At 34.4% G+C, this 72,089-nt stretch overlaps 2 protein-coding genes across 4 annotated transcripts; both read right to left on the bottom strand.

The window, feature by feature from the left end:
• Window positions 1-4,007: 4,007 nt before the first annotated feature.
• On the bottom strand, window positions 4,008-28,273 carry LOC111049430 (general odorant-binding protein 19d). Its single transcript, XM_039437598.1, has 7 exons — window positions 27,924-28,273; window positions 25,573-25,642; window positions 24,064-24,119; window positions 22,720-22,755; window positions 20,259-20,376; window positions 14,779-14,849; window positions 4,008-4,199 (listed from the first exon to the last, which is right to left on the bottom strand). Exons 1-7 carry the CDS (start codon window positions 27,984-27,986, stop codon window positions 4,170-4,172), a joined length of 444 nt encoding a protein of 147 aa, XP_039293532.1. The 5' UTR covers window positions 27,987-28,273; the 3' UTR covers window positions 4,008-4,169.
• Window positions 28,274-40,761: 12,488 nt separating this feature from the next.
• Window positions 40,762-56,863, bottom strand: LOC111057016 (general odorant-binding protein 56d). 3 transcript variants are annotated; one of them, XM_039437601.1, is made up of 7 exons: window positions 56,658-56,811; window positions 54,120-54,198; window positions 50,582-50,634; window positions 50,077-50,112; window positions 49,443-49,554; window positions 42,237-42,304; window positions 40,762-41,121 (listed from the first exon to the last, which is right to left on the bottom strand). In XM_039437601.1, exons 1-7 carry the CDS (start codon window positions 56,736-56,738, stop codon window positions 41,101-41,103), a joined length of 450 nt encoding a protein of 149 aa, XP_039293535.1. In that variant the 5' UTR covers window positions 56,739-56,811; the 3' UTR covers window positions 40,762-41,100. The 3 variants fall into 3 exon arrangements, with proteins under 3 accessions (XP_039293535.1, XP_039293534.1, XP_039293533.1); XM_039437600.1 differs by lacking the exons at window positions 49,443-49,554; window positions 50,077-50,112 and adding exons at window positions 45,756-45,867; window positions 46,391-46,426 and having other exon boundaries at window positions 41,011-41,121; window positions 56,658-56,863; XM_039437599.1 differs by lacking the exons at window positions 49,443-49,554; window positions 50,077-50,112; window positions 50,582-50,634 and adding exons at window positions 45,756-45,867; window positions 46,391-46,426; window positions 47,182-47,234 and having other exon boundaries at window positions 41,011-41,121.
• Window positions 56,864-72,089: the final 15,226 nt, after the last annotated feature.

Here is a 72,089-nt window from a genome sequence, read left to right on the forward strand (position 1 = left end):
GAGAACATGGGACAAAATTGCTCTGAAAAACCTAATTACCTAATATGATACCTAAAAAAAAAATAGACATGATTAAAATATGTAATACATGATGAAAAAATATACCGCAAGCAAACAATTATTTACACAACAATGGATAGATTTTGGAAAAGTTAAGTTTTATCAACAATTTAAAGATTAGGAAAATAAGCTACTATTTCAACTTCTAATATTATTTCAGAAAAAATACAAATTTAAATGACTATGGACAAGATTGTTAAGATATGTATCATAGAAGAAATTTACTGAATATTACACAAAGACAGGAAAGAATTGAAATTTGAAAAGATCAAGGGCCAAGAAAAATAGGCTATAGGAAAGAAAAAAGATACAATTATGGACTCTTACCATACGTAGTATTTACGGTCATTGCTATTCTGAATCCCGGCATGACACAGGATTCCTAATCATTGTGTGTTGGGGAATACCCTTTCATCATGTGATTCATTGTCATCATCTTGTAAGTAAGCAACTTGAAACAACCTTTGAACACTAACACATCAATGGAGACTTTGCGTTTTGTTTTCTTCAATAGCATGATTTTCTTCATGGGTTCATTTGTTTTAACAAAGCAATTTTGCTCACAAAAGTCAATCATGCTCACTTGAGAATGCATTGCATACACCTTTTCAATTCTCAGTTGAAAGTTGAACTCATCAACTTGACTCAAAGCAACATTCATTTTGTTCACATTGTTCCTAACCTCCACAGAAACCTGTCTCATGTAATCATTCATTTTATTTACTGTTTTCCTAACTTTCGATGTAGTAATCTGATCCATAGAAACATTCGATTTGTTTACTGTTTTCCTAACCTTCAATGTAGCAATAGTACTTTCTTGATAGTTGACTTTCAGTGAAGACAACTCCCTACCTACTTCTTTACTCAATTCTACTGTCTCACTATGGTTGACTTTTCCAACAACAGTAACTAGGCCTACATTTTCAGAAACTTGAATGAGTTGATCTTGTAACTTAACACTACTATCATCCTGCTTCAATTTGTTTTCATCTTTCAATGTTTCATGTGCATTTTTCAATAGAAGGTTTATACTAACCTGCTCTAGTCTAATGCTAGTACATTCTTGCTTCATATCATCAAACCTAGCATTTTGATTTTCAAACATTTGATCTAACTTAGCATTTTGCTTATCAAATTTAGCATTTTGCTCATCAAACTTTTGTGTTAAGAATGCTATAAGATTCAGATCATTTTTAATGTTTGCCATTTTGTAATATGCACTGATTCATTAAAACTTGATCTCTCTTGAACCGACCTCCCACTCAGCAACAAACCATTCATAACCTATCAAGATATCTATCCACTAATAATTTCTATAACCAGGGATTTCATGGTGTACCATTTGGGACATATTTATTTTGTAATTCGGTCCCACCACAGGGGTAACATTTGCCGTGCTACCAATTTTTCCTTAAACGGTTGGAATAGCATTTAACACCTATCAAACCAAGGACAGTTGTCGGCTCCAATAAAATAGATTCTTGATAAACTGTGAATGGATCTATTGCCTATGAATGAGAAATCCAGTTTTCAGAGCAAATTAACTTATAATCTTCAGATGAAAATACACAAAATACAGAAAGAGAAAATATCTTAAGGCTAATTATTTCAAGTAACTACGAACTAAAATACTTATCTAGTTTACAGTTGAAACATAGTGGCTATTGGCTTGACTATACAAACAGCAAATTATGCACAAAAATTTATATAAAACTTAATTTAAAACATTAATAAACGAAAATGATTTAGAGCAACACTCCACGACAACATTTGTAGCCAGCCATTTTTCAGAAGAGAAGCAAGGGCTGAACAGGAAAAGCAAAGTTGAAAGTCACCAAACCAATGCCCTGTTCAATATTGATCTCCACAGACACGTCATCAAAAAATTATAACTTATAAGTTTATAATTCACATTCTACATCTGTTCTCAATAAAACTTTATTTTAAAATGTTATTTTAAATTTTTATATATATCTCGATTTAAATAAACCATTTAACTAGTAATATGTTAACCCTGCCTCGGTGACACCATGGAACAATGCAACAAACATTTACGATAATAAATTCTCCGTTAAAAAGTTTATCCGTCTATTGATAACTCTGACATTTACTATAAAGTTCCATAGATCTCGAATTGAAGATTCGATTCAAATGTGAGAAGAAAAATGTAATATTACAAACTAACAATTCAAAAATGAAACTTGATAAATTCTCTACACTTTTTGATCATTGGAATTTTGTGATATTCCCAACAGTTCCCAAGATATTCGCTCTTGAAGGTGCGTAATTATTGAAATAGCTATAACTCTCCAACAATGCATCATAAAAACTTTTGCTTATCGTAGGCTTGTAGAGCATTGAATTCTCTTTGAAATTCAAAAGATTAATATTATTTTACTATTCAAAGTTTTCCTTTCATTTTTATACCTCTACAACCTTTCCTTGACTGGACTATTCATATAACTTCTTCTATCTATTATTGACATAGTGAAATTGATAAGTGTTCGTGTGCTGTTCCTCAAAATTCGTTCCTGTTAATTCTACTTTTGTAATTTGAAAATTCCAGAATATCCATTTATTCGTTCAATCTATTCACTCCGTTGAAGAGTATGTATCAATTCTCGAGTATGACTAAAATATTTATTTATTAGCTCACCTACAAAACGCAAGACAAAATTATTTGCAATCAGAACTTCTCATTCAAAATTCTAAAACCAATTCCAATTCTATCAATTTGTTCTTTTCAAATTATCGTTCTTCAACTGAATTGTATAATATTTGAACCACATTCATAATAGAGGGTACCATATCGTATAGGAACAATAACGTTTATTTATTTATGTCTTTGCTTATAAATCGTGGGTGCAATCTTTGCATAATAATCGTGAAAGAGGGGGCCTTATTGCCTCAACTTTGCCCACATCACTTTTGAAATTGTAAAATGTAAATAAGAGGCATTCTTCTATCTATCTTTGTGTCTAATGACATATTTTATGTCTATGACTTCCAGAATTTGGACTTGAATTTAAGATTCATGTAATAAGTACCCCATCAATCATATTTTAATGTAATTTGTAATTTCATTTAATCTAATATAATAATAATTCAATAAGTAGAAGACCTATATCAGGCAGATATTACAATAATAGCTGCTTGCTGCTTTATCAAGTGAGAGTCACAAGTGTGTAGCTTAAATTTCAGAATGTATTAATGTACCGTATATCCTACAAATATATTAGGCCCACTATAACTAGTAGTTCTGTGAACAGTAGACCTCGCGCTCAGTAAGTTACATTGACCTGATGTTATGTTTTCTCAAAAAATAATAAATAATTTATCAATAATTGAAAATGTCTAGAAAAAATCCTAAATTAACATAGAGCAGCTTTCTGTCCTATCGTACTGTGACGTGTCGTCCCGGAATGTGAGTGAGAGCGATGTTATCAGGTCTGGCTGCAACTGCCTACAACGTTGATGGAAAGATACATTATTTCAAGACGTTCGATGTTTTTGAACGGGTAGTATTATAGTCAACTTTCTACTAAAGTTGATGGAAAGATACATTTTCAAGATGTTCGATGTTTTTGAACGGGTAGTATTATAGTCCACTAGACAGCTGATTTATGATGAATAATTCTATAGTTTGATTTTTACTCTCATATTGGCGTATGAAGGAGACTCCTTTCTCCTTTTATATTATCCTTGAAATGCAATATTTCCAAAAACTTTGTATATACGTCGACGCGCAATTTAAAAAGGAACATACCTGTCAAATTTCATGAAAATCTATTACCGCGTTTCGCCGTAAATGCGCAACATATAAACATTAAGAGAAATGCCAAATCGTCGACTTGAATCTTAGACCTCACTTCGCTCGGTCGAAAATAGATATAGTCTATACTTATAAGAATAGGAAGTAACCAGGAAAGAAATAACAGTCCGAAATAATAAAAACAGAAAAAATGTATATTTTTCATCACAGCGGTTTTCATTAGAATATTTTGAAAGAACTGGAATTTTATTATTGTGATATTTGAAAGATTACAATTTTTGTGGCTGAAGATGGTTTTCTCAACATCCGAAAAAAATTCTCTTGAAATCTCTTTAATCTAGATATCGAAGTCGTCCTTCATCTTGGCCTGTAAAACAGATAAATTTGAGTTTGAATAAAATTTTATAATATGAAAAATGTTTTTTAAAATGTATGAATTCAGGGCTACTTTGTTGTATTCATGAAATATAGTTATATTTTATGTGATCATAAATTGAATCTTCATTTTAAAACTATTGTTTGTAATGTAAAGGATATCATTTCGTTATTATATCTAATTAAATAAATGTATGTATCTTGGTTTAAGTGCAGTAGCATATACTTATATTTATTTTTTGTAGAGCTTTTTTGTACCTATTTTGTTTTTGGCAAATGAAATTCATTCTTTCATTCATAGTACCCTTTAAAATTGATAAAATATTAAAAAAAAAGAATACAAATTGTAACTACTAGTTTCGGTGATCACACCATCGTCATGGAAATTTATTTTTATAACCTGACGATGGTGTGATCTCCGAAACTAGTAGTTACATTACAATTTGTATTCTTGTTTTTTTAATATTTTATTAATTTCAAAGGGTATTATAATTCTATTTTATAAAATGAAAAATGTTATATATGAAACGCATGCCAAATTCTTCAAATTCAATTCTCACTTCTAGTTATTAATTTTGTTTGAATTATTGTTTTCCTAGGTAATAATAACAATGATAGGCTGACAGTTCTAAAAATATGATAACATAATTTACTCAATATATAGCCTAGATCTCATCTATACTTGCACCATAGAGAAACAGTAGCATTAGTAGATATCCCATGGTATAGGGCGTTTATGTTGCAACTTTTACTGTTATCTCAAGCCGCTAGTTCATGTAATTCTTTCCCGTGAAGCTGTGTGACACTGGTAGTCTCTCATATTGTGCCGTTCATACACTCTCACCCCAACAAAACAGTAAAATTCGACAATAATCAACAGTAATCGGCTTGAGATAACAGTAAAAGTTGCGACATAAACGCCCCATTCCATGGGATATCTACTCACGCTATTGTTTCTCTATGCTTGTACCCATATATTCAATATTGATTTATTATTACTTATAATGAACATGTTGAGAATGGTCTCTTTTCAATTATGTTAGTTATATCTGATGGGATGATTTGTTGTTGATGTGGTGTATTCTGTCCCAAACTGGTGTAAACAATGAAACTTTTTGATGCTTGATTGATGATTGATATAGTAATTGCCGGAAACCAGTAAGAAAATCAACAATAGAAACATATTTCTGAAACAACCTGAAAGAATACTTTATTCAACTAGATGACACAAGCAGCTTTTCCATTTCTATAATATAATTGTCATACAGGAAAACATTCTATCATTTACAATCAAATTTTATATACCATATATTGTTTTTTACATACAGTCAGCAAAAATGAATTTAGTAGGTATTTATTGAATTTAAAATAACTGATCAAAAATTGTTCAAAAATGGAAGACGCATGCAATTACCTTCTTTTTTTATATTATCATTATTTAGTTATTTTTCCCACCTGAGCAACAAGTTGGCTAAATCTGATTATAAGTGCTGTATAAATTGAAGCCAGTTAACAGGTCTTGTCCCGGATACTGTTATATTTAATTAGAAGTAACTAAATGAATCAATAAAAAAGCAAATATACTAAACTGATACCCCATCTCCCACAGGCTTAACCTCGGGATGTTTTTCTTTTTTTCCCCTATTTCCTTACTATTGATCATTGTGTCAGTGACTATTAATTATTGATTACTTATTAAGCTTCATATTTCGTTAGTTTCTTTCCATTTATTTGTTTTTGTCACACATATTTATGTAAGTGTTTTTCTGTAAGTATTGGAAATAGTCAATTGATTTGATAATATATATAAATCAAATCGCATTACTTCTATTTTCAATAATATATATGTTTCATTACTATCACTTGAAATACACAATATCAAATAATAATTGCTATGTAAATCTTAAGGAATGAATTCACAAGAAGCAGGAAGCTCAAGAATACATACTCAGTATTCCTTATTAGGAATATTATTTATTTATTCCTGGACTGAAAAGTGGACTCAAATCAATTCAAGTGGATAGCATAACCTATCATTTTTATTCATTCATAACTCTACCTTCATTGTATTATCATCCATCCAATCATCATCACCTAGGTTTAACATATTTCTAAAAAGTCGCCTTTGTAGAATAATAAAAATAGGGATAGTTGTTTTTCTCAATATGATACGCTCTTAAAGGAAGAGATCCAACAAATAGAGATGAGAGGAAATATTTGTGAAACATTATAGTATTCTATCCACTGTTTATATTTTACTGACCCTGCTGTTTTCTCGATCAAGGTGTCACAAAGTGAATTTTTGTGACGGATAGAGAGCCGTCGTCCAGCGTAATTTAGCGAATTTATTTTATTTTAGAATAGGAATAGGATCGACTTCCAGATATATTTTGTTAGATTTGCAGTTGTGTACATGCACATTATCACCATCGCCGTCAACCCCTTTAAATCATCAGCAGCGGATTCATCTAACCAGATATTTCCAGATCTTGTTTACCACTCGGCTACCGAGTTGAGTCGGTATCGCTCTTCATGAAATTTCTGGAATAGAAATATTGTTCACCGGCCTAATCTACTATATGAATCAGCAGTATTGTCATCATTTGCTGCACCCTTAGCATCAGGAGCAGCTGAGTCAAAACCCCGTCACATGACCAGTGGCGTGATCGTCTTTTCAGACTCTCATTGGTCAGGAAGCTCTTTTCCCCCGGCCTCCTAATTTTCAGCGACCCGGTGCAGCTTCAAGAAGAACTGGGAGAGAGCAGTTGTTCGGTGAACGGGTTCGTGTACGGCTGCGTTCCGAGCGGCCCTTCTAATAGTGGTGTAATAGAGGGTTAATATTCTATTCCGTATTTTTGTGAATGGAATATTGTATGTCGAATTGCCGACTGTATTTGAAGATAGAGCTTCCTGGGGGATTTTCTTTCTTGTGGGTTATTTTTCCTAAATTCGTATCACTGGGGGTGAACGAATTATCCTTGGTTTTGAAGCCTGTAAGGGATCTCAAGTTTGTGTTACAAATAGTTGAGTGGAGAATTTAGCTAGGCTCTTATAGCAGATTATTTTTGAGTACTTAATTTATAAGTCTCGACTCTGTCGCTTCACGACGTTTTTAATTATAATACGGGAAGTGGGAAACGGTTCGCTATTCTCCGTATCAGTATCTACGTCATTTCAGGTAATTGTATGTCAGGACTGGTAGTCCGTATATTTTTCCTTCTTTGTAGTAAGGTGGCCTTTAGTTTAAAGAGTAACTTTCCTCAATTAATTTTTATTCTTGTGGGAAAATCCCTGTTCCTTTTGAGAAAAGTTTTCTCGATTAATTTTTATCCTTGTAGAGAGATTATTATCATTTATGGTAGATTTTCCTTGCTTAGTTTTCATACTATAGAGTGGCCCTGTATTTTAAATTCGCTTAGCAGTTTCTGACTTGCTGTAATTCCAAGTAGGAAAAGCCCCAATCCTTTTCCTAGAGAACTCAGGTGCAGCTTGAGTTCGTCCTTGTCGAAGTTTCTAGACTGCGACGTCCATTCTCTTTCTTTCTCTTCACTTTCCCTATTCTAAAATCCTTCTAGCTCTCAGGTACAGCTTGAGGACTTCCTCGCCGAAGTTTCTAGACTGCGGCATCCTTTATCTTTCTTTCTCTTAATTCATCCTGTGTTAAAATCCTTCCTGATCTCAGTTCCAGATTCGAGATCGTCCTAGTCGCGGGTTTTCAGACCCGCGAATCCCTTCTAAAATTCTGAGAAACCTGTCTTCTTTAATAGCAAATATTATTTGCTGGTTTTCCCTGTGGAAAATTCACGAATTTTCCCGTGATCTCAGTTGCAAATTAGAGATCGATCTTGGGTAGTCCTTAGACTGGCAATTACTTGGAAAAGTCTGTTGAAATCTTTTCCTGAATTAGGAGTCTCTGACTCGATATTTTCCTTGTGGAAAATCCTGGAAAAATCCTTTCCTACCCTGACAACGACAGACTGTTGTCTTCCCGATATTATTCTACAGACTGTGTCTGTGAAAAATCTTTTCTATCCTCTCATAATAGTCGACATACTGACTATTAATTTAAAAGCGTTTCGGACGATTGAGAGTGATTCCCATACCCTTAAGGGCAGTTACAGACTGGCCCTTAATAACCGGCGCGCAGTCATCAGACTAGTGCGGAAATCCTGTTTAGCAGTTCCAGAATTGCTGAAAATCCTTTCGCAGCTGCAGGCTCGCGATTCAGAAATCCTACACCTGAAACCTTATCCTCTAAATTTTAATTACCACTTAATTGAAATTGATATACTGTATTTAGCTAGCAGGTCCAGCTTGCTGAGAGCTAGAGCGCAATTCTCAGATTGCGGATTATTGAGCAGGTATTTATTTGCTGTAGAGAATAATAATCTTATTATTGATTCTCTGTTCCCTATACCCTATACCGTATACCTCATACCCTGTACCCTATTCTCTAAACCACATTCCGGGCTTGCAGGTACAGCTTGCTCGCCGTCAATTCGCAGTTGGTTCAGATTGCGTACTACCTTTATAAATAGAATTATTGCTAGGGATCTGATAGTCAGATCCGTCTCCTTGTATAGGGTTATCTTAATCTCCCTTAACACCCACCCTGTATTCCAAGGGCCGAGGGCCGAATCGGCCAGCAACGGCACGGGCAAACACTCTTCCCCTGAAAGTAAAAATCTCGCGAAAGAAGCAGAGGGTAAAGAATCAGGATAGAGGGAGAAGTGTAGGTCCGGTATCTCCACCTGTCAGTACGGCTACTGACCCCGACCCATATCCGACTGTAGCTAGTCCGCGTCGTAGCAATACTTCGCAATTATTAGGATACCTAGAGGGTGGAATAGGTCATGCTAATAAAACTGGCGCCCAACGTGGGGCTAAGACGTCTGGCGCCCAAGAAAATCGCGAAGAGGGTTTAGGTGAATCCCAATCCGCGATGAGTGTACACGGAGAAGAGACTACTCATCAGGATGATGAAGTCGTACAGGCGGCCCGCCGGGAGGACCTCGCGGAACGCGAAGCCGACCCCAGAGTGTCGTGGGTGTATCGGCTGAACAAGGAGGAAGCGGTCGGCTACCTAGAGAGTCTCGGCCTGTCGGCAGCGGGGACTATGAAGGAGCTGAGGAGGCGGATGGTCGAGCACCTTCGATCCCGGACCGCTGCTGCCTCTCAACCAGGTACAGAGCCGGCACTGTCCCGCTCTTCAGGCACGTATAGTCAGGGAGAAGTCTGCGACAAGGTAAGAAGTTGGAATTTACATTTTGATGGTGTATCGGATGCTCCCAATTTCATCGAGAGGCTCGCGGAACTCCAGGGCGCATATGGGATCTCTGGGGAGCAATCTCTTATAGCCCTGCCGGAGCTGATGGAGGGAGGGGCCCTACTTTGGATGCGGAATCGTCGCTCCCAGTGGAGGACGTGGGCTGATTTTGTAGAGGCATTCAAACTCCGTTATTATCCTCATTCTTATAGTAACGACCTTGAGAGTCAGATCATTGCAAGGAAGCAGAGGGAGGGCGAACCGGCAGATGAGTATGCCGAAGCCTTGCTTACCTTAATGAGACGGTTAGGTAGTTATGAGGGGGATAGGATGCTTCAAAGATTATATTTGAATTTATTACCGAGGTATAAATTATATGTTCGTAGTGTAGGGGTTAAAAATGTAGATGAGTTGTTAGATGTAACCAGAGAGTATGAGGCGATTCGTGCTGAAGAGAAAAACGGGAGGTTATCTCTGAAAAACACGAAAAATGATGGAGAAAAACGGAGTGATTTTCAACCTAAGGCTACGTCAAAAACGCGAGAAAATAGGGTAGGAGAAATACAAGAGCCTAAGTGTTGGAATTGTAATGAGATAGGGCATTGGAAGTCGAATTGTCCCGAAATTTCTAGTTGTCAAAAGTGTAAAGAAATTTTTGATTATTGCAAATGTGTCTCACAAACCAATAAGATATCAGGTATCGCTGTAGTGAGATCATCACGTGTTTTAAGTACGAGGTCAAAGTTGGGGGATGAGCGCATTTTTATTGATGTAGAAATTGCAGGGCAAAAATTTATTGCACTATTAGATATGGGAGTAGCGGTATCCTGTATTAGTGGAAAAGCTCTTAAAGTGTTAGAGCAAGTAGGGTGTGTTAGAAAAGAAAATTGTAGTCATCATGAAATATTAACTAATGGGAAGTATAATAATTTTTCCACAAAAATTATAACTAATATAAAAGTAGAAAATATTTTAGTTTCATTTCAACCGGTAGTTGTAGAGGGGCTTTCCCACGATGTGTCATTGGGTATGTCGTTTATGAAACAGCATAATATGAGTATTCAAATGCGTGATAGAATTGTAGAGTGGGAGCCTAGTATAGTTGATAGCGGAGTAACAGGTAGCTCAAAAGGTGAAGAGATGTCTAAGTCTTGTATCTCAAAAGTTGCTACAGTAGCTAGCAAGAGACGGGAGAGTGAGAGTGATGGAGATGGGATTTATGTCCACGTAGGAGTAGGTGGAATGGATCTCAATGCTTTAATTGATACGACAACAGATAAAACATTTATCTCTTCTGAAGTAGCTAACCGTCTTGGAGTAGAGGGGGAGCCCATATTACCGGTTATCGTTTGTGGGAAAAATTATAATTGGAAGGTATCTATCACATCTAATATAAACTCGCGAATGGTTTTAGGGTTGAAAAATCTCCGTGATATGAGAGCTGTAATAGAGTTACAGCCTCATGGTATTCGCTTAAGGAGTAGGGATGATGAGGGAAAATTATCAGTTGTCTCCGGGATGGAGAAGGTAGATAAATCCCCTGTAAGAAAACTTGAAAAGTTTTCACCTACCTCTGAACAAGCTCCTGTAAGCGGGAAAAGAGTAAAGCTCCATAAGAGGGTTGAATCTATTAAACTTTATACCTGTCCTAAAAATATAGAGAAGCAGGGGAATGCTTTAAATATTGAGAATAGGCAGGGTAAGGTTGTGGTACGGGATGTACTGTCACGTTTTCCTCATAGAGAGGGGGGCGAGTCGAATAGAGCTAACTCAGGTTGTAGTGTAACTCATTCAATTGAAAATCGCCGTAGCGGTAGCGAATTTAGTGGGAAAGGAGAATTGAAAACCCGATCCGAGATAAGGAGATCAGGGGTGAATGATTTTGGAAACAATTCATTGTATTCCAGCTGTCAACAGTATAGGAGCCGATGGAGAAGAGCTAAAGAAATAGGTAGATTTCTAATGTGTCACGTATGAGGGGTGAATGGTTCTCTTTTCTTCTTTTATCTTCTTCTCCTTTTTCTTTTCATTCTTCACAGGTGCTGCGCCGTTTTACTTTTCCTTTCCTTTCAGATTATTATACAGCTGCTTTCAGCCAGGGGCTGTCGTTATCGGTGTTATCGGGAGATAACAAGCGATGAGGTCTATTGCTAATTGCTGTTATAATAGTCGGAGCAACAGGTTATTTCTTTTTCAGCGCTGGGTCATGCTTATCGTGTGGCTTGAGAAGCCTGACCTACTGCACTAATTATTCTTCTTTTCAGCTTCGAGGAGTCAACCGGTACCTCGGATGCTGTATTTTCTTCTCATCGCCAACCCCCCCCCCTCCTTAGTAGGAGTGGGGTGTCACAAAGTGAATTTTTGTGACGGATAGAGAGCCGTCGTCCAGCGTAATTTAGCGAATTTATTTTATTTTAGAATAGGAATAGGATCGACTTCCAGATATATTTTGTTAGATTTGCAGTTGTGTACATGCACATTATCACCATCGCCGTCAACCCCTTTAAATCATCAGCAGCGGATTCATCTAACCAGATATTTCCAGATCTTGTTTACCACTCGGCTACCGAGTTGAGTCGGTATCGCTCTTCATGAAATTTCTGGAATAGAAATATTGTTCACCGGCCTAATCTACTATATGAATCAGCAGTATTGTCATCATTTGCTGCACCCTTAGCATCAGGAGCAGCTGAGTCAAAACCCCGTCACATGACCAGTGGCGTGATCGTCTTTTCAGACTCTCATTGGTCAGGAAGCTCTTTTCCCCCGGCCTCCTAATTTTCAGCGACCCGGTGCAGCTTCAAGAAGAACTGGGAGAGAGCAGTTGTTCGGTGAACGGGTTCGTGTACGGCTGCGTTCCGAGCGGCCCTTCTAATAGTGGTGTAATAGAGGGTTAATATTCTATTCCGTATTTTTGTGAATGGAATATTGTATGTCGAATTGCCGACTGTATTTGAAGATAGAGCTTCCTGGGGGATTTTCTTTCTTGTGGTTATTTTTCCTAAATTCGTATCACTGGGGGTGAACGAATTATCCTTGGTTTTGAAGCCTGTAAGGGATCTCAAGTTTGTGTTACAAATAGTTGAGTGGAGAATTTAGCTAGGCTCTTATAGCAGATTATTTTTGAGTACTTAATTTATAAGTCTCGACTCTGTCGCTTCACGACGTTTTTAATTATAATACGGGAAGTGGGAAACGGTTCGCTATTCTCCGTATCAGTATCTACGTCATTTCAGGTAATTGTATGTCAGGACTGGTAGTCCGTATATTTTTCCTTCTTTGTAGTAAGGTGGCCTTTAGTTTAAAGAGTAACTTTCCTCAATTAATTTTTATTCTTGTGGAAAATCCCTGTTCCTTTTGAGAAAAGTTTTCTCGATTAATTTTTATCCTTGTAGAGAGATTATTATCATTTATGGTAGATTTTCCTTGCTTAGTTTTCATACTATAGAGTGGCCCTGTATTTTAAATTCGCTTAGCAGTTTCTGACTTGCTGTAATTCCAAGTAGGAAAAGCCCCAATCCTTTTCCTAGAGAACTCAGGTGCAGCTTGAGTTCGTCCTTGTCGAAGTTTCTAGACTGCGACGTCCATTCTCTTTCTTTCTCTTCACTTTCCCTATTCTAAAATCCTTCTAGCTCTCAGGTACAGCTTGAGGACTTCCTCGCCGAAGTTTCTAGACTGCGGCATCCTTTATCTTTCTTTCTCTTAATTCATCCTGTGTTAAAATCCTTCCTGATCTCAGTTCCAGATTCGAGATCGTCCTAGTCGCGGGTTTTCAGACCCGCGAATCCCTTCTAAAATTCTGAGAAACCTGTCTTCTTTAATAGCAAATATTATTTGCTGGTTTTCCCTGTGGAAAATTCACGAATTTTCCCGTGATCTCAGTTGCAAATTAGAGATCGATCTTGGGTAGTCCTTAGACTGGCAATTACTTGGAAAAGTCTGTTGAAATCTTTTCCTGAATTAGGAGTCTCTGACTCGATATTTTCCTTGTGGAAAATCCTGGAAAAATCCTTTCCTACCCTGACAACGACAGACTGTTGTCTTCCCGATATTATTCTACAGACTGTGTCTGTGAAAAATCTTTTCTATCCTCTCATAATAGTCGACATACTGACTATTAATTTAAAAGCGTTTCGGACGATTGAGAGTGATTCCCATACCCTTAAGGGCAGTTACAGACTGGCCCTTAATAACCGGCGCGCAGTCATCAGACTAGTGCGGAAATCCTGTTTAGCAGTTCCAGAATTGCTGAAAATCCTTTCGCAGCTGCAGGCTCGCGATTCAGAAATCCTACACCTGAAACCTTATCCTCTAAATTTTAATTACCACTTAATTGAAATTGATATACTGTATTTAGCTAGCAGGTCCAGCTTGCTGAGAGCTAGAGCGCAATTCTCAGATTGCGGATTATTGAGCAGGTATTTATTTGCTGTAGAGAATAATAATCTTATTATTGATTCTCTGTTCCCTATACCCTATACCGTATACCTCATACCCTGTACCCTATCCTCTAAACCACATTCCGGGCTTGCAGGTACAGCTTGCTCGCCGTCAATTCGCAGTTGGTTCAGATTGCGTACTACCTTTATAAATAGAATTATTGCTAGGGATCTGATAGTCAGATCCGTCTCCTTGTATAGGGTTATCTTAATCTCCCTTAACACCCACCCTGTATTCCAAGGGCCGAGGGCCGAATCGGCCAGCAACGGCACGGGCAAACACTCTTCCCCTGAAAGTAAAAATCTCGCGAAAGAAGCAGAGGGTAAAGAATCAGGATAGAGGGAGAAGTGTAGGTCCGGTATCTCCACCTGTCAGTACGGCTACTGACCCCGACCCATATCCGACTGTAGCTAGTCCGCGTCGTAGCAATACTTCGCAATTATTAGGATACCTAGAGGGTGGAATAGGTCATGCTAATAAAGTTAACTGGTGGATAATATCCAAAAAGTTGGAAACTCACCAACATTTGGCTTCTAAAAAGATTAGATTTCTTACGAGCATTTAAAGATTTTTATTTTCAATTAAATTAATTCATTCATGATCTTTCATTCATTTATTATTCAGGTTAAGTGTAAGACAAGACTTGTCCCAACTTGGCCATTCCATTCAAATTATCACTATTATTTTTCTAGTTCTATTTTCCATATTCTCTTGTTACAGTGATATTCTTGTTTTATAATTATCATAGTGATGCCAATACTATATACATAATAGGCATCATTTGAAATTAAGTGTTCATTTTGTAATTTTTACATGAATAAAGTTATTCTATTATTTTTTTAAATATTATTCATAATTTACTTACAAAGTCAGGATGCCTCTGCATACAGGCGAAGTATTTAGCAGCATAATGACATTCATTCAATCCAGATACAGCTGAAAAATTAACGAAACATGCATTTAGTACATTCAAAAACATGAATTGATGCTACATATCATCAATATAATATTGTGGAATAATTTAAAAACTCATAATTCACTATGTTAATAATCAATCACGTTTTTGATATGCCGAAAGATCTCGATGTCACATTTTAAATTTCTCGTTGTCACAGTCAAATTACTTCAATAAATGACGAATTTATTCACTTACTGTGACAATTATAATATTTGATTTTTTAACACGCGTTAAGGCTCTTACAGGTGAAAAGTTTAGAATTAAGGCGAGGGAGGAGTTGTTGCAGGTTTGTCCTTATTCCAGTGAGGAATTCTTTTTGCATTATGGAATGTAAAGATTGACGACTTAGATTATAATTGACAAATCCGTAAACCCTTTTCCCTTTCATAGGTGGTCAGTGGGATGAAAAATGAAAATGAAAAAAAAATAAATTTCTGGCAGGTCCACCATCTTCCTGCCGATAGATCCCGATGTCAAAGTAAGTGAATAAATAATTCATTTATTGAAGAAATTTGACTGTGACAACGAGAAATTTAAAATGTGACAACGAGATCTTTCGGCAGGAAGATGGCGGACCTGCCGAAAGATCTTGTTGTCACAGTATGTGAATAAATTTATCTATTAAAGAAATTCGACTGCTAGTGGTTTTTTTCTAATAACAAAAAGTGATTTGATAGAATGTAATAGAAAACAATATTGAAGAATAATAATCAACTTTAGGGTATAAGGAAGCCCCTAACACGAGGCTCCTACAGTGAGATTTATTCTGTCAGAATCCCTTATAAATCACATCAATGCTTTCCATTTAACTAATGCTGGCAGTTTGAAGTGAATTTTACCATAGCAAGTAGTTAGGTTCGCAAATTCCTATACCAACAATGTTAAAATTTCCAATATTCAGGTACATTTTTCTCAACAACCAGTAGAGATATAGCTATGCACTTTTTGGTTTTATTCCCCTTTTATTTTTCTATTCTAAGATACAGGCATTTTCCAGTATTACATAAAATAATTTTTTAGATATTTTTTTCAATACTTTGAATAATATTTTTGATCGAAATAATTTTCCAGTGCGGAGGTCTTAAAATTAATTTTTATACGTCAAAACAAAGCTCAAACAGCTGCATATTATATATCATTGTCATCAGAAAGACCGGGAGAATTCCAAAATGTAAAAAACAGGAATCCAATTTTTTACTAAAAATCAATTTGGCGAACCCCTTAAGTTCAAAACTATAATTATGAAGCCCTCACTCGATGAAAAACATAAATTCAGTGAATCTTAATCATATTTTGTAGTTGAGAGTCGAGAATCTTAGCAAGTCGTTGAAAGTACTCCAATATCCCTGAAGGCTATTCAATGGATAAATTCAATTTTTATGGCATATTATAGTATTTACAAAAATCCAATTTATTCAATAAAAAGTGTTGAACAGCCAATACAACCTGCATAAATAAACAATTTATTATGACGAATGATATTGGAAAAAATCTTTCCAGATTTGAATAGTGGTCTAGAAAATTCCAAGAAAGTTCATAATTCCCCACTCGATAGCTAATTCTATAAGATATATTATTATAAAATAATATTTCCATGTTATTCTATGAAATATAATATGAAAATCATCATTAACTTTTATTAGTTTTGCATTTACACTCTTTACCTATATTTATATTTATTTACATAGAGTGCAATAGCTCAGGCATTCGAAAATCAACATCTAGTATGACTTAATCCAGCTCAAATATCTCTCATCACTTCGACTAAGTTATAGAACAATATTGATTAAATTAGTAAATAAATTGACAGACAACAGAGAATCAATAAATAGATTATACAATGAATGTTAAGGATAAACATTAATAATTAATGTATGGCTTAACAATTATTATGAAGTGTGTGGAAAAAGTTTGAATTCATTAAGTGTAGTTTATATAATGTTATATATTTTGGTATGAATTCATGAATGGGATATGCTTGTGTTTGTATTTTTATTTCTTTGAATGTGAATACTTTTTATTTATCATGCTTAATCTATGACGATGCTCTACATTTGTATAAATGTTTTCTGCAATAAAGAAATCTTGATAAACTAGATCATGAATATGTCAATTCTACTTTACGATATAATGAATTTTCAACTTGATGAAATGATAATTAGTGAATCAGTTGAAGGATTGATAAATGTATAGGTTGATCAACTGTTGAATGAATTATCTAATGAATCGATTGACTTATTGATGAATGAATGGATGAATTAATGAATGAATACTGACTTTCCGTAGCAGCACAGCTAGCAGCGGCCTTGATGGCAATATCACGCTTGTCCTGTTCATCATAGAGCTTCTCAAAGAATGCATTCACACCTTCCAAGTTGATTCTGTTATCCTTCAGCTAAATTGAAACAAATATAATATAAATAAACAAATAATGACATTTTTATAAGTAAATTTTTCACAAAATTTGAAAATGAATAATGCGTGTGCATTAACAGCTAAACTTATTTATTGATTTTGATGGAAATGGTGAAAATGATTCATTTTCTCAAAGGTACATTTTTGAGGAAAATTTGGAAATTGATAATGACGTGTAGTCGAAACTTTACTTACTGTATCTATCAATTTTATGGGAAAAGTAAAAATAATTCATTTCCCTCACAGGTAAATTTTGACACAAATTTGGAAATGGATAATGTGTGTAGTGGATACTTTACTTACTGTATCTATCGATTTTATGGCAAAGGTAAAAATAATTAATTTTCCTCGCAGGTAAATTTTTGACACAAATTTGGAAATGGATAATGTGTGCAGTGGATACTTTACTTACTGTATCTATCAATTCTATGGGAAAAGTAAAAATAATTCATTTCCCTCACAGGTAAATTTTGACACAAATTTGGAAATGGATAATGTGTGCAGTGGAAACTTTACTTACTGTATCTATCGATTTTATTGCAAAGGTAAAAATAATTAATTTTCCTCACAGGTAAATTTTTGACTCAGATTTGGTAATGGATAATGTACGTATTAAGAATTTGACTAATTTTTCGATGTTTATGCAAATGGTAAAAATTATAAATTTTTTCTCTTTTTTGACAGGCAAAATAATATGAAGCTGAGAAGGAGGCTGCAGTTAAGAAGTGCCAGGCTGAGACTCAAGCCACTGAAGGTAAGAAACATAATCACTTTAATCTTACTATTTTGAAATTCAATGAATAACTTTTAATTTTCCACGAACAATAGTTTTCTCGATAATAGATTCCCTTGTGAATTAAGTTTATTTGAATAGTTCTAGTGTATTCTTGATAGCAATAACTGTGAAATATGATAATAATATATCATGAAAGGCATAAAATAACAGATAATGTCTGATTAATGAGTACTTGTAGTAGAATACAGTTATCGTCAGAGTATTCACAGTGAACATTTAGCCTCATGAAATTTATACCAAGTACAGCAAGCAAAAAAATCTGGTATCAAATCAATTTTTCAAGTTCGTGAATAAAATAACAGATAATGTCTGAATTATGAGTAGGTTACTTGTGATAGAATACAGTTATCGTCAGAGTTTTCTTCATGAAAAATATATACCAACTATACCGAGCAGAAGAAAATTTAGTATCAAATCAATTTTTCATGTTCGTGGATGTTATTCCACTGCAGAAACAATAATTGATTATATATTAACAGTTCCTCACTAATTTGAGAAATAGGATTGGAATTTTTCGCTAGAGAAATTAAGTTATGGTGTCACAAAGTGAATTTTTGTGACGGATAGAGAGCCGTCGTCCAGCGTAATTTAGCGAATTTATTTTATTTTAGAATAGGAATAGGATCGACTTCCAGATATATTTTGTTAGATTTGCAGTTGTGTACATGCACATTATCACCATCGCCGTCAACCCCTTTAAATCATCAGCAGCGGATTCATCTAACCAGATATTTCCAGATCTTGTTTACCACTCGGCTACCGAGTTGAGTCGGTATCGCTCTTCATGAAATTTCTGGAATAGAAATATTGTTCACCGGCCTAATCTACTATATGAATCAGCAGTATTGTCATCATTTGCTGCACCCTTAGCATCAGGAGCAGCTGAGTCAAAACCCCGTCACATGACCAGTGGCGTGATCGTCTTTTCAGACTCTCATTGGTCAGGAAGCTCTTTTCCCCCGGCCTCCTAATTTTCAGCGACCCGGTGCAGCTTCAAGAAGAACTGGGAGAGAGCAGTTGTTCGGTGAACGGTTCGTGTACGGCTGCGTTCCGAGCGCCCTTCTAATAGTGGTGTAATAGAGGGTTAATATTCTATTCCGTATTTTTGTGAATGAATATTGTATGTCGAATTGCCGACTGTATTTGAAGATAGAGCTTCCTGGGGGATTTTCTTTCTTGTGGGTTATTTTTCCTAAATTCGTATCACTGGGGGTGAACGAATTATCCTTGGTTTTGAAGCCTGTAAGGGATCTCAAGTTTGTGTTACAAATAGTTGAGTGGAGAATTTAGCTAGGCTCTTATAGCAGATTATTTTTGAGTACTTAATTTATAAGTCTCGACTCTGTCGCTTCACGACGTTTTTAATTATAATACGGGAAGTGGGAAACGGTTCGCTATTCTCCGTATCAGTATCTACGTCATTTCAGGTAATTGTATGTCAGGACTGGTAGTCCGTATATTTTTCCTTCTTTGTAGTAAGGTGGCCTTTAGTTTAAAGAGTAACTTTCCTCAATTAATTTTTATTCTTGTGGGAAAATCCCTGTTCCTTTTGAGAAAAGTTTTCTCGATTAATTTTTATCCTTGTAGAGAGATTATTATCATTTATGGTAGATTTTCCTTGCTTAGTTTTCATACTATAGAGTGGCCCTGTATTTTAAATTCGCTTAGCAGTTTCTGACTTGCTGTAATTCCAAGTAGGAAAAGCCCCAATCCTTTCCTAGAGAACTCAGGTGCAGCTTGAGTTCGTCCTTGTCGAAGTTTCTAGACTGCGACGTCCATTCTCTTTCTTTCTCTTCACTTTCCCTATTCTAAAATCCTTCTAGCTCTCAGGTACAGCTTGAGGACTTCCTCGCCGAAGTTTCTAGACTGCGGCATCCTTTATCTTTCTTTCTCTTAATTCATCCTGTGTTAAAATCCTTCCTGATCTCAGTTCCAGATTCGAGATCGTCCTAGTCGCGGGTTTTCAGACCCGCGAATCCCTTCTAAAATTCTGAGAAACCTGTCTTCTTTAATAGCATAATAATATTAATGAATTTCCAGAAGATGAACTAAATTAGAGAATCAGTTGAAGAATTGTTAAATGTATAGGTTGATCAACTGTTGAATGAATTATCTATCTAATGAATCGATTGACTCATTGATGAATGAATGGATGAATTAATGAATGAATACTGACTTTCAGTAGCAGCACAGCTAGCAGCGGCCTTGATGGCAATATCACGCTTGTCCTGTTCATCATAGAGCTTCTCAAAGAATGCATTCACACCTTCCAAGTTGATTCTGTTATCCTTCAGCTAAATTGAAACAAATATATAAATAAACAAATAATTACATTTTTATAAGTAATTTTTTCACAAATTTTGAAAATGAATAATGCGTGTGCATTAACAGCTAAACTTATTTATTGATTTTGATGGAAATGGTAAGAATAATGCATTTTCTCAAAGGTACATTTTTGAGGAAAATTTGGAATTTGATAATGACGTGTAGTCGAAACTTTACTTACTGTATCTATCGATTTTATGGCAAAGGTAAAAATAATTCATTTTTCTCACAGGTAAATTTTTGACACAAATTTGGAAATTGATAATGGGTGTAGTGGAAACTTTTCTTATAGCATCTATTGATTTCATGGGAAAGGTAAAAATAATTCATTTTCCTCACCGGTAAATTTTTGACACAAATTTGGAAATGGATAATGTGTGTAGTGGATACTTTACTTACTGTATCTATCGATTTTATGGCAAAGGTAAAAATAATTCATTTTCCTCGCAGGTAAATTTTTGACACAAATTTGGAAATGGATAATGTGTGTATTAAAAATTTGACTCATTTTTCGATTTTTATGTGAATTGTGAAAATAATATAAATTTCTCTCTTTTTTGACAGGCAAAATAATATAAAGCTGAGAAGGAGGCTGCAGTTAAGATGTGCCAGGCTGAGACTGGAGCCACTCACGGTAAGAAACATGAATAAATATTTTATCATTATTTCCCTCCTACTTTGTATAAAAACCCATTAACCCTTCCACTACCAAGCGGGGTAATTGGACTACCCCAACCCATATTTTCCCCATTTTTTTGTAGATAATGTTGTTGTATTTCATTGAAACCTTGAGTACTTGTTAGAAACATATCACTTTAGTTGTTTTTTCTTATAAAATCATTTAATTCCTCTTATTTTTTCAATTATTAGCAGATTTATCCTGGGGTAACTCTATCACCCGCTTGGTATTCCATGTCATGCAATTTTTGGTATATTCCATCCATTATCGGATGATAAGATATAAATTTAATGTTCAATTATCATTTTTTCGCAAACCTGATTCATAATGATCACTTGAAATCTAAATTTGAAAAAATTGCTTCTCTATAGCCATAATTTAATTATTTGACAACATTTCCCCTACATCTATTTGATAGAAAGCTCAATTTTTTGTCCTGTCAGTTTTTAATTGAAAACAATTTTTCAACAAAATAAATTCATTTCTAATTATATTAAAAGCTTTTGTAATGCATTTCATAGATGAATTAATGGAAAAAATATAGAATAAAGATATAAAACAGAAATCTTGTTGGGGTGACCCAGTTACCCCAGTTGGTATTCCGTGTATGTGAAGAAGGTTGGTAGTCCCAAGGGATAAATAAGTTTTAATTTTTCATGAAAAATAGTTTTCTCGATAATAGATTCCCTTGTGAATTGAGTTTATTTGAATAGTTCTAGTGTATTCTTGATAGCAAGAACTGTGAAATATGATAATAATATATCATGAAAGGCATAAAATAACAGATAATGTCTGATTAATGAGTACTTGTAGTAGAATACAGTTACCGTCAGAGTATTCACAGTGAACATTTAGCCTCCTGTAATATATTAAGTATACCAAGCAGAAAAAAATCCAGTATCAAATCAATTTTTCATGTTCGTGGATGTTATTCTACTGCAGAAACAATAATTGATTATATATTAACAGTTCCTCACTAATTTGGAAAATAGGATTGGAATTTTTGCTAGAGAAATTAAGTTATGAAATGAATAGTATTGCCAAATATTGATGTTTATGATGAACACACAGACAGTGTTTAATTGATTATTCAAGAAATTGAACAAAGTTACTAGATCAAACCAAATTTATTGACTCTTGGTAATGTTAAGAGAAGGAAATCCTCTTCAATGTTTGATTCCATTACGAACTTCTTGTTAAATAATCACTTTTGAACAATAAATTACGACATAGCAGTCAGGTTTGGCCTTCAGGATTTCAGAAGGAAATCCTATGTGTTGGCAAAAAGCTTCTGGAATGGGAAAAATAAGAAATTGAAAATATGGTATTCAAGAAATAGTGTGATTTTTTAGAACGTAACATTGATGAAGGAAGAAGGGTCATGGGGAAACTTGGAGTTTCCTACCGATATTCAACTCAATTTTCAAGAAGATGTTTAAATAGCGTAAAATATTGAATTTAGGATAAAAAATAAGGTTTGGTCACATTTTATGAATAATCTGGACGTCTTTTTCCACTTCCCTGAGCAGAGTAAGAAAATATATGTACTTCATAAAAGTGATATTTTCAATACTTCTAAAATGCATAAAGTATCAAACTAATTTAATAGAAATAATTCATGTTTTTGACTTACCATGTCGTAGGAGTTGAATCCACAGGCGATGAAACACTGAAATAAAAAACATAGTTTTTATTCTATTGAATACTAAAATAAATATCAGTATATTGATATTCAATTTTCACTAGAAGGTGGGAAAGAACAATATTATAAAAATAATGTAAATCAAAGCAAATCAAGTAGTGAAATTAAAAGACATCAATAAAAACATTTTTATAATGTTTCATCTCTCTAGGAAGTGCATGACATCCAATGAAATGAAAATTAAATCGAATATGGATATAACCTATTACATTCCTCTATTTTGGTCATAATAGCAGCCTGAAAGTTGATATAGGTTATTAGTTTCACAACTAAAATTGATATTTCAATAATGTTTTTCAAGTATTATTTATACGATTGGTGTGACAGACACGATACAATCATCATGGAGCAACTCATGTTTTTTTTTCTTACTGAGGAAAACAGTTATTAACTGTAAGTCAAGAGAATATAGAATTCTACACAATTACAGAATTGAAAAGGAATGTGTGCTCGGTGGACATTTATGTAAATCAAATAAGAATTAGATGAATATAAATTTTAAGAGGTCAATCATCTTGCTTTTCTCTTAACTGGTAGTCTCTAGGGTCCAGGCTTATCAACTAGCTGATGGTGGTGACAGAAATAACACAATTCACATTAGTCCCTGATAAAATGTAAAGGTGCGTACACCTACAGATATACGCGCCGCGAACATGAGCAATTCACTTTTAATCAGCTGACTATATCTGTATTTTTACAGAAACTGTAAGATACAGATATAAAAAGCTTGGCATCAGCTGATTAAAAGTGAATCGCTCATGTTTGCGGCGCGTATATCTGTACGCACCTTTAAAGTTTTTAATAAAAACTTCACTAAAAATTTTTATATTGTTTTTATTATTTTTTCTAATAATCTATAGGCTACATAGGAGTTTAAATAACTCTTTTCTGTATAGGGCTACTTGTAATATAAATATAAAGAAAAATAAAAATCTTAGTACCCTTTTTGAATTATTTTATCACAACATGTTTCAACATTGATGTCATTTTCAAGTCACATGAATACACTGCTAACATAATTATGATCAAAAAAGATTCTTCCAGCAGTATTCATTTATTTTACTTCATATCACTTGGAAATGGCATCAATGTTGAAACATGCTGTGATTAAATAATTCAAAAGGGTACTGAGATTTTTATTATAATATTCTTATATTCTTTATATTTAAGTTTCAATAAGTATTAATTAATTACTAAAAGTTTTTATATTGATTTTATTTGAATCAAGTGGCCCATATAATCGAAGTGATTTAAAAAAATATATACGGTACTTGCCTTTCCTTCTTCGGAATCAGGTACAATGTGCTCCTTCCTCACTTTCATTACATCCTCTGCAAAGAAGAATAAATGTAGATTTGAAATAAAATAAAGTCATAAATGCCCTTTCTTAAATGAACTCAAGTAATGCATCCATGGAATTGTGATATTTTGAGTGGAGCTTATGGCTTTTCCTGTGAAATATTTAATTGGAGAATTCAGAAATCTAAGTAGAAACAGTCATGTTGGCTGGTGGGTTGAAATTAATTAAAAGCTTTCAAAATAGTGTTGCATTATATTTCAATCCGAAGATACAATGTTCTAATTCAGTATGCATGAAATATGGTCTGATTATGAATTTTATGAAATCAAAGTAGAAACAGTCATGGTTGCTGGTGGGTTGAAATGAATTAAAAGCTTTCAAAAAATGTTGCATTAAATTTTAATCCGTAGATACATTTTTTAAATCTGTATGCATGAAATATGGTCTGATTATGAATTTTATAAAGCTAGTCATTATGAGCAAGAAGCTAAGTTCTTAACCAAGTTAGATGGAATTATTCATTCTATTCAGAAACAGAAGAAGTTTTGGTCTAGCGCCTGTTTTTTCATTGCGATATTGTAATTTTTATCCAATGAATCAATAAATAAATGCATAAATATCTACCTTGATTCTCAACAAATAATGAAAATGGGATAAGAAAATGTCTTCTCTAATCCTATCTTATTAAGCGAGCATTAAATTTACGAAATTTGGAACATATAGTAGGTTCATGATATAAAGATTCGATTGCACTAGGTCTCATTCTTTGGAAAACTCGCTGAACGACATTAAAAGGATAACTCATCCTTGGAAAACAGATGATAATTTCGTCGTCATTCGATAACAGAAATAAGTGTGCCTGTGTGGGAGAGAAACAGAATAATTTCCAGCTGTGTAATCATAATCAATCAGCGAGAAATTTTATCTAGCTAGACAATTCAATAGATTTGATTAACATAATCTGATTTGTTGACATTACATGATACGGTAATCCTCCTATACTAGAGTATATCATAATTTTCAAATTTGATCATTATTTGACAATTTCAGTGATTAGTGAGTGTTATTTTGTTATCCAATTTGGTTTGTATATAATCTAAATTTTAATTTTTTTTGTTTTCAAATGTTTGAACAGAAAATTGAGCCTGAATTCAAGTGTATGGAACATAACCTACTTTCTATCAAAATTCGGGAAAGAAACAGTTTTGGGCTGTGCCTGTTAGTACTTCCCCTATCATTCTAAAGTTCGGTTTATCATGAGTCAATAAATAAATAACGAGCGAAGCTCGGTGCCCCGATATTTGAAATAAATTGGTGTGGTTATGATTATAAATCACAATAGTGTCTGATTATAATAGTCATGTGAATAATTAATTTCAATAACTGATTATCATTTAAAAAATATAACGTATTTTTCACTTTGAATTGAGAAATTGTCAACATATTACACATGCATTTTAAAAAATAATATTAAAAGAACTCACCGTCAGTGGCTTGGGTCTCTGCCTGGCACTTCTTGATCGCAGCCTCCTTCTTGGCTTTGTCAAGTTTTGCCTGTCAAAAAAGAAAAACGCATTTATTCAACAAATTGAATAATTCTCCATCGTCAATTATTTTATAATTCTCAATTGAATGATTTAGAGTTGATTTTCCAGTAAAACCTCAATTGGCCTACTGTATAATTTCATAGAGCAGGTTCTATTGAAACCGTAAGAAACTTTATTCATAAAAGCTTTTTATAAATTTTATTGATTATTTTTCAAATAAGTTAGTAGGCAATTTATACGACTTATATCGGTGGCGGTAGTACTTTTTTCATTGCAGTTGTCGATTCCTCTTGATCTAAAAGGAGAACGTATACATATATAGCAATAGACACACGTATACAGACAGAGAAAAAAATCAAACGTTGAGATATGAGCAGACGTATGCAGACGTCTGTGTCCGTTACAACATTCAACACCTGGAGAGAGAATTTTCCTCCGTCTGTCTGCATAGACCTGTCTACTACAACTGCAGTGTGAGTTTGCCTTGAAAAACGTTGTTTGAAACAAAAAGTTCCAATAGATGTTTTCTACTTGAGGTTTCCAAGTTCATCCACAATTATATTTCATCTATGACAGGGTCCTTCACGAATTTATATTGAGACTTCAAATCCTGACCTATCTCATACTTCTATCATTGAGGGCCGGTTTCCAAGCTCGGGATTTAGTTAAGTCCTTGACTTTGAACAGCTGGAGTCAGAAAATTGGTTTTCCAAAACGGGGCGTAGTCGCAGTCATTGTCATAGTCACGTTTGAATTAAATTTCGAAAAAACTAGAAAATTGAACTCAAAATAAAATAAAGAGAAAATAGTGTAAAGTTTCAGCTATTTTGAATTATTTAGGAATGTCTAATTTCGTCAAGGAAAAACGTTTCCAATTATAGAAATGAGAAAATAAAAACTACAACTACTGTTATAAAAGCTGCGACTACGCCCCGTTTTGGAAAGCCAATTTTGTTACTCCAGCTGTTTGAAGTCTAGGACTTAGCTAAATCCCGAGCTCGGAAACCGGCCCTTAGAGTATTTCAGAAGATATATTGAAATATTTATGCTCAGTTTCAACAAGCTCGGTCAAGACATTTGATCAAGATAAAATCGCCTACGCTTTACAACGAGTCCTCTGAACATCTATTATTTCTATGGCGATAGTTAATATCAGTAATTAATTTATTATTAATTTATTTATTCCAATGCAAACTTGTGAAGCGTACCAGGTTTGACCGTGTTCAAATGTCTTGGCCGAGCTTGGTGAAACCGGGTTACCTTTACCTACAAGTTGAAACATAAATTTGTAATGTCTGTAAAATTTGTAACAGAGACAGTCTGATGATGACCAACAACAGGTCGAAACGATCGTCACTATACAAAAAGTAAGTGCATTTTCACTTAAAATTCAAGTATAAATTTGTAGCCTAATTCAAATATTAACTGCAAGTTAATGAAGGAAACAGTAAAATTGTTGTAGTTGCCAGCCTGATTAGGCCTACTGTTTTACTATAGTGAGGTCCACGTTATAATGGCAGTTAAGAAAGATAGGAGAACAGCGTTGCCACTGGTGCCTTCTATGGAGGATAGCTGATACCGGTACATCTGTTTATCAACTGTTCATTCTTGTTGAAAATAATAAATTAGATTTCATTCGTCAAGAAAAAATATTTTTTAATTATCAATAATACATTTTGATGCTTTAGATGAAATATTTTGTTAATTAGTTATATTTCTACATCGTTGAAAAAAGATCTGGCAATGTTGCGGAGCTGGAAAAGGATAACGCTACCTGCTTTGTCGAATAATAGACAAGGATAGCATCACCAATGTTAATCAAATATTGCCATTATGTCCTGAACCTCACTGTAGATGATATTATTAAAAAATCTGCCAAAAAGCCAAAATGCAAAATCACTGGAATATTTCCAATTAATAATATAATAATAATTGAATATACAGTACATACATAATCATAGAAATGAATAATACATTTTGAATGAATAAATAGAATTGGTAGCAAAGCGAACTTGTGCGCTAGCTGTAATAATTATTCTCACTTTTCTGAATGGAGTCATTAGAAATGTTGACCGTCTCTCAGGGATGTGAAGTAAGGAATTTAAATCGATCAAATCTCAATTGTGCGCTAGCTGTAATAATTATTCTTACTTTTCTGAATGGAGTCATTAGGAATGTTGACCGTCTCTCAGAGATGTGAAGTAAGGAATTTAAATCGATCAAATCTCAATTTTTGAGTTATTTTTCAAAAAATTTAAAAATCAAATAAATAAAAATGTCAATCTTACCTCTGAGCAGTGGAAAACAGCCAACGATAGGAAAACCAGGGTAATAGCAGCTGAAGCCTTCATGTTGGAGAAGTTTTTAGAGATTCTAACGGGACCAAAGAGACTCTAGAAAGGTCCGTTGGACACTGAATCCATCGGGGACTCGAACCCGCTATAAAAGCTTTTGCAACGGTCTTCGTCCACTCTGTTAATCTCGAAACGGGTCGTGAATACGCGTGCGGGTGTGATGCTGCTCTCCTATCGAAGGTGCAAACTCAGATTAAAAAAGAGACGACACAAATTAAAAAACTAAAGTTCGATGACCATGTTTAAACTCGCCGAGGAGCTTGAGAAGAAGATCGAGTTTTGGATTTTTTGTTGGTTTGGATGAGTTGACCAGTCAGTGATGGAGAAGGAGCAGCTGCTGGGTCTTGTGCCAACCTAGGTCAACCGAATTTGTATGCTCTGCTTCGTCTGAAGAGAAGATCAGGAAGAGAAAGAAATACATTGACATTTATTTATTTATTTAATCATTCAGAATTACACAACTTACAGAAAAGTACCACAGGCTTATAAGCCCAAAACGGTACCAATTCTAATATACAACAGTCCAAATGTAGCTAGGTTATGTGTCACTCAACATTCATCAATTCATATTCACACTCAATTTACAATTCAAAACACAAAAAAATCATTTTCAAATTGAAAAAAATTTTTCCAAACTAAATTACAAATCTTTATTTTCTAATCTTCTTGACATGAGGAAGATGAAGAAGAAGAAGAAGCAAGGAGAAGTAATGAGAGTAAAAGAGAAAAAAGAAGAGGAAGAGAACAACCAAAGAGGAGAGGAAGGACATAAAGGACAAGACGATGAAGTACATGAAGAAGATGAAGACGAAGAAGAAGTAGAAGAAGAAGAAGGAGGAGGAGGAGACTATGATGATGATAGATTAATTTGAAAAATGTTCCCTATAATTTACTGCAACTGGTCTGAGGGTTTTCAAATAACGTATAGGATGCTTGCTATTGCATTCAATTATATTATTCTTCTCATTTTTTATTTTGGCATGTAGATGATGCACCTGGAAACTCGTTTTCTAAACGATGATTGCCAAAATGATATTGCAAATTATCTTGTTTCTGTTGTTGCGACTCATTCTCCAGTGATTAGATAAGGTTTTTCTACTTCTTACTGTTTCCTACTTATTTTTTTTAACTCCCTCATTATTATCCTATTATATTAAGCGAGCAATTTCTGTATATAGTCTATTTTTATATCTGGATATTCATATGTTCAACGGATCTCTAAAACGGCTCTAACGATTCTCACGAAATTTGAAACACAGTAGGTTTATGATATAAAAATTAAAAATTCGATTGCACTAGGTCTCATCTCTGAGAAAACTCGCTGAATGACATGGAAAGGATAATTCATCCTTGGAAAAACAGATGATAATTCCGTCGTTTGTCGATAACAGAAGATGCGTGTGCCTGTGTGGGAGATCAGCTGTGTAATGAATTAGCGTACCGTATCTCGCGAGAAATCTAGAAATTTTAATTGACTCGATCAAAATAATCTGAATTGTTGGAATAAGATGGTATTACTTATAATACCAAAGTTAATCATTAACTTTTTACCATAATATTCAAAGTTAATCATTATTACTTTACGGTTCTAAGTGATTAGAGAGTGTTATTTTGTTATTCAATTTGGTTTATAAACAATCTAAATTAGAACTTTTATGTTTTCAAATATTTGGAATAAAAATTCGACTTGAATTCAAGTGTATGGAACATAACCTACTTTTTGGAATATTAATAGTATAGATCAAAATTCGAGGAAGTAACAGTTTTGGGCTGTGCCTGTTAGTGCTTTCCCAATTATTTTAAAGAATTGAGTTCTGTTTATCAATAAATAACTAGCGAAGCTCGGTGCCCCGGTATTTTGTTATAATAATCGCAGAAAAAAATTGCTTAGCAAATGCCAGAAAAGCTATGGAATTCCTGAGGCAAGTGGCTATTGATGAAACTACTATTCAATACACAGCGCACATGCGCTAACGAGGGTGTTTCTCCAGTTTCAAGTGCCACCAAATTAGTCTGACAAAATTTTTCCATTGTGGATGACCTGCTTTACCTTTTACAGGTCAAACGATGTTTATCATTAAAATTAATAGAAAGAAATGACCAAGCATCCTCGGCATAAGTAATAAGTAGAATTCATAAGTATTTTATCTTTCTCTACATCTCTAATTGCCTATATTATTGTAATAGCTGATCAGGAGATGTGGATGCAAAATTAGACAACACCCTACTCCTGATCTTCCAAAAAAATGAAACACTCCTGTTCATAAGATAGAATACTGTTAGCTAGGCAGACCACCACACTTGACATTCCTACAAAACTCTGGCGAGAGTTGGAACGAATGCAGCCAGGTGCCTACCTACTCTATACATTAATTTTATAGTGATCTAGTACATTTCTCGTGGAATAGGTTCAATTCAATTCAATTCAATTCAATTCGTTCATTTCCACTTGGCATACAATACATGTACATATACATAAATTCAACAAAATAAGAATCACATTTTTTACAAAAACAGTAGAAAGAACATATTGGTTGAGTGGAATTCCCCCAGTAAGACTATGCGTCTGAGATTGGGGGACAGTTCCTGCAAGCAGTATTATTCAATACGTAGTTATAATTATGGTATTATATCTAATATAAATTACAATATGTGTAATTAAAATTACACAACTAAGATTCAGATAACAGTAGGTGAATTATAAGTGATAACATAGTATAGTGTTAGGTGTAGCTTGATATCTAGAGTGGGAGAGCAAGAGGACCCAAAAACCGGAGGTAATTTATTGTTTTATAAGCCTCTATTATGTTTTGGAACTCTAAATACTTGAACGTAAGGTATGAGTGTATAAATGAACTTAGCATTTCGAAATATTAATGTATAAAGTTATTCCCCAATGCATTTACTCTTGCTATGTGTAAGGTGAGTGAATTAGCCTCTCAGCTCCAATCCAGCCTATGCTGAAGAGCAATTTCATCAACGAGCTTTTAAAAATCACATTGCTGCTGCTCTCGGCCTCCCTCACATTATCTGGAAGATTCCTGTATAAAATCTGAGCTAAATAGTATGGTGATTTGAGTTCAGTTCCGTGTATCAATCTAGGTATATAATATCCATGGTTTTTCCTATGTCGTGTTCGATAATTATGTTCGATATTGATGAATAGATCTGCTTTATGTTTCCTAATATAACTGAGTAATGTTTTGATGTATAGTTGTCTGATGTTGAGCACAGGGAAGTCCGAGAACAGCAGCGCTGTGGGGTACCTTGATTCCTTTTTCAAAATTGTTTTTAAAATTGTTCTCTGGGTGACAGCAAGAGGTTCAAGACCTGCAGATGACACTCCCCCCCCAAACAATAATGCCATACTCCAATACTGACTGTGCATAGGCATGATAGATCCTCCTGCACAGTCTGATATTCAGCACATGGCTCAATTGGGAAAACTCATACAACAATCTTCTCAGTCTCTGTTTTAAACACTGAATATGAGGAACCCAACTCGGACGATAATCAAACATGACCCCAAGATACTTATACTGGTCCACTCTATCAATAGATCCACAAGAGCAGGTTGATGATCCTATATTTCTACAGGAGTGCATCTTGATTTGCCTTGAGCCTGGGTCTGGTTGATTCCTGGTCACAATGGGCATATATTTGGTTTTGCTCAAGTTACTGATAGACTATTGTGGTCGAACCAATTTTTAATTTTGATAGGTCAGAACAGGCATTCTCATAGGCTTCTTCCCACTCTCTACCTGCTGAAATAACAATTGTATCATCAGCAAATAGGAGTACTTGGCTTCTTGTGTTCAGTTGGGAAATGTTGTTAATGTAAATCAGGAACAATATTGGGCCCAGGGTGCTGCCCTGAATGACTCCGTATTCAACACTATCCCTCTCACTAAATTCCCCTTCAATCTGCACAAATTGTAAACGCTTGTCAAAGTAACTAATGAACCAATGGAGTGCAGAGTTTTTAATTCCCACAGCTTCAAGTTTTTTCAATAGCTTTCCCCTATCGACCGAATCAAATGCTTTAGCCAAGTCAAGGAAAGAAATAATTACTTTATTTTTCGATTTTATTGATTCTATTACGTATCTAGTTACCTCGAAAAGGGCATCATTAGTATTTTTGGATTTTTGAAAGCCATATTGGTTCTTTGCTAGAATATCATTACTTGTCAAGTATTCCATCAATTGTACTTTGACACACTTCTCAATAATTTTTGAAATAGGAGCTAAAAGGGAAATCGGTCTGTAATTTGTGAGTTCGTTTTTGGGGCCGGATTTGTGAATTGGTATAATTTTTGCAATTTTCAGGTTCTCTGGAAACTGCCCCAAATGAAGGCTCAAATTACAATGTGATGGATGGGATATATTAATGAATGTATGTTATCTTTAATGATTTTAGTTGGGATAAGGTCGTACCCAGGTGCACTCCTGCCTTTAAGACTATTTATTACATTTGCAACTTCTTCAAGTGTTACAATCTTAAACTCAAATACTGAATCAACTCCACAATCATTATCATTAATTTCCGGTTCTCCAATTGGGTTCAATGATGTGGCTAGTGAGGTTCCAACTGAGGTAAAATATTTATTGAAATTTTTACAAATAACATTGATATTTTGTTGTAGGGTCGTTTCACTATCTCTAGGAAATGCATTGATTGGAAATGATTTCGCGCCTTTGGCTTTCCCAGCAATTTCCTTAACTACAGCTCAGAACTTTTGGGGGTTATTAGATACTTCATCAACCTTACTCCTATAATAATTATATTTGGCTTGTTTAATAGCGGAATGTAATATATTTCTGAAACGGATAAATTCTTTTTTCAGTGCGATATTGTAAGGTTGTCTGATAAGTCTCCTTTTAATTTTGTCGCGATGTCTGATAGAGTTAATGAGGGCGCTAGTGATCCATGGTTTTATTTTTGTGTTTTTCACACCTTCCCAATCAGTTTTCACGTAATATTTAGCTTCTTTATGAGATGGGATAGGTTCCGGTATAGAAAATTTCATGCAAACAGTATAGTGATCGGTGATTGAGGTTTGAACTACTACAGATGTCACCTCAAATAAGGGAGGCAGCTTGATAGAATAGTGATCAATGCAGGTGTTGCTAGCTGACCTGGTTACTTTGTCAACACAGCAAACGAGACCTGCATCGTTCAGCACATCTACAAACCTTCTATTGATTGGGAATTAACATTTAAAACATTACAATTCATATCACCAGCAAGAATTTTTATACACTTGTCATTATTCGTATTCCTCTGATTGTAATAATACGAATCAATTGAGTCAATGAAAATGCCAAGACTAGAATTGGGACTTCGATAGCAGGCTAATAGTTCACATGGCACTCCGGCCCAGTCGAAGGTAAGGGAGAGACAAGTTGCAATACCGCCTAATTGGAGCTCGCGACAAGCAGCAGATATTTCACTATCTATATATACTACTACTCCATCGCTTTGATTGATATTATTGAATGATCTGAACAAACTATAACCTGGGATTTCCATCAAATCACTCTCATCACCTAACCAAGCTTCAGTTAGAATTATACATGTAAAACGATAATTGAGGCTTTGTAATAATATGCTAAATTCATCAATATTTTTCTTATAACTCCCAATATTTTGTTGGATAACTGTAAACTTTTGATGGGTTGCACTCCCGGGTCCCCCGCTCTCAAGAAATTTGCAACGGAATTTTTGAATATCTGTACACTCTACACAATCTATAGATGCTGTATCTAATAATTCTACTGCATCTCTTATCATAATAAGAGAAAAAGAAGAAATAATAAAACGAACGACGTCAAGCCGTCCGACCAGCATTGAAAACGTTAAGACGAGAGTAATTGACCGCATGAAGGAATATTCATATGAAGATAGTGATTACCTTTCTAATATGTAAGATAAATGAAAACCAAGAAAGAAAAGATAAATATTGAAACAAAGTTGACTTTGATACTATTATATTCCTTTGCTTTCACGCAGATTATGAACGTTTGCAATTGAGTAGCGATAAGCTGCATGGGACTAGGTTTTAGTGCTGAAGGCCTGTTTATCAAAATTCCAACGATAAGAATTTGACCACCTTTTGTAGGCCTCTTTTTTAGTGAACCTTACCAGTGGAAGACAATATATTAAAGTATGCCTATATATTTGATCTCTGAGCAACAATCTTCTTCTTTCCTCACTCCATTCCTCAAATGCGGAGGTAGTTGAAGAATTTGAACAAACGATTCCCCATTCAAATGCTATCTGATAAACTTTTTAATTATTATTTAGAAGGAAAATATAGAATCCATGAATGTTCAAAGGAGCATTGTGCTACCTTCTGGTCAACCGATGAACTGCCCGCTCTCCTCAATCATAGAGCGAACCCAAGAATGTGTATAAATAGATACACTCTATATACCATCCTGAACCCACGGTATAATAATAATATTATAAGATAAATAATGCAATATATGCACGACTAATTCCCCTTAAATGTTAAAAAGGCCTAGTTTGCTCCATTGAACCTAGAGTACTAGGTAATAAAAGAAGAATTTATAAATATAATAGAAGAAGAATTTAATATTAATCATATAATTAATTATTAATAATAATATAAAAGAAGAATTTTTAATTTTTTAAATTGTTCTTTTAAATACCGTGGAGCGAACCAATCTACTAATAGAATACACTAGAATGTATTCTAGGTTCAATGGAGCAAACTAGGCCTATTTAACATTTAAGGGGAATTAGTCGTGTGTATATTGTATTATTTGTAAAGATGATTTATATATCAAAGAAGAAGGAGATTTCCTCTCTCATTCTTCCATTTTTCACTCCTTGTCACCCTTCATCACTGATTCCATACTTTTATACCCTCTACCAGCCTAATACATGGAAAACTATTTTAACGTTACAATTACAGCATATAATAAATGTAGTTTATTTTTGAGTTGAGAGACGAGGAAATTACTTCTCCAGAAAAGTAATAAAGAAGAACAAAGAAGTGTAAGTGGAAGAAACAGAGAAAGGAAGGAAGAGAAGGAGGTGGTGGAGAAGAAGGAAAAGAGACAGAATAGAAGGATAGGAGAGAGAAATTGAGAGAGTCGGATAAGAAAGCAGAGTCGTATATGATGAAGGAGAATAATTGTGTAAAGCCGAGATTTCAGGTAAAGAAGAAGGAGAAAAAGATTTCAGATTATACAGGAGGAAAACTATTTTGAACTCACTTTTTTAATAAGAAGGTGGTCATATATGATCTATGATTTTGATGAAGAATTTCAAAAGAAAATTAATGGCGAAAACCGTATGCTATACGTAATCTACAAGACTAAACTTATTTTGGACTATGTATTATCTAAATTTGGGAGAGGAATAGCAAAAGGTTACCTTATTTTTCATCCCCCTATCATTTTAATAATGTACTTATTGTATAAATGAATGAATCACTCGAACCGTTACAAAGTTATTCACATTCAAAGATACTAATAAATCATACAAAAATGAAATGAATACATTGACAATCTGGTGGATCAATGATAAATATGTGAGTAAATTTTTACTAACACTTGAAGAAGTGAAATTTGATAGTTGAGAATTGTTAGATATTAGATTTTTTTACTTTCCTTGCCCTATTACCATAGGTAAGGAAAGTATTGCTTTCCGAAAAAAATTAAGGTACCCAAATTTCTAAATTTCTATACGTTTCAAGGTCCCCTGAGTCCGAAAAAGTGGTTTTTGGGTATTGGTCTGTATGTGTGTGTGTGTGTGTGTGTGTGTGTGGTGTGTGTGTGTGTGTGTGTGTGTGTGTGTGTGTGTGGTGTGTGTGTGTGTATGTGCGTCTGTGTACGCGATATCTCATCTCCCAGTTAACGGAATGACTCGAAATTTGGAACTTAAGGTCCTTTCACTATAAGGATCCGACACGAACAATTTCGATCAAATGCAATTCAAGATGGCTGCTAAAATGCCGAAAATGTTGTCAAAAACAGGGTTTTTCGTGATCTTCTCGGAAACGGCTCCAACGATTTTGATCAAATTCATACCTGAAATAGTCATTGATAAGCTCTATCAACTGCAACAAGTTATATGTCTGTAAAAATTTCAGGAGCTTCACCACATCTATGCAAAGTTTGATTTTAGATTTTCAATTATCAGCCTTCATATATAATTTAAACGAAAAAATTCAAGTGGAAAAGATTGAGCATGAAAATCTCTGCAATTAATGTCTAGTAACATTTCCACCTAAAATTGAAAATAAGCTTGAAATCCGAGAAAATGTGATTATTAAATTGCAAACTGTTGGCAACTGTTGGTTCTATTCACTACTAAGAGATAGCAGACCTCGTGTGTTTTCAGCGTTATTGACCAGCTGTCTCATATCTTTGAATAGTAGACTTGAGATGCGCGAGTACACTAGCGTCAGGTGATCAATTTTCATAACATCAAGGAAAGTTGTGTGAGTTCACCACACCAGATTTTTAATATACCCATTCATTTCATTATCTCTTTTTCTGTCACAATCTAGAAGATAACATATCAACCTAACTACTGTCTGTTTCCAAGATGTCATACATCCAGAAAAACTAAGGAATTCCTGAGGCTATTGATGCAACTACCATCTATTCAACTCGAGTTCAACGAGGGTGTTTCCCCAGTTTCAAGTGCCAAATTAGTTCCATAGTGGGCCTGCTTTACTTTTACTTATCAAAAATTTTTATCATTTAACATTTTATAGAAAGAAAATATGACCTAGACCTAACATAAGCAATAAGCAGATATAGTCCAATCAATATAGATAGACATAAAAAGGGGATGTGCTCTGATTTTTTAATATATTATTTGGATACATGTGAGAAGTCCAGAACCAAATTCTTCATGCAAAATCATAACTCAGTACTCATTGGAGATAGAGAGTTCCGAATGATCTCATTTCATTCAGAATTTTATAATCTTAAAAAAAGGCGATAGAAAATTTTTCTGTCTGGATTGAGTGGAGTTTGCGGAAATAGCTGAAAACTGAACCGAAAATACAAGGTTTTTGGGTCACTCTGTATATAGCACAATGCACAAGAAAATTTTGAATGCAGTATTGGGTTCTGGACTTCTCTCATGTATCCAAATAATATATTTAAAATATCAGAACTACAATAAAATAGGCAAGCACCAATGCATATAGTGACTGGACTATTATAGCATTTTATCTTTCTCTATTTATTGATATTATCGTGATGACTGATCAGGAGTATATGGATATTCATGCAAATTCATGCATCACCCCACTCCTGATCTTCCAAAAACTATTGTAGATTTATTCAATTACTATTGAATTTTAGTTGATAAATGCAAGTTGGGAAAGTTTACCCACCCTCCACACTTGACATTCACACAAAACTCTGGCGAGAGTTGGAACGAATGCAGCCAGGTACCTATCTACTTTGCACATTAATGTTATAGTAATCTAGTACATTTCTCGTGGAATAGGTAGGTAAAGAATTTGAACAAACGATTCCCCATTCAAATCCTATCTAATAAACTTTTTAATTATTATTTAGAAGGAAAATATAGAATCCATAGATGTTCAATGGAGCAATGCGCTATCTACTGGTCAACTGATGAACTGCACGCTCTCCTCAATCATAGTGAACCTATCTACCTCAAGATAGCTAGCAGCAGCTTCTCTTTGTCACAGATACAGAGTAACGGCCAGCAACGGCCACAGTTATCACATAGTTATTCAAAAGTATTCTTTGTGTATCTATAGTGAGGTCCACGTTATAATGGCTGTGTGTGATTTGCAATGGTGTTGCTAACCTTGTGTATCATTCAACAAAGCAGATGGCGCTATCTCTTTCAAGCATTACAAGGTTGCCACATCGATTATCAACAATGTGGAAATTCAACTAATTGACAAAATAGGGTTAAGGTTTAGGTTTTATTTAGGTTATATATAGTATTAAATAATGTTTCATAAGGATAGGTTGAGTTTTTGCTTTGAAATAATTGCAATATGCTAGAAGGGGCTAGGGTCCAGGTAGAGTTATGTTTTTGATGTTTCAAAGGTGATAGGATAGGCTAGGGGGTTAGGAGTTTGCTTTGAAATCCAAAGTATTGAATGTGAAAGGGTTAGGGGTTAGGTTTTTTAAATTATATTTGATAATGTTTCATAAGGCTAGGTTAGGTTTTTGCTTTAAAATTGCAATATGCTAAAAGGATTATGGTTTTTGATATTTCAAAGGTGAAAAGATAGGTTAGGGGGTTAGGATTTTGCTTTGAAATTGCAATTTGCTGAAAGGGATTACGGGTTTTTACCAAGATTTATGTTTATTAATGTTTTACATATGAATAAGGGGAGGTTGTGGTGTTAGGTTTATGCTTTGAAGTGACAAAATGCTGACTTAGTTGTAGTCTTTTTTAACAATCATTAGTTAAATAGGAACCATTATATTTTATTAATTATATTATTGAGAAGTACTCTTCCTTTTATTGAATGAAATGATGATAATATATTGATTGTTATATCGAATTTAATGATAAATCATCATTGGATAATGATGGCAGCAGTGTTATGAGCAGAGGGGCAGTAAAAGGAACATGGCAGGCTGCAAAGAAAATTTTATTGCTGATAGATGCATCATGCAAGATTCAGTTCAATATAAACATAACCTGTCCATGGCCTGGATTGATTACAGGAACATCAGCCAATAGTGCACTTATTACAATGCCTTTTTTGTGCCTCCAAGCATAGTGAGATGCCTGGAAGACCTGTTTGACCTATGGAAAACCCGTTTTTTTGGTCAGATCACAACAGAGAATGGTGTCAACTAGAGTGGTAACTTATAGGAGAGGTGTCTTCCAAGGAGATTCATTTAGCCCTCTCCTATTCTGCATTTCACTGCTGCCCTGAAGAAAACAAATGGCTATTGCTGTGGCACGCCAGGAAACAGGATCCATAGAGTGAGCCACCTTTTCTATATGGATGACTTGAAGATTCATGCAGCTAGCAAATCTGACCTTAAGTTGGCTGTAGGTGTGGTGCAGCGATATTCAAATGATATTGGCATGTCTTTCGGGTTGGACAAGTGTGCAGTAACTCACCTCCTGAAAGGAAGGTTACAGGGTCTGGTGCAGGAAATGGAGCTTGTTGATGGTAGCATACTAACAGCCCTGAGAGCTAGAGAGTCATACCAGTATCTGGGATTTGATCAGAATCAAGCCCAGGATGCTGTAAAAATAAAGATGGCTCTCTGCAGTGAGTATAAGAGGAGACTCAGGAGGCTCTGGTCATCTGAGTTATCTGGGAAGAATAAAGTTGAAGCCACCAACATGCTCGCTGTGCCAATTCTCACCTACTCTTTTGGAGTGGTTGGAATGAGCTCCAGGACCTGGACAGGGAAACCCGAAAAAGGATGCCACATGGAGAGAAGTTTACATCCCCGCTCTTCTGTTGCCCGAATATACCTGCCAAGGCATGAAGGGGGCAGAGGTCTACTTGGTTTGGAGAATCTGCACAACAGGGTGGCCTTACTGTTTGCCTGAAGCATACAAAGATGCTCTGGTCCCCTTATGCAGCTGGTTCATGAACATGAAGTTGCAGGGGTTGGGGCCTTCCTATATAAGGCAGCACAGCATGCAGCAGATACCCTTGGTCTCGATTTTCGCACTGTTCGGGAGGAAGAGCATGAGCCTAATCAGCTCAGGACTAGAATAAAGACTGCTGAGTTCAGACTCCTGTTGCAGCAACATAAGGACAAGTCCCTGCATGGTGTTTTCCACAGGCATGTTGAGGAGCAAGGCTTGTCCAAGCCACTGACTTTTGCTTTTCTGAAGTCAGCAGCCCTGAAATCTGAGACTGAGGGTCTCATACTGGCATGTCAAGATGGTGTCATCAAAACATTGTCATACCGCAGCAGAGTGATGCACATGGATGTTCCTGATATCAGTTGCAGGGTGTGTCATAGAGCACCAGAGACGATCATGCACATCCTGTCTTCTTGTTCTGTGCATGCAACTGCTGGCTACATCCATCGACATAATGCTGCTCTGTGAGTGCTCTATTACCATCTTAGACACTCATATGGTATCGACAAAACACCAGTGCTGTCTTATGTCCCAGGGGAGATCGAATCTGTTGTGGGGAATGAGAGGTGCCGAATTTATTGGAATTACTCATTCTCCACCACCAGGCTTTTAAGAGCCACAAAGCCTGATGTTGTCCTCCTTGGCATCACTTCGATGACAATGTATGTCATTGAGTTTTCCGCACCAGCTGAGGGTAACATTGTCACCAAAGAGGAGGAAAAACAGACGAAATATCATGACCTACTAATAGAGCTGCGCAGGCTAAACCCAGGCTACTCTGTGAGAATGGTGGTGTTGATTGTAGGTGTACTGGGGGGCATGAGACCCTCATTTTTGGCCAACCTTAGAACGATTCCAGCCTGTGAGAGACCTGCTACTGTACTTGCAGGTCGGATGCAGAAGGCTGTCATTCTTGGTTCATTACGTCTACTCTGATAAAAATATCATGTGACCTGGCTGGCTCAGGTCTGGTGTCAGAGTTTTCAGATCGCAACTGATCAATTTCAGGACATGACCTAACGACTGATTTTCAGGCAGTCGAGACTATATGTATTTTAAAGTAAGAGGATATAATTTGAGTTAATAGATAAGTTATTATCTATTAATATCGATTATAGATTATTTAATCAACATACCGATAAGAAACGTTATGAGGTGAGAATGAAGAGAATAAAACCATAGCATTTCACAGTCATTTATTCAAGATTTTTCACATAATAAATATTTAAATAAAGTACATTATATAAGTTACAGATAAATAGAAGCATCCCATGAATCATGTGAACAAATTATAATGATAATGATAGAATACATAAATTATTATTATTACTCTACAAATAAATATGAGTCTCTGTGCGAAAAATAATATTGACACAGATGAATATAATTTCTGGATGATATACATATTTTTTCACATATTGGTATTTATATTTTTGTAAGAAAAATTTACTTCCAGGCTAGTGTACCTTTGTCAAAGAGTCATATTTTTTGAACGCTGTTGAGAATCCGTAGTCTTGGTTAGAAGTTGAAAAAGAATGGCTGGAAAAAACAATAATAGTTATCTCATATGATTAAAAGTTATCATCTAGTAATTCTTGAATATTTTATAGAGTACAACAAAATCTAATCCGATTATAAATATATTATTCTATTTCATATCACTAATAAAATGACTATACTGCTTTCAAAGAAGCTTTATCTGCTACAATTTCCCAACAATTTATTTCATTTGCTGACAGCTATAATCACAGATTCAGAAAGCAGTAAGTCTATCCATAGTAAGACATTATGGATAATCTACTTATTAATTAAAAATACTAAGAAATTGTCAAAAAACCACAGATTTTTTATTGATAGTTAGAAAGACCGGATAATGAGTTTAACAGAGATTGACAATGGTGTAACAACCGAAAACGGTCTTTCTAACTATCAATAAATCTGTGGTTTTTTGACAATTTCTTAGTATTTTTATTTAATATGAATAATTATCACAATATCAACTCCTCAACTACACAAAAAGACAATCTACTTCTTCTGAACTCTATTTTATTTTTGAATTTTCACTTGCATTCATATCATGGAATATGTTTCTTGACTTGAAAATTCTGATGCTATTGTAGTAAAGTGTTACAGACTTATTAATCGATCAATGAATTATCTAAATATTCATCAAAAATCCTCTCTGGAAATAATTCAGAAAACACCCCTCTAAGCTTTGAAAACTCTGTATGTTGACTCTCCATTCAAGAATTGCGCTGGATCACTGGATCCAATCTTTGTCGAATCCCTTATTGAATCATTTTACACTATTTCATAGATGAGAGTTATAGATTATTGAATTTTGTTATAATTATGAACTATGGAAATTCTTCCAGCAAGCATTATTTGACATTTGGCTATTGAGAAAAATAATTCAATATTGTTATGCTTTCTTGAATGAGAGTCATCTGCAGTAAGCTAATTATTTCCCATCAATCAGCTCCCTTATCAATCGATTCTTTGATTAATGATTACTCTCAATCAACTTAGACATGAGTAAAAATAGATAAAAATAGATTAATATTGACAGAACCTATTAATAATATTATGTAGTACTAATGTATGGAACCAGAGTATTAAAACATTGAATACTATGAAAATAATAATCAACTCACGTTTTTACCGTTGACTTCAAAATGGCACTTCACAATGGAATAGGCCAACTCGCATTTATCCTCATGTTCTGAAAAACATAGTGGAAAAAAATGATATATCATTATAAAGTACTTATAGAAATGAGTACCTACTTTGAAAATGGTTAACAAATCAAATCATTTCAGCCATAATAAAAACAATACAATAAAATTAACAATTCAAATAATTTTAATACAATAAAACTATAAAAAAACACATTGATCAATATTTAAATATACACGAAAAATAACTTTGTAAAAACAAAAAAAAACATGTTTGGTGCTGCATAAAAACCGAAGTTTGAGTAAAGGAATATAAATAAATATAGTACAAATAAAAAGGAAAAGTAAATTTAAAAGTGTAATTTGAAGCATCAAAATATAGAAGTATTATTACTGACTGATGAATTCCATTATGTGGTTAAGGAGATAAATATTACAATTATTATTATTGTGGTTAAACATAAATATCGTACCGTACTCAAAAACATAATTCGTATTGGAGTATCATAAAATCTAACCCATGTATCATTCTATTCCACCTTCTTATCTATCCGTCTTATTTTTTTATATTGGAGCTATCTTTTATTATTACAGTACAAATACAAAAACATGGTTGTGAAATTAGGTACACAAAAACAACCCGGTAATAAAATAAAAATGGTATTGATATTTGAAAGAAGATCTGTATGAAGATACAATAAGACATTTAAGACATTTAGACATAAGACAATTTAAGACATTCATGGCTTCCAAATTTGGTAAACTATATTACTAAGAGAAGAAAAACATTATCCACTCTAACATTAGTTGCGGTTCAAGACTTTTATCCAAGCAATGTCCTGGAATTTCCTTGGAAACGACAGTATTTTCATACCTCAACCGTCAATTTGTTCCACATTCGTTGTTATTGTATGCCGTGTTGCCTGACCTTCATCCTACAGCCAACAATTGGACACGATAATTGACGGTTACTCATATTTCCGTACGACGCAGCCTTGATTACCACTTTATTCTCAAACTACCTCCTCTCATCCAGAAGAAACAAAGCTGGCATGTAATGAAGTTATACATGATATTGTCAACCATAATGAGATTTAGTCTGATCTGAGGTGGCTAGGAATCCACCTAAAACTGATGTTAGGGTTAGAGGTTTACAAATTCAAATCCGAATTTATGTGTTCCTTGTAAAAATTCATGCATAAATTCACTTCACTTGTATGGTCTACTTTATTAAAATTAATAAAACAATATATAAAACAATTAATAAACAAAAATATGAAGTACCCTTTTTATACAAAACATTTTAAAACTTTAAAAAATTTCAACAACTAGTTGCGGCACTACATTGGCCATTTTCAAGTTCAAAATCGAATTAAAATCTTTTTAAATTTTCAAAAGCTTGAACTTGAAAAAGGCGAAGTAGGCCGAAACTAGTTGTTTAAACGTGTTGAATAAAAAGGGTGCTACATGTTTTTATATTGTTTTTATTAAGGTGCGTACAGACTTTCGCTCTGCTCCGCAACCGAACGTCACTCCAGCAGAGCGATTGATGATCGACCGGGGAGCAACAGTGGTTCGACTGGGGAACGCGAGAAGATCTAACATCTTCCGTAACGTTCATGATGGGTGCGTGGGTGGAGCGACTGTGGTTCGATGGAGGAACGAGGGCGGTACGAAGGTGGTACCAGGGCGGAGCGTGCTCGGTGCGGGTTGGAAGCGCGTATATGTGTACGCAGCTTTAAATTCATAGTATATACAAGAATAAAATCATTAATCGCTCAAGAGAACTTGCAGCTCTCAAGATTGTTGTCTGATCGAAAGATTAAACAGTATTAAGAAGATGAAAAAAATCAGAATTACAAAATAGAATAGAAAATATAATCATTTTATTTTAAACTGTTTTATTTCATTCAATGACCGTAGGAATATTGAGAACCATAATAGGGTTGAGTATTGATTAGATGGTTTGGAGTCCACGTAGAACTAATGTTTGGGTAACAGGTTTTCACTTGACTGAAATTCCCTAACCGTAAATTATAAATTGTACCGTACCCCAATGAAAGTTGAATTCCTAAAAATTTTTTTATGTTTCCTATTCATTTACATTCTAGAAGAAACAATGCTTTAATGCGATGTGGTGAAACATAATATCGTTGCCATCCGTAATAATAGTATGTCCTGGTGAGGTGTATCATATCCTTAAACTGATGTCAGAGTGAGAGGATTACCCTCTTTATCCTGCTGAGGAGACTCAAAAATTGTACTAACTCTAGCTTGGTATTAAAGGCTTATTTTGCTTTATTTCATTCATACCTTTTGTATGGAGGTGTTCTTTGGGGAAACTCTAGTGGAGCTGGGGAGGTTTTCCTCTGTCGAAAAAGAGCCTTAAGAACTGTTTTCAGTATGAGTGTAACAGACTCATGTAAGCCAGTATTCATAGAGCATGGTATACTTACTCTGCCTAGCATCTTCATTTTGCAAAGTTTAATGTATATAAAGGGAAACCTTCCATCACTAAATGTCAGGGGTGCAAATCATAGTCATGACACCCGAAACCGAAACAGAATAGACTTGGAGTTTGCTAGGCTAACAAAGACGCAAAAGTCTCATCTCAACACTGGAATAAAACTTTTTAATAAATTACCGCTGAGTGCTAGAGAGGCAGATGAGGAAGTATTCAAGGTTGAAAAAGAAAGCATTTCACTCGTTAGGAGAGTTTTTAGCTGGGAGTACTAATGATGTAACATTTTGAAGTTGTTCCCTTTTCTTATAATATAAACGTATAGACTTTTAATTATCTGAACTACACGGTACCTAAAGCTGCGTACACATATACGCGCTTCCAACCCGCACCAAGCACGCTCCGCCCTCGTACCGCCCTCGTTCCTTCATCGAACCACAGTCGCTCCGCCCCCTCACCCATCATTAACGTTACGGAAGATGTTAGCTCTTCTCGCGTTCCCCGGTCGAACCACTCTTGCTCCCCGGTCGATCATCAATCGCTCTGCTTGAGTGACGTTCGGTTGCGGAGCAGAGCGAAAGTCTGTACGCACCTTATTAAGTGCCTGAATGTTTTATGTAGCCTACAGTGTGTGAATGCATTAATTTTATTGATACATTGTATTTTGTACTTTCATTTGTTCTGTGACTTTGTCAATCCTCTTGAGCGGGACGACAATAAATGATTTTTGATTCATGATCTTTCAAATCCGTGATGCAAACTTCATTCAAAACATTACTCGAACCACTTCATCTCAATTCTAGAATTTTGAATTCAAATCCAATTTTATTTCTATAATATACAAATTAGCCTAGCCTACATTATAAGTTCAAAAAAATTCACAGATTTTATAATTTATAAAAGTATATAGATGCTTTGTGATAGAAGTGTTGTTGTCAACACAATAATAATTGATAGGATTACTATATTATTGTAATAATAGAAATGAATTATTTTTAATAGAAGTGTAGGTAATATAAGTTGGAAACTTTAGTTACCATGATGACTGCATGAGTCGATGGTGGGTAGAATCATTTCTCTCATTGATTTTGGCAGCATGGCGTTAGCTCTCCTTTTCAGTATGTCTGGCTGCATTCTACCATTTTTGGTCTGTAAACAGGAAGAATGTGAATTAAAAAGGAGAACAAAAAGAATATTATAATAATTATTGGTTATAGGATTGGTACGAATTGGATAATTGATAATGGAATGAACACATTAATAATCATCAATGATAACATCATCGTCGTCATGGATTAGGCTTTTCAAGCCTGTTCCGGCGTCCATCTCTTCCTCGGTCTACCAATACTTCTTCTGCCTATTGGCTTGTGGAGTAGGGCATTCAATGGGAAACGGTCCTCTGACATTCTAAGGACATGATCTGACCACTTATTTCTATATGTTTTTATCAAACTCAACACTGTTGGACATCACATTCTCTTCTTATGTTTTCATTTCGGATCCGATCCTCTCTTTTGCATCCTTTGACTTGTCTGAGGAATCGCATCTCATGCTGATGATAAAATAATATCTCTGCTGATCGCATCTCAATGATAAGATGTTTATTCGAAGACTAATGTATGAAATGGATGATAATTTTGTTCAAAAAAGAAACACATTTTTTCAAACTCACCACTTGAACTGCTTCCATAATGCATCCGAAGAAGCACTGAAACATGAGAAAGCAATAATTGATTAATGAAAATTCAATTACAAAAACAAGAGTCATATCAATAATAGAATAGGATGACTTTTTCATTTGATGACGTAGCGACGTTTGGACAGTTCTATGTGCCCTCCTTTTGAGGCTCGGACGACATCTAGACGGTAGCCAAATTCATCCCAGACTGTTCACAAGATGTCTGTCTTCTCGGACTGTAGCTACTGCATCAGTTATCCTGGTTTCCAGCTCCTCAATATCAAATGCTAAAGGAGGAACATAAACACGATCTTCAACGTTGTTCCTCCCTTAGCACATGATATTGAGGAGCTAGAACCTAGGATAACTGATGCAGTAGCTACAGTCCGAGAAGACATCTCGCGAACAGTCTAGGATGAATTTGGCTACCGTCTAGATGTCGTCTGAGCATCAAAAGGAGGGCACATAGAACACTTATAATACATCATCATAAACTTGATACTTCTGTGAGTTATTTGATGTAAAATTGGTTTGTGTGCTCCATTTTTAAAATAATTAATATAAATGTTTAAAATTGGGTCATTCTTTTCGAAACACCCGGTATAATAATGCATACGGTAATATATCTGTTTGATCTGATGATAAAAAGAAAATCTGTTTGTAACGGTTGAGAAGTTTGCACTAGCTTGATGAAATATGAATACCAATAATATTCATCAAATATTCTATAACATAGGCCTATATTTTGTAATGATTTTCATGTAGATATCGGTTGAAAAACTTACTTTCAATTTACGGTCATCTTCAATTTCTCCATTCATTGCCTTCGTTATAAGACCTGTAAAATGCATTAATAATTGATTACATTGTTCCATATTACATCAGAATCCAAACCATATACAAAAGATCCATATAAATTATCATAGTCATAAATCGGAGTCCATACACAAATAATTCATCACCTCAGAAGTAGGCTACTTTACTATTGTACTTGGTCTTGAGTTGTAGAACAGATTGAATTTGCATATTGAAAAAATATGTCTGCAAAGTTTGATTTGTTCGTCTCAATGAATTATATTGGCGAAAAATATTGAAATAGTTATTTGTGCAACTAGTGCGCAAAGCAGTGAAAGTTCGCTGCACCGAAAGAAACGTTTACGCCCGAGCCGTAGGCGAGGGCGGAATGATTTCTTGAGTGCAGCAAACGAACTTTGTGCACGTATTTCACATTAAATTTTTCCTACAGTTACCATTGAATATGAAAAGTGGGTAATTATGGGTAAAATTCCCTGAAATCCATCAAATGTTTTTCTGTGTATTTTTATCATTGATAAAAACCTTAATTTATTAAAAATTGAATTATAATGATTAGTAATTCAATTGAAAATTTATGTGACTGCTTGAAGGGGGTTTATGCTATGTAAGCATTGAAATGACTATAATCAAGGCACATAATGGCAAGGCAACGCTGGTCTCCACTGCCATTATAACGTAAACCTCACTATGAGTATTACCAACTTAATTCTGATTTTGCTGCACTGGTGCTCCATATAACCTACTAACTATTTTGCGTTGTCATGCTGCAAATCTGGAGTACGCAAAGTACTCACTTTGCGCAGTAGTGCGGAAAAGTGATTCTTTGCGGCCTGCAATTAGTGCAGAAATGGTCACTTTTCAAGGTATCTGTAGGAAAATATTATAATTCATGAAAAATATTAGCGATATTTTCTGCAGTTTCACGGTCACGGCAGTTTTCCGATGAGTAACAGTGATTGAAAATGAAAGCATTTCACTCGTTAGAAAAGTTCTTAGCTGGGAGTACTACTACTGATGTAACATTTTGAAGTTGTTCCCTTTTCTTCTTTTCTTCTTCTTCTATATATATAAAAGCGAAATGGCACTCACTCACTGACTGACTCACTGACTCACTCACTCACTCACTTACTCGCATAACTAAAAATCTACCGGACCAAAATCGTTCAAATTTGGTAGGTATGTTCAGTTGGCTCTTTAGAGGCGCACTAAGAAATCTTTTGGCGATATTTTAACTCTAAGGGTGGTTTTTAAGGTTTTAAAGTTCGTCTTTTAGCATGTATATTCTTCTTCTCCCAATCTCTTAATTATAATTGAAATTTCCATATCATATGTTACTATAGAACTATAATCTAGATAGAGTACCTCTTCAAAACAGTTGTTAACTGGCAACTAAATTAATAATTTTGTCAGGTTGGCATTAAGTTGAGTTGACTTTGTTAGGTTGGCACCAAGCTGAAAATTTAAATGCATTTATCGCGGAAAAATTGATTGGGCACTGTACTTCAATCCTGGGAATATTATATTACTAGCCGTCAGGCTCGCTTCGCTCGCCATATCCGTTTAGCCAGACGTTTAGTCTGGACCCCTGACTGAATTGTCCTAACATATGATAAAAATGCTCAAATGGAAAATGCAGGCGAGCGAAGCGAGCCTGCTGATCTCATTCTTGGACGATCCAGTCGGGGGTCCAGGGGGCGGATCCCCCTGGCTAGGCGGATATGGCGAGCGAAGCGAGCCTGACGGCTAGTATAATATAAACGTATATACTTTTGATTATCTGAACTAACTGATAAGTGACTGAATGTTTTATGCAGCCTACAGTGTGTGAATGCATTAATTTTATTGATACATTGTATTTTGTACTTTCATTTGTTCTGTGACTTTGTCAATGCTCTTGAGCGGGACGACAATAAATGATTTTTGATTCATGATCTTTCAAATCCGTGATGCAAACTTCATTCAAAACATTACTCGAACCACTTCATCTCAATTCTAGAATTTTGAATTCAAATCCAATTTTATTTCTATAATATACAAATTAGCCTAGCCTACATTATAAGTTCAAAAAAATTCACAGATTTTACAATTTATAAAAGTATATAGATGCTTTGTGATAGAAGTGTTGTTGTCAACACAATAATAATTGATAGGATTACTATATTATTGTAATAATAGGAATGAATTATTTTTAATAGAAGTGTAGGTAATATAAGTTGGAAACTTTAGTTACCATGATGACTGCATGAGTCGATGGTGGGTAGAATCATTTCTCTCATTGATTTTGGCAGCATGGCGTTAGCTCTCCTTTTCAGTATGTCTGGCTGCATTCTACCATTTTTGGTCTGTAAACAGGAAGAATGTGAATTAAAAAGGAGAACAAGAAGAATATTATAATAATTATTGGTTATAGGATTGGTACGAATTGGATAATTGATAATGGAATGAACACATTAATAATCATCAATGATAACATCATCGTCGTCATGGATTAGGCTTTTCAAGCCTGTTCCGGCGTCCATCTCTTCCTCGGTCTACCAATACCTCTTCTGCCTATTGGCTTGTGGAGTAGGGCATTCAATGGGAGACGGTCTTCAGTCATTCTAAGGACATGATCTGACCACTTATTTCTATATGTTTTTATCAAACTCAACACTGTTGGACATCACATTCTCTTCTTATGTTTTCATTTCGGATCCGATCCTCTCTTTTGCATCCTTTGACTTGTCTAAGGAATCGCATCTCATGCTGATGATAAAATAAGATCTCTGCTGATCGCATCTCAATGATAAGATGTATATTCGAAAACGAATGAATGGAATTTATGAATTTTTTTTCAAAATAGAAACAAATTTTTTCAAACTCACCACTTGAACTGCTTCCATAATGCATCCAAAGAAGCACTGAAACATGAGAAAGCAATTTATGAATGAAAATTCAATTACAAAAACAAGAGACACCTCAATAATAGAATAGAATGACTTTTTCATATTTGATGACGTAGCAAAGTTCAGACAGTAATGTCCACTCTCCGACATAACCACAATATAATTATTCAGAAAAATCCGTTTGTTTTTAAGAATGTACAATATAACTGTTTGATCTGATAATAATAAAAAATCTGTTATCATCTTTAAATCCTATTAGATTGTTAATTCTTTTATGAAATAGAAGAAACTAAGTCAAGTTAATTACCAAGTTATATATTTATAATGAGTATACATTGTATTAGAACACAAACAGTTTTGTGCATTGAGGAGTTTGCAGTTGCCTGATAAATATGAATACCAATAGTATTCTTCAAATATTCTATAACGTAGGCCTATATTTTGTAATGATTTTGATGTTGATATCGGTTGTTGGAAAACTTACTTTCAATTTACGGTCATCTTCAATTTCTCCGTTCATTGCCTTCGTTATTAGACCTGTAAAATGCATTAATAATGATTACATTGTTTCATATCACATCAAAATCCAAGCCATACACAAAAAATCCATATAAATTATCATAGTCATATATCAGAATCCACACAAATAATTCATCACCTCAGAGGTAGGCTACTTTACTATTGTACTTGGTCTTGAGTTGTAGAACAGATTGAATTTGCAGTGAATAATCCATGAAAAATATGTCTGTAAAGTTTGATTTGTTCGTCTCAAGAAATTATATTAGCGAAAAATATTGAAAATATTATAATTCATGAAAAATATTGGTGATATTTTCTTCAGTTTTACGGCCAAGGCAGTTTTCTGATGAGAAACAGTGATTCAAATAGCTATTTATGTATTAAGAGCGTAATGCGCGACTTTATCACTCGCGCAAAACAGTTATCACGCGACGCGACGCGTGATAATTTTGCAAGAGCGATAAAGAAGCATTATGCATGAATTACATACAAAATTTTTTCTACAACTGCACAAACCTGTTAAATCACGTATATCTGGCGGAGTTTATAATAATTCGTCTACACTGATATCCATCATGGCTGTAGAATCGGTACAATTACCGACTTTTTAGGTTAAGATCTGACCGAGAGTGGTTTGTCTTTGGCGAGCTGCTTATCATCAGCTGATTAGCGAGCGTAAAGAAACTCTTATGCGCATGCGCGAATGATTTGCGAGCGTAAAGAAAATATACTGCGCATGCGCAGATGGCTAGTGAGCGAAAAAGTAGATTTTCCTCAGAAATAAGCTGTTTTACGTGGAGAATTGAGTATGTAAATTCTTTCTTTACACGCAGTTGTAGAAAAATGAATTTATTTAATCGAACTAGCTAATAATTATCTAGCTTGATTATTGAACTAGCTTATAGATAGCAGGCTACTAGACAACTTACTGAATGTTTCTCCATAATATCAGGTATGTTCAATCTCTTCAAGAAACTCTAATTGATATGTCCACTATTATCTTTTCTTCATTGACAAGAGTCTTATATTACTGGAGTAGCCTAATTCTTGCTTCGTGTATTGGGAAACTTGCCATAGTGAGGTCCACGTTATAATGGCAGTATTTGATTGACATTGATGTTGATATCTTTGTATATCATTCAACAAATCATATTCCACTATCCTTATAAATAAAAATTGAATTTTGAGTACCAAATTTAAATTATTTAATCACGACATGCTTCGCTATATAATGCCATTATCAAGTTATAATGATAATGGCATTATATAGCCTAAACATGTCATGATTGAATAATTCGAAAAGGGTACTTGGATTTCAATTTTTATTCATATTAAAAAGTAGCTTTAAAGGAAAAAAGACAATCACTATCCTTTTCTATCCCTGTAACGTTTCCAGATCGTTTTTAACAATGTAGAAATTTAATTATTTAACGAAATATTTCATCTCAAGCATGATAGTTTATTATTGAATCATCAAAAAGTATATTCTGTTGACGAATTGAATGTAATTGATAATTTATAACAAGAATGAACAGCTGATATTTAATCAGATATAATTTAATATATATTTAATCAGTGTTTACGAGTTTGTGTTTCTTGAATAGTTCCAAATTTTCTTAAATAACTCAATATTATTCGTTATAAGTGGTAATTGAGTGGAATATTTCTAATTAATTTATCAATTAAAGTCATCTAAATTCAAAATTTATCGTTTTAATGTTTATTTTTGACCAAAATTTTATAAAAATTGTACACGTGAAATTCTAACCTTATCTTGGACTTTGTCACCTATAAATTTGGAAGAAAAATAGTACAAGGACTACCTTATTATTTTATCTTTCAATGTTATCACATTAGTGTCATTTGCATTGTTAATAAATAAAATAAATATAACGGTATCAACTCCATTCTATAGAAGGCAGTGAATCAGCAACTCTGTTCACTTATCTTTCTCCACTGCCTCATTATAACGAGGCCACTATATAGCATCAGTCTGTTGGAGGAAATCTTTATTTATTTATACAATATGACAAATTTATTTATTTATTTATTTTTGTGACAAATGAACTGAAGTTTGAAAATCAGTCATTAAATTCGAATAACCTTGTTAATGACCATCCAGATTTAACCTTGAGCTAGTCCTTGCCAGTTTATGATCTGTCCTGTTTTATGACGTGATGCACAAACAATAGTTTCATTGTTGTGTCCATATAAGTGTGGGAAATATGAAAGTTTTATGGAGTCATGCTCCATAAAGTTTTGTTTGCTAAATCAAGATGTGAACACCTATATTCAGGTCCACGTTATAATGGCAGTGAAGAAAGATAGGAGAACAACGTTGCCGATCCTCTGTCTTGTCAATGCCTTCTGTAGACGGTAGCTGATGCAGGTTTATTGATGTAATATTAACAGTTCATTCTCGTTTAAAATAATCAAATATATTTTACTAGTAGTTCTGTGAGCAGTAGACCTCACGCAGTATTCTCATCCACAAGTACCTGATTGAAACTATGACCTTATGGAAATACAGTAATAGACTGGCTTCTCCACACATCTGTGTAATCACTTGTCAGCTGATTTATAATGAATAATTCTATAGTCTGATTTTTACTCTAATGGAGGCTCCTTTTTCCTTTCATATTATCCTTGAAATTCAAAATTTCCAAAAACATATTTCCAAAACATTTGACAGGAACATACCTGTCAAATTTCATGAAAATCTATTACCGCGTTTCGCCGTAAATGCGCAACATATAAGCATATAAACATTTAAACATCAAGAGAAATGCCAAACCGTCGACTTGAATCTTAGACCTCACTTCGCTCGCTCAATTATTAATTCTACATCGTTAAAAGATGATCTGGCAACAAAGCAAAGTGAGAGAGAGATAGTTCTATCCGCTTTGTTGAATGATAGACAAGGATAGCAGTACCATTGCTAAACAAACACTGCCATTATTACGTGGACCTCACTATAGTAGCATTCTTGTTTAAGTTTGGGCATTAATGGTAGAAGTGAATCCGTTCGATTTTCAAATCGGACACGAGAAATATTCATCATGAATCAGCTGTCGAGTGGATTATAAATTGCGTGCAATGACGCATGCGATTCAATATCTCAATGTAACTTAGTGAAAAAACAGCTGTTGTGTGGACTATTAATTGCATGCAGTGAGGCATGCAATAAATTGATAACTTGAAGTAGCATAGTATTTTCTCCCGACTTTTCTCTGCTTTCAACTCGGTAAGCTTTTGATGGTAGAAGCATATAGCTGTTTACATCAAATCATTAGCATTGTCGATACAACAACCCAAACAACCATTAGTCGTTTATACACCGATATCTCGCCGACACGACAGGACAGGATAGAATTTACTCTGATGGACAATATTAGAGGAGACTGTGGTTTATAGCTGCGCAAGGTCTACTGTTCACAGAACTACTAGTTAGGAATTAAATAATTATTTCTGATTAATTTAGAATTAGAATTTTTTTAACTCACTTCTTTGAACTCCCGATGAAGACATGCACATATTAGCCATGGCTTTCCCAACTTGCTCAATTTGTGCTTCAGTCAATGCCTGGAACAATAATAAAAATTTGAGATTCATATTAGAATACCTTATAGGCCTACAATATTCCATTATTGAATATATTCCCATCTTGATATGATACTATTGTCTGACTATCGTTTAAAAGTTAGAGAAATGAATGTTAAGCGAATGATTGAACATGAAATCTGATTCTTCAATGAGGATTAAGGATGAAGGAAGAATTAGGAGAAGAGGAAATTGATTGATTGATTGATTGATTGAGTACTTTATTATGTAGATTACAATATATACTGGCTTATACACTTATATACAATAGCTTACAATACAGCAAAATTATCGATGAATTTACATAATATAGACTAAGAAAATAATTATTGAACTGTATATGATATGATAAAGCAGTTTGTAATATAATAACTATAGATAATAATCATATTGTTATGCATCTACATAAATTGGCGGAGCTTTGGACATATCAATGTCCATTCTTCGAAAGAATATTAAAAATATCCTCCCCATTAACTCTCTACCAAAACGTTAATTTCGTTATTTAAACTAAGGATTTATTTATTAATGGAAATATTGTAAAAGTTTTAATCAATATGAATATTAAAGAGAAAAAAAACAGATAATTGATAGAGTAAAATAATTATATAGGTAGATAAGATCAAATAATTAATTAATAGAATGAAGTAGGCTGAAAGTAGATCAGGGTTATCAACTTTCAGTAATATACAGCATTATGCAGTGGATAATTGAAATAACATGAGTTTATATAATATATATATATACAATTCGTTCTATAACATGGTTTAAAGGTTTGTATTTGTGGGATGGGTGGGGGATGGATGTCATGTGATCGTTCTAGGGCCGGACAGTTTCAGTCATTTGTTCCAAAAGATGTTTTTTAAAGTTAGGATGAAGCTCGCTCGGCTCTCGATGGACCTGATAGAAACAGGAAGTGCATTCCATGCACGACAGGCACTGACTAAGAAGGATTTTGTGAAAATAGTAGTTCGATGATTGGGTATCCTTAAAGTACTTTCTCCGGTTCTAGTATGTGAAGCATCTATCCTCCTACCTTCAGAGACAAATTTGAAATCATCTTTGAAATAGTTTGGATTACCGTATATCAAGATATCTCTAACAAGCTTGACTATTCGAAAAAGCCTCTGATCGGGAAGCTTTAATGTTGAACTAGCAATGTGGGCTGGGGTGATATGATCATGGCGTTGGAGAGAGTAGACGAAACGTAGACAATAATTTTGGCAACGCTGTAGTTTATCATTCAGAGTGACTTGCATATCGTTAAGAACAGAATTACAATACATTAAATGTGGGAAGATGAGAGATTGAACCAATAATAATTTAATGTTTCTAGGGAGGATATCGTGCATTTTCTTCAATGCATGCATGGCTGAGAATACCTTTTTACAAGTTTTGTTCACTTGTTCTGACCAGTCAAGAGTATTATTCATAATAATGCCTAAATTTTTAACTGAGCTACAGTAAGGAATGTCATTACCGTCTACACTAATTTTGTGAATCGATTCAAGGTCAATATTGTTTATAAGACGAGAATATCCAATTATAATGGGTTGTGTTTTGATGGGATTAAGCTTAAGGCCATTTTTCTTTGTCCATTCCACTATCGAATTGATATCCTGATTCATTATTCCAACTGTTTCATTAATTTTTGTTATGGGACAGCTTAAATAGATTTGAAGGTCGTCTGCATAAGTATGGAAACTGGAGAATTTGATAATGGAAGAAAGGTCATTAGCATACAAAGTGAAGAGGAGAGGCCTAAAATTGAACCTTGTGGTACTCCATGCATAACGTTTTTCCAAGTTGACTTTTTGTCACCGACAGATACACATTGTTTCCTACCTAATAGATAGGATTTAAACCAAACTAACGAGTTGTGACTGAAACCAAGAATAGCCAACTTATTCAGAAGGACTGTATGATCAACAGAAATGAGAGACAACCAAGGACCAGATGATGAATGGAAGGAGAAGAAGAATAAGAAGAAGAAGAAGAAGAAGAAAAAGAAAAAGAAGAGAAAAAGATAAAGAAATACCAGGGATTGAGGATGAAGGAAGAAGTAGGAGAAGAGGAAAGAGAAGACTACCAAGGACCAGATGATGAATGGAAGAAGAAGAAGACATAGTAAGAATTAAGGATGAAGGAAGGAGTAGGAGAAGAAGAAGTAGGAGACTAACAAGGAATAGATGATGAATGGCCTCCTTCCTGATTAGTTACAAATGATCTTTCGAATTTAAAGTCAACTATGGAAATAAAGTGAAGAAATAAAATACTGGAATTTAAAAAAGCATAACAGAAATACGAGTATGAAGGTTTTAACAATTGAACAAATAACTCATTAAAATTTCAACATTACAGTATTATCATCATCCAACACCTTTATAAAATGATTAGTGAAATATAAATCATGTCAGAGTCTTTAAAAATGTATTACTCACCGGACTAGCCTCACTGTAGAAACACAGACAAACCAAAAAAATTGAACTAACTTTCAGTAGTCCACTCATTCTACCACACATCTTAATCCGTCTTATTCAAGAGTATGCAACTAAAGAATTCATAGTCCGTCTTTCTATATTTATACAACGATGTTTACCTTGTAATGTAATAATGTTGTAACGACAATATGACAGTATATGGGGCCATAGTTGACAAAACAAGCATAAGTTATATGCGATGTTAAACGGCCTAATTGAAGGTTTTGTGACCATTGAGCTGCCTAATTAACGAATGAAGACGACTTTTTAATGATTTGACATGCACTTCCTATAATTCTCATAGTTTTGGTTCCTATAATTCTATAGTTATAGTGTTATATGGTTTGGATTATAGTTATAGTGGCAAACTGGAAAATTCCCTACGGAAATGCTTTGTTGCGCAATGAACTTGACTTTGAATCATTTCTAGTGCATTATATTAATTTTTTTCGTCTCCTGAGAATAATGCCCACATGAGACCTAGGCTTGTGCGTGAATGATGGTGAGAAGTATATACGATATTTCCCAAAATCGGTGAATTGAATTTTTGGCTTGGAGTTTGAGGGGAATTTTCAAATATTTTTAGAGAATGTGTCGACATTTTGTCATTTTCTTCTGGGTTTGGATTGTCGTATATATTGAACTCAAAAATTCTGAATTTCAGTTCATTGAATGAGTGAAGCGAATTTCTAATTCATCTCCGTTTTAAGATGGCGGCCCTTTATTCGGAAATTTCACCCTAAAAATCAACATAACTATTCAACACTTTATCGGATCAGGTTCAAATTGGGCTCAGCCTTCTACGCGCTTCAAAGCGGTATTATATTTCATAAATTAATCCCATGTTCAAAATTTTTTAATTTTTGGAATTTGGATTTTTTTGTCCCAAGTTTCAGACTTTTTATCTTTTCAACCGTACTTCCGATCTAAAAAGTGTAGAGGACCTTTATTCTTCAGCGCTACAAGATGGGTCTTACTTCATGTATCACATGTTCAAAATTAAAAAACAATTAGAATTCGATAATTCTTTTCAAGACCCAAATTTCAAGTTTCAGATTTTTTATCTCTTCAACCGTACATCCCAACTCAAAAGTGTAAAGAACTTCTATTTCTCAGCGTCCTCCACCGATCCTATTGAATATATCATCATACTGTAAAACGAATTTGTATGTGTGTTTGTGTATGAATAGGTGGGCGTGTGCGAGTAGTGATGTTAGTGAGTGTAGCCAGTTCTTCTGTTCTCCGAAATACTAGTAATTATTTCACACTGCAAATTATCAGTGAATTTTCTCATGAACATTACATCAACAAATATTTTTCTCATTGTCAAAAGTAAGAAGAAAAACGTATTCTTGCCTCTCAGGAGTTTCAAAGCCGAAGAAAGCGGCTGAATGGTATTCCATGTTTGTAATTCTATAAAAAATATTCAATTTCATTTTTATCCTACAACTTTTAAAATTTAGCAATAATGGAATATCGGGGATGATATTTTACAAACAATTCTAGTGTTAAATTATGAATTTTAGAAAGTCACAATTTTTTTTACACGAATTGGCAACGTTTTAATTTTCTCGGATACAGGGTCAAGTCTCAACTTATACAAACTAGTATCGTAATGAAATAAATTCAATGTATTCCAATGACTAGCAAATATCAAAATCAAACTACTTATTCTCAACAGTCTTTTGCAAGAATTATGCAACTACTAGAATGTATTTTAAGTCCATCATTTCTTCGTTCTATAAAGATCGTTCAATTTCTTCTCTCACTGTCTTTCAATTCCTTACGTATCATTCATACAAAACTTATCATTGATACATAACGTATCATTCGACAAAATTGAGTCAATATCATCTCCACTACAGGGATCTGGTTCATTAATCAACCTGTTCCGGTACCCATCTCTTTCTTGGCCTCCCTACATCTCTTTTTTCTGTAGGTCTATAGTTTTTTACTTCAAGGGGCATTGTTCCAGGTGCATTCTATCTAAATGACTGCACCAGTTGCGTTTATTTTTGTTTAAATCTTTCATGCAAAGGAGCAACCGATAAAACCTGTCTTATAACGGAATGACTAATTTATATTGGAGTTAGTATAATAACGGATTAGTATCAGCCAATGAGAAAGTGTTGTGGGCGTGGCTTGTGCTGGGCACCTGCTGTGTACTCGCACGTGATTGGTCAACGTTGTGGGAGTGCGAATGATAGCAGAGTTCTTGACTGACATTGAAATTAACATCCACCAATAGAATTGCAGAGAGAGGCATTCCGTATAGTGAGAAGACAGCATGTTTCTCATAAAAGTATTGTTTTATCATAGAACTTCGATAATTGAATAGATTGATTGAGTACTTCATTTATGTTCTTTATTTATGTACTTCAATATTATCATTATATTGTTCATAGTTATGCAGACAGAAGTTCATTCAAATTACTAGAATTAACCATTTTTGCAAGCTCAAAATTTAAGTGGTTTTATTCTTTATTTTGTGAATTTGAAGTTTGGTTCATATTTTTTTCGAAAGTTTTATTATCAATCTATCCAAATTTTGCGCTAATCTAATAAATAAATACAATTTTTCAATTGATCAGTAATTGTACAACACTCGTACAATTTTAAAAAATACTATGAACTTTTATCGTGCACTGTCACAAGAAATGACAGATTTATCTGCTAACAGCGAGAAAATTCCCATCACAATCACTTCAAAAATTTTGAACAAAATATTCTGCAAAGGAAAATCTGATTCTCACCACTCATACTTATTATTTATTTACTTGGCGCCTCACCAAAATAAATAAAATATATATTTTATTTGTTTTGGCAATAGTTTTGCAGAAATGTTTTAGCACAAATGTCAGGAGCGTAAGTTGTGTACTACTCAACTTATTGAAACTCTCACAAAAAATATCTATAAACAAGTGGGTTGACGTTGGACTTTGATCTTGAAAATTTCTTTCTGAAACAATTCCGAGTTTATATCTTTCTCGGTAGCTGCCAAGGTTCTGGTTTATTGATTTCTGTCTTATTTGCTTTTGTAGATAAGACTCTAGTTTTATTCCAAACTGACATCATTGGCTGAATAAAAAGCATTGATATCATTTATGAGGGATGCTAATAATAGTAAGCGAATCCAACTGGAATACATCAGCTTTAATGGATGGAAACTCCAAGTTTACTAATCTGAAAAAACTAGAATAATATATTGAGTGCACGCGAACTTTTTTATTCTAAATAATTAATATTTATTTCTAAATCAATTATTCAACTCGAAGAAACATCCTTGTACTCATTTGATTGACAAGTGTGGCTTTATGACTTTTCTTGAATATGTTATAGTTTTTCATTACAGTTCAAATAATATTGTTTACTGCAGCTCCAATAATAAATAGCTATCTACGTATTATCTACGATTTTATTGCTTTAGCAAAACAGTTATCGCGATACACGTGGTCGAACGTGATACTTTTTTGTAAGTAATAAAATAGGTTTATGCTCGAATTATAAACAATATTTTTTCTACAACTGCAGTATAATTTGATTTCAATACAGCTGTATTACTTTAATTGTTTATCATTCCTATTTTGTAACCCGCCTCCGTTTTAGTATCATTTTTTGGGGGGCGCGACAGTCGATACCGACGACATTTGAGGCCTGCGACAGTAGAGGACTGTTTTACAGTCCTCTACGGTCGTAGGCCTCGACTGTCGAGAGTGTACAAAAATTGAAGAGTCCTCTACTGTCGCCTAACGCAGGCGACATTTGAGGCCTCTTTTTCAGGAGTCGTAGGTCTCGACTGTCGGGGCTGCACAAAAATTGGAGAGGCCTCAACTGTCGCCTAACGCAGGCGACATTTGAGGCCTTTTTTTCAGGAGTCCTCTACCGTCGCTGGCCTCGAATGTCGCTGGTCTCGACTGTCGGGCCTGTACAAAAATTAGAGACTCGCTTGCAGCAGGCGACAGTTGAGGACACATCCTACTGCGATTCCAGACAGAATACATTTGTAATGATTATAACTTCTGATTTGTTGAAAACCAAATAATGGAAACTTCCTTCATAAAAAAGCATATGAACTTTGAAGGTAGTAGATAGGGCTTATCCTTGAAAATTTCGTTTGTTGTGATGAAGCAACTAAGGTTTATTTACAGTTGTAAAGTTGCAATACTTATTCATAATATGGAAGGAATAAAGGGATATACAGTAATATATTATTCAATTGCTGGTAAATCCATACAAATTAAATGATAATTCTTTTGGTGCTGTCTACCATTCTGGAGAGCCTAGCGCAGGCGACAGTTGAGGCCTCTTTTTCAGGAGTCCTCTACGGTAGCAGGTCTCGACTGTCGGGAGTGTACAAAAATTGGAGAGGCCTCAACTGTCGCCTAACGCAGGCGACATTTGAGGCCTCTTTTTCAGGAGTCCTCTACCGTCGCTGGCCTCGAATGTCGCCGGTCTCTACCGTCGCTGGTGTCGACTGTCGCAGGACTCTTCTGTCGTTTGCCTCGTTTGACATCGACCCATTTTTTGGGCAAGACGACGGAGTTTGAGGCAGTTTTCAGATCTCAAAAGAAAGCTTTGAAAAGAGTTTTTGGTCTTTCTAATGGATCTTCCTGTAGACCCTTATTTAAGAAACACAACCTTCCTACTTCACCGGCTATCTATATAATATTAGAACTGGCTCTTCTTGTTTCCAGGAATAGAAATCTTTTTGCTCAAGACGCATGTATATAGTACACGTTTTAGAGGCCTTATCTACCCAAATCATAGACTCACATTGCTTGAGAAACGCCCATATTACATGAGGATAAATATGTTCAATTTATTTTATTTATTTATAATTTTTACAAAGTGGCACTGATTGGGATAGAAAAACTAAGGATACTCCTTGTACTATTTCTTTTCCAAATTTAGATAACATTTTAAAAGTCCGAAATAGGGTTATGGTTTCACTTTTCTAAAATTTAGTCCATTTTCACTCAAAAACAACGACAAATGCTTTGCCACACAGAATTTAAGACAGTGATATCCATGATCATTTCAAAGAAAGCCTTAAATATAGTCTCTTGAATATTTGCCCTTATCAAACTGAGGCATTTTTTGAAAAAATCTCCACTGAAACTTAACGCTATACAAACCCTAATATGTATCATCCATAGGCCTATTGCCAAACAGAATTTAAGACAGTGATATCCATGATCATTTCAAAGAAAGCCTTATAGTCTCTTCAATATTTGGCCTTATAAAATTGAGGCATTTTTGAAAAAAAATCTCCACTGAAACTTAATGTTATACAATAATAATATGTATCCCTAATATGTATTATCCATTCATCTACTCATTCACTCTTCATTGTTTCCATTTATATTTAGTTGACGTTTCATACATCACTAGAGCCTTGCGCTATCAAGTGATTTCATGTGAAAATAATCTAATAACTGATAATATGATTGACTCATCAAAAATCTAAAACCCTGATTGATCGCCGCCATCATGAATGGCTCTATTGATGAATTGAATCAGTGATCACTCTATTGAAAACAGAGGAAATTCTTCTTCTTCTAGAATAATGACATCCATTTTAATGAATGCTGAGATTATTTATTGTTATTATTATTTATTTATTGTGAGTAAATTTAATACAAAATGTTACAATCTTCTACTCGAATTATTAATATTCATTTCAAAAATGCTATGATAGTCGCTATCATATGTCCAGGAGGCCAGTGAATAACGGAACATAGATACAGTTATCAGGTAGAACCTTTGAGAAAATGAAATCATTCAAGTATTTAGGCACCCTAATAACGGAAGAGAATAATGTAGCGGTAGAAGTGGATGCTAGGATAATGTCCGGAAATAGGGTGTATTTCGCACTGCAGAATATCCTGAAGTCCAAGAATGTGTCAAAAAAAGGCAAAATAAAAATTTACACTACAGTTTTAAGACCAATAGTGACATATGGGGCCGAAGATTGGAGATTGACTACAAGAGAAGAAGGTCTGCTTCAGAGATGGGAAAGAAGGATTTTAAGAAGAATTTTTGGAGCAATAAAGGAAAATGAAATATGGAGGATAAGAACAAACGAGGAACTAGGAAGATTGTTTGAGGAGACCAGTATTTTATCTGTTGTGAAAAGTATGAGGCTGAGATGGGCTGGTCATGTGTGCAGGATGCCGGAAGGGAGGGTGCCAAAAATGGTGCTGGAAGGCAAACCCGGAGGAAGAAGATTACAAGGAAGACCAAGAAAGCGGTGGGTTGACGATGTGGAAGAGGATTTTCGACGACTGGGTGTAAGAAGATGGAGAAGAACAGTAGAATGTCGAGAGGGATGGAAGGATGTGGTTGTGAAGGCTAAGGCTCTACATGGGCTGTGGTGCCAATAATGATGATGATGATGATGATGATATGATAGTCGCTATTGCTGATGATATGAACCGTTTTGTAACTTTGGCAATCCTGGAATAACATACTTGCTGCTTACTGTGTATGCTTCGCGAGCGTAAAGTGAAAATGTATCGAGAATGCATAGCAAGCGGTAAAGTAAATATTTTATGATAAGCTTTCAGTACGTAAAGAAGTGTTTTACTAGCAGTTGTAGAAAATCATTGACCGAGCGAAGTGAGGTCTAAGATTCAAGTCGACGGTTTTGCATTTTTCTTTATGTTTATATTTATATGTTCCGCATTTACAGCGAAACGCAGCAATAGATTTTCATGAAATTTGACATGTTCAAAGGAACATTCCTTTTTGAATTTCGCGTCGACGTATCTTCTTCTTAAGGTGCCTGTCCGTTTCGAACGTTAGCGATCATATTGGCTATGATGACTTTGTTAGTTGCGCTCCAGAACAATTGAGTGGAGGTTTTTCCAAACCAGGCTCTCAGGTTGGCCAGCCAGGATTCTTCTTCGACCTGGGGCTCTCCTGCCTTCTACCACAGATAAAATAAGTCTACTTTGCCCTGCAGTATGCTTTGCAATAGCTCATATCTGCCCTTATTGCGCATTATGTGGCCCAAGTATTGCAACTTCCTGAATTTTATGATGTTAACCAGTTCTGGAGCCATATTCATCCTCCTCAACACCTCCTGATTGGTAATCCTATCAGTCTATGGTATCCTCAGGATTCTCCACCATACAACAGTACTGAGTACACATAGCACTTCAGTAATCGAATCTTCGTATGCAAGGTGAGGTCATGGCTCTTGAAAACAGACCCCATTGTTATGAAAGCACTTTTGGCTTTTGCAATCCGACACCGGATCTCCTGAGAATTATCCTATGACTCATTAATCTTAGTTCCAAGGTAGGTGTATTGTGCGACCCCTATCAATTTTCGTCTGATCAATGTACAGCTCCGCTCCTTGGATGTCATCATTACTAATGATCATGAGCTTTGTTTTGGCTGAGTTTATATCAAGTCCATAGGTTTTACTCGTTTCTGCAATCACAGGTACTTGTGAATGAGAATACTGCGTGAGGTCTACTGTTCACAGAGCTACTAGTACTATCAGTATTGAAAGTAGTTTTATTTCTAATATTTATTATTTGAAATACTGGCTCAGTCAGATAATATGTGTTATCTACTTCTTCAAGTTCTTCTTCTTCTTCTTTTTCTTCTTCTTCTTCTTTCTCTTTTTCTTCTTCTTCTTCTTCTTCTTCTTCTTCTTCTTCTTCTTCTTCCTCCTCCTCCTCCTCCTCACCACCTCTTTCTTCTTCTTCTTCTTTTTATTCTTCTTCTTCTTCTTCTTCTTCATCCTCCCATTATCCTCTCCAGTGAGGAAGGAAGGAAGGAGACAACAGCGGATTGGATGAAGGAAATGCGGTCGAGCAGAGAGAGAGAGAGATGTGAAAACTGGCCGAAGGCAGTTTCAAGGAGCAAGGGCTGATCTCAAACACGGATCTTTCATTAGGCCCTTTGCCCTTGCAGAAAGGGGGCTGGCTGGCTGCAATACACCTTAAGGGCACAGTGTGAGAAATTTAAGGACTGTTTCAAGGATGGGGAAACTGAATAAAGAATGAGAGTGTGTGTGTGTGTGAGAGAGAGTGGAAGAGAGTGTGTTTGAGAGAGAGAGAGAGAGAATTGAACGAAGAAGAGGTTTAATGATGAGTTGATTGAGGGTAAGACAGAGAATTAGGGATCATTAAGAGGAAAGTTATATACTTTATTATATACTATTGTCAATTGGATGGAATAATAGATCAAAAATAATTATTATAATTGGTGAATGAATAATCTGAAAATAAATTAGAATAACGAACTTCCATGATAGTTGTTTCATCCAAATTCCAATCCACCCTGAATTCTAATTTACTCATCCGTTTTATAACACTATTTCATATTTTTGTCCTTCCAAATTTACCCTTTTTCAAGTAAATTATTGATATTCTATCATGCTATGGAACATGATACGGGAAGCTATAGGTCTTGGGAAATGGTTTTGATTGTAATCGATGTGGAACCAAACTAAACAAGATCTCACTTTGTTTCATTTCGAAAATTGAGAATTATTTATAAGTTTCCTATATGACGCTATTATCACTTGATCTCAACACTTTTGTCATGCAGAGCACAGTACTCTTTATTTATATTTCATGTAGATGACTTCTGGTTTGGGTAAACATTTCCCATATCAGTAGCTTGATTCATCTTTAACTCCAGTAACTTTATAACTTGACTCATATCAGTAACAGTATTGATCCTTTGCAATATGGACATGACGATTTCTGAGATCGCAGAATACCCACTTCTTAATTCTTTATTGATTCATACAATAAGTACATCATCAAAAATGATAGGGATAGAAAAAATAAGGTAACCTTGTGCTTATTTTATTTATTTTGTTAATTAATAATTTTTACAAAGTAGCACTGGTTGGGAGAGAAAAACTAAGGATAATCATTGTACCATTTTTCTCCCAAATTTAGATAAAATAAAATTACTATTCCTCTCCCAAATTTAGATTACGTAACCCATAGTCCGAAATAGGTTGTCTTGTAGTTGTTCAGTTCACAAAATTTACATTCCTTAATTATTCTAACAAAGTAGATTTTTTAAATTAAAACGCTTCAAAACCGAATATAGAAGAAATATATCAGGCTGTTAATACTAAAATAGGCAATATTTACATATAATAGAAATAATTTTCCAGGATCAAAAAACAAATTTAATACTCTTGAAACTTCTCTGATAAACTTGTTCAATATCGTTGTTGTATTTGATTATTGAATAATCTCTTGGTTTCCTCAGAATTAGTTACTTTTTAGTACTTTATTAAAATCATACTAAAAACAGATTCCTCAACGGGACCACTCATATGTGAATCATGATTATTGATTTCATTCACATCAAGAATGAATCTTCATCAATTCAATAATATATTATGAAAGCATTCTGTCATTCATGATAGACTGAAAGTATTCTAGCTCATTGCTTGTTCTAATTTCATGATACACAGTTATTTTTGTGGAGATTGAATCTTAATAATAATAATACAATTTCTGTGGAGATTGGATCTTATGATCATATTATATTAAGAGAGCAATTTCTGTATTTTTATATTAATTATATTTATATCTGGTTATTTATGTTCAACGGATCTCGAAAACGCCTCTAACGATTTCCACGAAATTTGGAACATAGTAGGTTTATGATATAAAATTTTGATTGCACTAGGTCTCATCCTTCGGAAAACTCGCCATTAAAAGGATAATTCATCCTTGTCTGAAACAGCTGTGGATATTAAAAAAGTGAGTGAGCGATTGAGTATGTGAAAAATCACAATATCGCATCCCCGAAATTCATAAGATGACATATAGCCAGCTGTGAACATGAACACGATCATTCTAGAGAATTGTGTTCTGTTTATCAATAAATAAAAATACGAGCGAAACTCGGTGCCCCGATATCAATAATAATGAATTCAATCATGAAAGCATTCTATCATGGCTTACTTTAGATAATCACATTATTGACATAAATCAAATACTTACTATCCCTACTAACAAATGCAAATGATTTCAACATGAATTCCACATGAGCTTTCAACAATCCTCAATATGAACTTTTGATTTATTATTTATCACTTCAATTTTACTGAGCATCAGTACACATTTTTTAGCGGTTACATTCATTCTTCATGTATGCTCATAGGAGATACATTTTTCAACTTGGGAAGTCTTGTGCAAGTGCAGCTTACCTTATTCAACATTTCAACTCAGGAAATTTGCGCAAGTGCAGTTTGCCTTTCATTGTCAACCGCTACTCATTTTTAGCTACTCAGTCTTAGCTACTCATCAGTTATTTAGTCGAACTTTGTCAATCTCAATTCTTACTGATGCCAGTGATTTCATTCATCAAGAACATTTTATCTCGTTTTTCAAATATTTATTCACTGCAATTACATCAACTTTAGGACATAACCTCAAACATTATTCTACTTAACTCATGGTGGAACTTTTTCCAATTAACATTCAACCAGTGAAACTCATTCAATTTGTGAAGTGCCCATTCGTCGTTATATTCATTATCAATTTAATATTGGAACAGTCTCAACTTTCAATATCTCAACGTATTCAAGTCAAGTTCTCTTCCGCATCGGTCATCGTTTATCAGGATATAATCAAGATATCTTCATCGTTCAACTTCTATTAGCCCAGCAGCTGTCTGCAACTACAATGTACTTGACAGGAGTCAAGTTTCATCCTCGGAATTTGAGTCACCGTAGGCCTATCACTTTGGCAACACATCATTAATTATTCAGGGAAGTCTTATTCTACTATTCACATTTTTGTACTTACCCTCTCAGAGGCACTGTGTTTACTGGTAGTCTTCATCCCATTCAATTTTGTTCCTGATTAACTTTTTATTCCTAAATAATAACTATTTAAATACTATCAATCATTCAATTTTTTTTATCTTCTATTATTATTACTTATGTGTTCTACATATAGTAATATTCCCCATGTAACTTGACATGCGTTAAGCTGTCATTTCCCAGCCCGCTTATGTAATACAATATGCTGAGCTTCGTCTCCTTTCAATATTGTATTTGGTATTTTTCAACCTTTTCTATTTTTAATTATTAATCGAACCTTCAGTTCTGGACAGACTTTCTGCTTCTTCTGCTTACATTATAGCCAAGTTGCTATATTTGTCCTCTTTCAGTGTTACATAGTCAACAGCTTGAAAGCTTCAGGTACGATTGGATTCTACCTAAACTGAATTCCTAGTTTTCATTTTTTGTGAAATTAGGTAATTGTTCATATTCATATAATTTCTGTACTTTCATACCTTTAAGATTACTAAGATTTTGCAGGACTTTTATCTAGGATTTTTTGTCTCTCGACTGATTTTATTAGTCAGGTTAAGATTCTCATATTCACTATCATTTTTCAAGTATTCTAAATTTTTATTCATTTTAAACATTGCTAAATTTTGTACGTTCAATTCAATCTTTACTCATTGTCATTATTATTCTATTATTAGTTTCAGCATCAATATACTCTTTTGTGTATTTCAACATTAACATTGTTATCCCAACTTTATCTTTGTATTACTCAATCTTTTGCGCTCACAGAGGTAACATCATTTTGAAACATTGTATCAGTATTCTTAAACGTACTAGCAAAAGTCTAGGTACAATAAACAACTTGAGTGCATTCCTAATTATTTTATTTTAATTACAACTACATTAATTTTAAGCATTCCAATAGTTACATTCAAATATCAGCCTTACATACGGATAATAAGAAACTTATTATCTATCATTCTTCAATTATTAGTCATCATTATTGCACTACCTTTGTGCATTCTACTTGTGCTCAGACGCACAGTAAACCAGAGGTATTTTTTCGGATCTACACATTCAAGGTTTGTAAATCCGCTCATAGCAAATAATGAAAAGCTGTCAGTGCCTAGATCAGATATAGATCTCATCTACACACTTCCACACAGTCCACTACTTTGCAGATCGGCCTTACAACCCGATCTACTGACAGTCAACATGTGCTTATTTTATTTATTTTGTTATTAATAATTTTTACAAAGTAGCACTGGTTGGGAGAGAAAAACTAAGGATAATCATTGTACCATTTTTCTCCCAAATTTAGATAAAATAAAATTACTATTCCTCTCCCAAATTTAGATTACGTTACACATAGTCCGAAATAGGTTAAGTCTTGTAGTTGTTCACTTCACAAAATTTACATTCCTTAATTATTCTTACAAAGTAGATTTTTAAATTAAGATGCTTCAAAACCGAATATAGAAGAAATATATCAGGTTGTTAATACTAAAATAGGCAATATTGACATATAAAAGAAATAATTTTTCAAGACCAAAAACAAATTCAATACTCTTGGAACTTCCCTGATAAACTTGTTCAATATCGTGGTTGTATTTGATTATTGAATAATCTCTTGGTTTCCACAGAATTAGTTACTTAGTACTTCATTAAATCATACTGAAAACAGATTCCTCAACGGGACCACTCATAAGTGAATCATGATTATTGATTGTAATCACATCAAGGATGAATTCTTAATGAATTCAATAATTATGAAAGCATTCTATCATATTCATGATAGACTGAAGTATTCTAGCTCATTGCTTGTTCTAATTTCATGATACACAGTTATTTTTGTGGAGATTGAATCTTAATAATAATAATACAGTTTTTTTTGTGGAGATTGATCTTATGATCATATTATATTAAGCGAGCAATTTCTGTATTTTTATATTAATTATATTTATATCTGGTTATTTATGTTCAACGGATCTCGAAAACAGCTCTAACGATTTCCACGAAATTTGGAACATAGTAGGTTTATGATATAAAATTTCGATTGCACTAGGTCTCATCCTTCGGAAAACTCGCCATTAAAAGGATAATTCATCCTTGCCTGAAACAGCTGTGGATATTAAAAAAGTGAGTGAGCGATTGAGTATGTGAAAAATCACAATATCGCATCCCCGAAATTCATAAGATGACATATAGCCAGCTGTGAAACATGAACACGATCATTCTAGAGAATTGTGTTCTGTTTATCAATAAATAAAAATAACGAGCGAAACTCGGTGCCCCGATATCAATAATAATGAATTCAATCATGAAAGCATTCTATCATGGCTTACTTTAGATAATCACATTATTGACATAAATCAAATACTTACTATCCCTACTAACAAATGCAAATGATTTCACAATATACAATAATACAAATGATTCTACAAAATACAATTTTTGTAATGGTGTAATGTATCTATGCATATCAAATAAAGCAAAGTCGGCCTGAACCACACGTTGCCATATTGAACATGCTCCGGCCTTCTATCTATAGTAGGCTGTGATTCTATCATAATTCATGAGAGACTGAAAGTACTCGAAAGAACTCATTGCTTATTTTAGTTTCATGATAATATATACAATTGTTTCTGTGAAGACTGGATCTTTCATTGATTCTTTTATTCTAATGAATAGATAAAAATTTCAAAAATCTATCGTAACATTAAACCACAGTGTACTTAGTTTCTAGTAAAAAATATGATGAAATCATATATTACATCTATCCTCTCTGTTGTTACTTGTTAGTCAACCTTGTTATCTAAAGGGCGGACAATGGTACGAACTGACAAAGATAAGAGTCATGTAATTGAATCGCATGATTAAACTTGTAACTTTATAAGGATGGGGGATCTACTACTAAGTACTACCCCCTCAAACGTCCCTATGATATCAACCCTCCCAACCTACCGACAACCATTGACCCTATCCTTCCGTTTATAATTATTAAAGACAAAGTAAATTCCCCTACTCTCCTCCCTTTCCTTCTGGTTTTCTTCTTCTTCTCCATTTTCTTCTTCTTCTTCTTCTTCTCCTTTTTCTTCTTCTTCTTTTTCTTCTTCTTCTTTCCATTTGCTCTCATCCTCAAGCCTTCACACTACCCTTTCCTATCAATTCAATAAAAACGCACAATTAAAGTCAAAAATACATAACAGTACAATCAATATACAAATGCCAAATATAAATACAAAAAAAATATATACTGTAATATTGTAATAGTTGAAATAGTTTTCCTAGTAGGGCATAGGACCTGCATTTTCTCGAGAAGACCTATGTTGTCTTCTCATGAAAGGGAGATAATATCACAAGATGTATTTCAATTCTATTTGCAGTTGTATTTATAACAAACAAAAACACAGAAGATAAAAATATCATACAACAGTACAATAATGCTTAATTTTTGCTGGTGGAGGTTATAAAAGTAATGAATCAGTGAAGAAGGGTGAATAGGAGTAAAAAAAAGAAGATGAGATAGGAAATCTCCTTCTTCTATGATAAATAAATAATCATCTCTATAAATAATGCAATATATACAGTACTTGAATGTTAAATAGGCCTAGTTTGCTCCATGGTACCTAGAATACATTCTAGTCTAACTGTCTAAGTGTATTCTATTAGGTAGATACTGGTTCGCTCTATGATTGAGGAGAGCGGGCAGTTCGTCGGTTGACCAGTAGATAGCGCACTGCTCCTTTGAACGTCCATTGATTCTATATTTTCCTTCTAAATAATAATTAAAAAGTGTATCAGATAGCATTTGAATGGGGAATCGTTTGTTCAAATTCTTTACCTACCTATTCCACGAGAAATGTACTAGATTACTATAACATTAATGTATAAAGTAGGTAGGTGCCTGGCTGCATTCGTTCCAACTCTCGCCAGAGTTTTGTGGGAGTGTCAAGTGTGGTGGTCTGCCTAACTTCCACCGTTACTAGTAATTTTTTCAATATTTGGTTGGATATATACAGAATATTTTTTAGAAGATCATGAGTAGGGTGTAAGTTGTCTAAATTTGCACCCACATCTCCTGATCAGTTATTACTAATTACTATATTTATAGTTATTATTATTTATTGTTATTATACATATCGGTGCACCGAGCAACAAAATAGATACAAAATGGAAACTAGCAATAAAACGCCGATGATTTCTACGTCACAATTACTAGACACGTCACGTGACTGCGCCATCTTGTTAGAAATTACAATCCTGGTCTTTTGATTGGCTCGCGGCAGTGAACGAAGTCGATTGATCCGGATCAGTAAAGTGATCCGAACCTCCCATCAATACTATTATAGTGAGGTCCACGTTATAATGACAGTATTTGATCAACTTTGTTTTTGCTATCCTTGTCTATCATTCGACAAAGCCGGTGGTACTATCCTTTTCTAGGTCCACAACGATGCCAATTATGTTTTTGACAGTGTAGAAATATAATTAATTAATGAACAGAATCGGCATCGCTATTTTTCTATCTTTATCCACTGCCATTATAGCGTGGACCTCAGTATACAATGCGGAACTTTCTAACAAGATGGCGGATTTTTGTGCCA

Source organism: Nilaparvata lugens, chromosome 11, assembly GCF_014356525.2.
Source record: "Nilaparvata lugens isolate BPH chromosome 11, ASM1435652v1, whole genome shotgun sequence".
Lineage (NCBI taxonomy): Eukaryota > Metazoa > Arthropoda > Insecta > Hemiptera > Delphacidae > Nilaparvata > Nilaparvata lugens.

Excerpts from the sequence above, each read along its gene's own strand:
- LOC111057016 (XM_039437601.1), bottom strand. The coding sequence starts at position 56,738 with ATGTGTGGTAGAATGAGTGGACTACTGAAAGTTAGTTCAATTTTTTTG. Across the intron at positions 50,113-50,581 it reads AAGATGACCGTAAATTGAAA|TGCTTCTTTGGATGCATTAT; the intron begins GTAAGTTTTCCA and ends CTCATGTTTCAG. Across the intron at positions 41,122-42,236 it reads TTGAAGTCAACGGTAAAAAC|CCATTCTTTTTCAACTTCTA; the intron begins GTGAGTTGATTA and ends TGTTTTTTCCAG.
- LOC111049430 (XM_039437598.1), bottom strand. The coding sequence starts at position 27,986 with ATGAAGGCTTCAGCTGCTATTACCCTGGTTTTCCTATCGTTGGCTGTT. Across the intron at positions 14,850-20,258 it reads TAGCTGTGCTGCTACTGAAA|CTGTATCTGGATTGAATGAA; the intron begins GTCAGTATTCAT and ends TTAATTTTTCAG. Across the intron at positions 4,200-14,778 it reads TGCAGAGGCATCCTGACTTT|GCCAAGATGAAGGACGACTT; the intron begins GTAAGTAAATTA and ends TCTGTTTTACAG.